Source organism: Patiria miniata, unplaced genomic scaffold, assembly GCF_015706575.1.
Source record: "Patiria miniata isolate m_02_andy unplaced genomic scaffold, ASM1570657v1 HiC_scaffold_1, whole genome shotgun sequence".
Lineage (NCBI taxonomy): Eukaryota > Metazoa > Echinodermata > Asteroidea > Valvatida > Asterinidae > Patiria > Patiria miniata.
The window spans coordinates 10,526,989-10,599,077 of NW_024037047.1; the positions used below are offsets into that span (position 1 = coordinate 10,526,989).

At 40.8% G+C, this 72,089-nt stretch overlaps 1 protein-coding gene across 1 annotated transcript; it reads right to left on the minus strand.

Annotated features, from left to right (window-relative positions):
• Positions 1–24,188: 24,188 nt before the first annotated feature.
• LOC119722965 (MAP kinase-activating death domain protein-like) lies at positions 24,189–58,855 on the minus strand. Its single transcript, XM_038193399.1, has 8 exons — positions 58,680–58,855; positions 56,337–56,460; positions 55,673–55,737; positions 54,868–55,019; positions 53,701–53,808; positions 37,939–38,103; positions 37,404–37,479; positions 24,189–24,325 (listed from the first exon to the last, which is right to left on the minus strand). The coding sequence occupies exons 1-8, from the start codon at positions 58,846–58,848 to the stop codon at positions 24,204–24,206; spliced, it is 981 nt and encodes a 326-aa protein (XP_038049327.1). The 5' UTR covers positions 58,849–58,855; the 3' UTR covers positions 24,189–24,203.
• Positions 58,856–72,089: the final 13,234 nt, after the last annotated feature.

Sequence of the window (72,089 nt, forward strand, 5' to 3'; positions counted from 1 at the left end):
ATTCCCAGCTGACATTCAACGACCATATCTCCAGCATATCCAAGTCAGTCAAATTTCATCTGCGCAATCTTGGATTTATTCGCCGATATTTGAACCGTACAGCGACTGAACACCTTGTACATGCATTGATTTCATCTCGTCTGGAGTTCTGCAATTCTCTCCCCTACAACATTCCGCAATATCAACTTAACAGGCTCCAGCGACTTCAGAACGCTGCAGCTAGATTGGTTACGCTGACCAAGCGCTCCGAACATATCAGCCCAGTGCTGAGGTCTCTTCAATGGTTGCCCGTATGTGATCGGATACATTCAAGATTTTGCTGCTGGCTTCCAATACACTTAGTGGACTGGCACCAGAGTACCTCATTGATGCCTTACCGAGATACATACCCGCACGGAACCTGCGCTCTTCGGAATTGATCAAACTTGTTGTCCCTCGCACCTATCGTTCATGGGGTACTCGTGCATTCCAACACTCTGCAGCATCCCTTTGGAACAATCTTCCTTCACACATAAGTTCAGCAGACTCAACTAACCAGTTCAAGAGAGCACTTAAGACTCATTTATTTGCTAAGTAATATTGGCACATTAGAATTGTCATTGATTTTGGGATCAGACTAAATCTGCTCGTCTGTTATGATCATTTTATTAGTTCGATGTGTCCAGTTGTTTTTATTGGCAAATTGTATATTTTATACAATATATCAATTTTATGTGTGTTTGTATAATGCTTATATATGTGTATGTATTTTGTATTTTTTTTTTTTTTTTTTAGATGCTTTAGATGTATATGATTTGTTTCTTCCCATATGATTCCTTACTGTAAAAATTGCACTTTTTCTTTGTTTTTAAAGGGGGTGCATATATATTTTTTCCTAAGTAATATCTTTCATATGTTTCATATCTTTAAGTAATATCTTTCATATCTATATATAGGTTTCATCACTAGCATTTTGCTTGTCCTGATATATTTTCAATTCTTTCGGTCAATGTCTCTATGGGTTGGTAATTTGTATGTGTATAATATTTGTATGTGTATATAATGTGTGTATTTTTTGGATACTTTTATATTTTTTGGATTGTGCGTTTATTAAGTTTTTCTATTTTACTATTTTTATCTTTGACATTTTTATTCCTTGTATCGAATTTTTCAAACATTTTAACGTTACAGGTACCCTTTTTTTTAAATATATATCATGCTATAGTATTAGTTATTTTTTTTTTTAACTTGTAAAGCGCATTGAGCGTCTTTTTTAGACGGATAATATAAATATATATATATAAATGTTCTCTATTATTATTATCATGTTGGAATCGCGTCAATGCAGCTTGTGAAATATTGTCCAATTACATGATATACCAATGGATGCGGAACGCGCAAAATCTGAGACAAACAAACTTAACGTACAAAATTCCATTCGTGGCCAACTCGCAAACAGCGATAGATCAATTGTTACACTATAACAGGGTACTATAAGACATGATTTCCATTTACACAAATCTGTAGCCCATACGACGGACTCGTATTCAAGTCACCAAACATCAAGTCCGAGCGTGAGTCACCTCTTCCGAGTCCCGAGTCATCTAGGTAAAGTCCGAGTCATGAGTCACAGAGGTCGAGTCTGAGTCACAAGTCACCTTTAATATTTACGGGAAATAAATTTGTAGGTACAGGTGAAACCTAACAATGTAAATGATTAAATTGTTCACAGCTTTTCTCTCATTTTATTACAGGTCAAAAAAGCAAGGCACCAATGTCTGGAAAGGATAATCTGGGACCAAACTCTATCAAACTTGCATTTACGCAATATCAAGTTGACGATGGGGTACATTTTTCGATACATTGATTTCCCAAATCAATATCGGAAACAAGCCAGCTGCATGCAATGTGTATGTTCAGTACTTAGATGCATTTCTTCTGCTAGGCACAAACTGTACGCTTGCTCAGGAGAGGATTGTTTTCAAAATTATTCATAATTAAATTGTTGACCAAATTATTGGTCAAGTCTCGAGTCACGCAGGCAGTGTTGGAGTCGAGTCCTCAAATCCGAGTACAGGGTACTCCAAGTACTTTAGGGGCGAGTCCCGGGCCGAGTCCAAGTATACTGTGACGAGTCAGAGTCCAAAGCACCGAGTACGAGTACATTAAAGGCTGAGTACTGGGCCAAGTCAGAGTACCCAAGTCTGTGTCCGAGTCCGAGTACAATACCATAATATTTAAAAATCCCGAAATGGCCTTACTGGTAACTATGAAGTGGCGAGTGGACATAAAAAGCATGCGCTTGGGCTACTCCCAATTCACGAATCCTCAGAGCTTCAACTTTGAATGTTAGTACCATTGGGGAGGTGGGAACTAGACTAGGAAAAACATTCCTTGTACCCAGCACACGGTATAAGGCCGTATTACAGACTGCAACCGTGCCACCGTGTTAGCGTTGCATTCCAGGTTGAGCTATGGAATTGATTTATACTCTCGAGTACTGGAATTGAGTGCTGAGTACCAAACAAACGAGTTCATGCAAAATTTGAGTACAAAGAATCAAGTATGGGCCAAGTCCAAATAATTGTCGAGTACTGATCGTCGAGTACGGGCAGAGTACTTGCGTGTACTCGAGTACGAGTACTCCAATACTGCACGCCGGTCGCGTCCGAGTCCAAGTCCACAGGGTCGAGTCCGAGTCCGAGTCATACATGTACGTCATCATGTCTCGAGTTCGAGTCCGAGTCACACAAAATGGGACTCCAATTGTACTGAAGTCCGAGTCACGAGTCATACAAGTCTGCCATATGATCATGGCCTGATACAGAGAATGTGTTCGGAGCAAATCTTAAAACATGGCTCACTGACTGAACTCTTGAAATGGGTCAAATTTTGGAGACCGTTTAGTCAAAATGCTGCTTTTCATTATTTTTTTTAATTTATTTTCGGAACACAAAGCAGGTCTCGTTATATGACCCCCCTCCCCCTCCATTTCAATCCACCTGGTCTAGTTCATAATTCATTGATTATGCATTATTGTAGTTTGTACATCATTTGATATATAATTGTTTCATATTGGCTTGTTGCCTTTTTTCCAGTAATCCAACAGGGGAACTTTGATCGTTCCAAAGTATTGATGCAAGAAAATATGATTCTGTCTTCTCACTGCAGTGAGTTAGTTTTTTGGTAAGGTAAGAGTGAGGTAAGAGTGGGAATAAGCGCATGAATTAATACTTCCAGTAACGTGTGAACACAGTATGGGATCTACAAAACTGATAATGTGTGTGAGGGGTGATGGCAGGAAGGCCATGCAAATTGTGATGGACAACTATAACAGAGTTAAATGGGGATAGGTGGGGGTATGACAGTGCTTGTTATACTAGACATCTTAGCACATCTGTTCCGTCCTGCTTGAGTTTCAAGAATGTTAGAATGATAATTGATACAACAAAACAATTAACAAAATTGACGAACAGATTACCAAATGCTGGAAAGTATGATATGGGTTATGCTTAGAGATAAATGCCAACCATATATTTCCATCTTTCTCTTGACATGCCATATAACCCCATCATGTACCATATCAGATTAGCAATCAGTCATTTAAAAGAGAAATGATCATCAATCCAGAAAAGCTGTTATATCCTTGTGCTATATAGTGTGTTGCTATAACTAAAGAACTGCTACAAGCTACCTTTGAGTACCAATGGAATATGCATCTTACTTCAACCTTGAAAAGAAACTCCCAGGGTTCACAAAGCCATTTCCCTAAATTGATGATGACTAATTTTGAATTAAAGAGAATATACAACATTTGCTTTTACTGTGATTTTCAGAAATGGATGGATTTCGCGGGTTAGTATTTTATAGCAAATATTGTTACACTGACTTGTTTGAAGTTTTGTGTTTGGAGATGCTGGAAAAACCAAGAAAGACAATCATGTTCTTGTATCTGGTTCCCGACCACATTTAATATGAAACAGACCAATTTATAGACATCAAGGAATTATAAGGTCTGGGAACCAGTCTAGCTGGCTTGTACCCATTCATAGGAGTGTATTCAAATTGCAATCTAAATGCTGACAAACTAAATATGGTAAATTGGGGGCAGTACCGGTATTTGGGAAAAAAAAGCCATTTTCTTTCCCCAACCGTGTTCGGCCGACCAGTGTTGGAAATTGATACAAAAATACCCCCTTTTTTTTTTAAATGACAGCAAACCAGGTGCCATGTACTGGTAGGGGTGCGCACTTATGGGTAGTACAGGAACTGGGTACCCAAACTGTCACACGGGTGCAGTACGCACGCGTGAACATTGCCCAAGAGAGATGCATGGTTGCACGGTTCGCGTAAATGTTAATTTCCAGAGCTCAATGATGCCATACTGGAGAAACTTTATGGACCGTGTAAAGATGTCTCCTGACCAGAGAAAGTTGTACACAAACAACTGTATTTACAACTGTAGTTACTGTATTAAATTGCAAACGAACCGAACTAGTAATTGAAGTTGAGCAACAATATTCTTGTGGTGAGCTGTACAAGACAAGTTTCCCCGAATTTTGTTTTAGGTGCATATACAAAACAAAATCGGCAACTGAATATGTATGAAGTATAGTAAAACAAATATAACATGGTTTATTTCGGGTGGACAGTCGATATTAGCTCCCCTCGGTATTGGAAGTTGACAAACTAGTTCCCTCGGCGAACTTCCAATACCTCGGGGAGCGAATATTGACTGTCCACCCTCAAACCATGTTATATTTGTATACTGTCACCCACTGACAGTCCAGTGAGGTATTTCATAATAATTTGGTAGTTTTGATTTTTGATGTCTGCAAATGTGGTATATTGCCTTTAACTATTAATTAGCACATATTTGTTATCAACTAAAGCATGCTTTACTGACAAACAAAAAAGACTGTAAATTTAATACTATTTTGAGTGACCTTTTCGATTTTTAAATCTGTTTGATGAGAATTTCCTCAAAATGAATCCACTCAAAACATAGAGTCACACTTATGAGCAATATGAATTGAAACGCTCTTCTTGAAAACCAGGGAACACTGTCAGGTAACATCACATTATTGAACAATACCAACTGGCTGCTGCAATCAAACCAACACAACACATTCATATATTCTGTTGATTGTTTTCCACTGACTGTTCTTTCTAGCCAGTTGATGGATTTCCTCCATTAGTACCAATATTTGAGTAAATAAGCTGCTTGCAGAATTGCAATGGCTGTAATGTATTCTTGTTACAACTGAGTGGTGTGTCAGTAAACAGAGGCAGTTGGTAGGAGACACATTAAATGAGATAAATATGAAGTACCTCTGGCTCCTGGTGACCAGGCAAGCAACAAAAAGCAAAACACAATAGAAATGGGTTAATTTTCACCTTGAGTATTGGTAACAAGAGCACTCAGAGCAACCCTTGCAAATTATTCTGAACTCAACCTTCATAAACCAAACATAATAAGCTGGAATATAAGTTTGTTATCTTTACACTTGTTTAGTATCGAACCCCGATTATTTAGCAAGTTTTAACAATAAAATCATCTTTCTTTCCCTGTGTCTGGTAAGTCATTGCAAACAAGACCAAATAAAGTTGGTCCCCTCAACATTTTGACAGATTACAAACAGTTCCCACAATCTAGGCAGAATCCATACCCCAAATTCAGCGGAATTTTTCAAAACATTTTGAACCTACACATACTCCTTTTGGCAATCAGTTACATTTACACACATGGGTGATACTGTGATTCTCTCTTGAAATATAGCATACACAGGGTGAGTAAAAAGAAAGAAAGAAGGAAATCTAAATGTCAGGACCATTTTTGTTTAATGAAGTTCTGCATATAGCACTTTTAAAATCTAAGATACGAAAACCCAAATAATAAGCTTTCTTTTAGTACAAGAATCATTCATATCACTCATGTACTTTTTAAGTTACGTAAGTTTGCACACAAGCACAGTTTTAAACTTCTGTCCACGGATCACAAAAAAAGGGCTGTGTTCCTTCAGCGAAAAGAAAACAATTCACATACATCCCTATGTGAATTGGTTTGGTTTTTCTGAAAGAACACTTACCTTTTTTTTGTGATCCGTGGACAGAGCTTTAAAATGGTGTTTGTGTTCGAAAGAACACCAAGGCCTATTATGTGGTATAGTGTACTGCATGTAAGTCAATCAATATCAAATTCTCTAGCAATTGCATAAGGCCAAAAAAAAAAGTCTCCGGTTTCTGGTATGGAGCTTGCCCCAAAAGTGGTGCGGTGACGCGGCTTTTTTTTTTTTTTTACCTGATTTTTTTGCTTCAAATGACGGCTGATGACTGCAAATGGTGCCCGACTAAACTTAGTGCAAATGTATGGGAGTCCAGAGAGGCCACATAAAGCTTATTCTCGACCATAACCCAATCTAAAAACACGTTAAAATTGTGCAGCAGCAGAATTCCAGTCAAACCAGTGAGTTTGGCGGTTTTGAGACATCATCTTTCATTGAAAAAAAACCTTTTTCATTTTGCCGACGCGCATGGCTACGGCGACGCGCGCGCATACCAGAAACCGGAGACTTTTTGGGGGGCCTAAGCTAGGTTATCAAACGTGGCTACAAAAAGGGCAGGAAGGCAAATTATTCTCAAGAAGAGAATCTCTTTATGGCAGACAAGTATGAGGAATTAAAAGATATCATTGATGCCAAGCATAAGGATGCAAACACTACCAAGAAAAAGAAAGATGCATGGGCAGCCACTCTAAGCCAACAGTGTGCAAGATTTCCACAGGTTGAAAGATCATAGGATGATTTACAATTATCTTTATTATCCAAATTAAAATCTGAGTCAAGAGAATGCCTGTCAAGAAGGCAACCAGAGCGGGAAAACTACCTAAAGAGCAAATTATGGCACAACAAACAAATCCACAACTTTTGCGAAGAAATACTGAAGCTAGAAATTGAACTGTTACATGTAAAATGCCAAGTAGGACAGTTAACTGTGCATAATTAAGATAGAGTGTTCTTAACTCTGTAAATAGCTTACAGCTCATAACTTAAAGTATTAACGTGCTGAAAATCAAATACCACTTTGATGTTATCAAGGAAATCAAGTATTTTGCCGGGCAACCTATTTTTATCCCCCTGGCTGTAAGCCGGAGGGGAATATTGCGATAGCATATTTCTTCTGTGTGTATGTGCGTGCTTATGTCTGGGCGTGTTCATCTATTCAAACCGTGGACGAAAAATTCCAGAGAACAAAAGAGAACAATATCGTCTACGATTCCCAGCATACGTCCGCGATTGGGGTCGTGTACAAAACCTATGGGAGTCTTCCTAAAAAGTTAGAGTACAAACATTAAAGGGACAATAGGATGTCCACGATCGACAGTGTGAATGCGCTTGTATGTGCGAGTTTGTCTTACAGTCACTATGTGGAAATGTGAACAAAAGATGTCCACATAATGCAGGTTGTGTTGAAGTTATGTGGACTAAGCCGTTTCCACTATTGCTAAAACAATAGAAATCTTGTCAATGCAATAACTTGAGAAATACTTTACTTAGGAACTTCAAATTTGCTTCAAACAACCCATTTTGTTTTATCACATGACAAATGTTTACTATTCAAAATATGAATAGTTTTTTTTTGCCAATTCCATAATTCTTCTGGCCATGTTGTCACGTCGGTGGTCAGTGATAAAATGATTTAGTTGCTAACTAGTGACTTAGAGTTACCCTGGATCAACACTAACTTTCGTAAGAAAGTTAGAATGTAACTTACACAGTAGTAATGTTTCATGAATACCAATTAGTTACCAACTAGGCATAGTAAGAAACTACAGGCCTTTTTAGTAACCTACTAGGCTTAGTAACGTTTCATGAATATGGCTCCAGACATATAAACTGGTATGTTTGTGTCCAGTTACCACAGGACAGTGGGTTCACATGCTGTCACCTTTTTTGAACTAACAATATGATTGTTGAGAAAGGTTCCATTAAAGTAATGATTACAGGTCCTATTAAAACTTCGCAACCCGGTCGACTTCAACCACTCTGTCACCATATTCTGAAGACAAAGCCTTATGTGTGTAGTAAGGTACAAATTCTGAAGAATACGTTTTCGGAAGCAGAAATTTATTATCCTGGTTCAGGGGCCAGTTTTAAAGACTTCTTTCCAGTGTTTTATCATCCGTTTAAACCAACCACGTGACAGGCTCTTAACAAATAGGAATGAGTAAACTGTCCAGGTATTTATGAATGTAGGTTATTGATTCACTGAGGGATTGCTGTAAAACTGTAGATCCTTATCATTGTAAATATTCTAAATTAGTCTAAATGACTGTAGACTTATATAATAAACAACCAAGTATGTGGTCAAAAGAAAGACATGTTTCAATCTCAGCTTGAACATCCCAGAACAACAGTTGTTGTTTTTTGGGGCCAAAGAATGCTGCTTCTTTTTTGGGGGGGGGGGTGGGAAGAGTCAAAATAAAAATAATTTTTGTGCCATGGCAAAAAAAGAAGATTTGGAAAGATTTATCTGTTGTCACGATACCGGTTATAATAAGGAGAAACAAAATCTAACACCACACTGGCGCAAATCTTAAATACAGTGGCCACACTGTGGCATAGCATGCCGCCTGTATAATAACAGTTGTTTCTACATGCAATCAGGTGACATTTGAATGTTGCACTGGAAATTATCACCGGGGAATTTGTTTTCTTCCAGTAAACTTCACCCAAATCGACACTGATAGCGATTGATACATATGAGGGCTACTCACATTAAATATGGTTTAAATAAAATAAATAAATAAATACAAAATACAATGTCTTATTGACATGTTGAAGTTTGGTTGAAAGCTCAGTTTGATAATTTTGTTCAGGTCAAATGAATGATTATCCTGTATGCATACGTGTTACATAAGCAACAGATCAACAAAGAAGGTGCTTTGCTAAACTGTTCCGAAAAAAAACCCTCCAAACCACATAAGACTTTGTACAGTATTTTTCAATTTGTAATGGCATTCATGAGAAGTAAAAAAGAGGAAATCAGCGGATCCGAGGAAAAGTTGCATCCCTGATTAACCCATTTCCATCCATATAATTTTAAACATCAGGGTTAAAAAAGCACAATATTTTGTGGGAAGGCAGACTGGTTTTTAGAGTATAATGTGGAATGAAAGGTTTGCAAGATTAACAAGTTGTGTTTTTTTATCTGTCTGTAGCAACAGGATAAAAGTAAAAAAGAATAAAATCCTGTTGATTTTGTAGTAAACTGTGAAATGTGATCCAATATGTACACATACATTTAATTCCGAAAAGTTACATGTACTTGTTTTAAGTTGAACTTGTGTTCATTGATAGCATGAACAGAACATCTTGATAAATAACAATAAATGTTTCAGGCCTCGCAATTTTTTTCATAAATGTAGTTGCCCTTCGGGCAGGGGCGCTTGAAATCTGGTTGCCCGAATTTCATTTTCAGAACTTTTAATATTGCCGGAAAATGAAGGCCGAATATTAATAATGTACATGGCAGCTTTACCTGAAGTGGCAGTCAGGGCTCGCAAAATTGGCTGTCTGACGTCCCGGTACACACGCTTTGCGCCGCGCTGGTACATGGTGTACAGTGGTCCGGTCATAATATTATTGGAAACACACGTACACACACCCATGTTTACATTACATACTAAGTGTGGACATTCTTTTGTTTTTGTGTAGTTAAGAAAAACCTGTAAAAAAAATATATCATTTTACTCACACTGTGAAAACTTTTTCAACCCACATTTTTTCCTATGATTCCCTTAAGCGTTACTCTTCATTTTGCCATGGATAAACCTAACCCCCAAATGCCTCTAAACCTGTTTTCCAGAGAGGGGGAAACACTGTGTGGACTGGGCAAGTCCACACAACGTCGCTGCTACCTGGTTTATGTGGACCTCTTTTGTTCGGAAGTCCACAACAGTGAATGTAATGCTTGTACATACACGCCTTCGCTGCCTACACACATTACGTACGCGAAACATTACTGCATAATGTAGCCGGACCGTACGTACAAATTAAGATTGACCCCTGTTCTGTTTTGGCTGGTACCCGTTATTGGTTTATGCGTAGATTACCAATATCAAATGGCGATAGCGCAGCAGCTGAGTACAAAATGTCGATATTATCATGATTATTGTTTGACGCTGTGCACATGTATGGGATTCTGGAACTTTTGAAAATCCAATGTACTAAAATAATGGTCAAAATGTGTGAGTATTGGTGAAAAAAAGTGGTTGCCCGTCAGGCTGGCAACCTGGAACTTTTGGTTGTCTGACAAAATATTTCAGTTGTCCCGGGACATCGGGCAGCTGATTTTGCGAGCCCTGCTGTTTAAAATTAACAGTCACAATTGCTTTTTGCAATATTTGATTAAACTCAAGTCAAAATCCAAATTATGACTGCGACTCTTCAGCCATGTTACGACGGATGTCATCCAGTTTTGTACCATACCCTGAATGCCTTTCTGACAGCGCAAGAAAAACATCACAAGGTACTTGGGTGGTATTTGAACCCACAAATCCTGCTTACTAGTGCAGACGTCTTACCACTCTACCAAAGTGGGTACCACAATCAATCACGTCATCGAAACTCTTCACCCAAACTGTTGGACCCTGATAGTGGTGGCATGCCTAACTCCATGTAAAACTTACTTCTGCTTCTACGTTGATGCTTAGCAAAGTCCCTGGATTCGGATATCACGCCAAGGTTGCGCGAAAGACCGATGAATATCTAAGCTAGACTGAGGGTGGTTTTGAATTGGGACAATGGAGCAGAGGTAACCAATGCAGGGAGGTTGCAGGTATTGTTCTTGGATACAAGGAGTATTTGTAGACGTTGGTACAAGTACATATGTGATGATACTTAAACTGATGATAATTGCGTGTTCCTGGGGCTGTCAAAAAATTATGCAGGCAGAGAGATGGTAGTTGCTTATGGGAGATCCGGTACATTTTTGTTAGTTGGATGTTTCTCCGACAGGTTCCCAGTGATTGCCAATTCAGTTCCTATATCATAGAAGACATGCTTTCCATGGGATGGTATGACATACCTCGCAGTTCGTCTTTGTTAAGTGGCTTGTCTTGTTGATGTTAATTTTTGTATATGGATCCCATATAACACTGCAGTATTCTAGCCGTGGACGAACTAAGGCAGTATATGCACGTTCCTTGAGCTCCTTGGAGCAGTGGTTTTAGTTGCGACGGACGAGACCTAAAATCTTGCTGGCGTTATTGTAATTTTATAAATATGTTTGGTCCATGACAGTTTTTGTGAGAAGTAGAGGCCCAGATAGGAGTGTTCTGAAACAGCTGTTTGTAGGTGGACTCGATGTTGTTACAAAGAAGGGATATGGTCATGCTGTGGCATTTCTCGACGTTAAACTGCATGTGCCACTTGTCAGCCCATGACTTTCAACTGTTGTGATCTTGTTGTAGTATGGCATTATCTTCAGCAGTGGAGATTGTTCTATAGAGTAAACATAACCAGGTTACTAATGCAGTACTCACACCAACAGATTCCAACAAACCCTGGTGTTGGAGTTTGACTGGATGGGGATTGTTAGGGTTAAAGATGCAGAACTGGCACTGATAGTTTTCTTGGAACACCACTTCAAGCCCATGTACTCTTTGCAGCCAGGACTGCAGCGACATCTGAAAAGCCTGCTGCTTGGAAGGACAATTTGATAGCATCTAAGCAAACAGATAAGGACTGTCTGGATCTGGATGAAGTGTCTTGGGGATTGGTTGTACCAGAAGGTCTGGATATTTGGAAGACAAGTGGTGGGTGGATAATGAGAACCAGGAGGCAAGAAAAAGCATTAGAGGGACTCACAATAAGTCAATCACCCAGTTACATGTAGATGTAACGGCACATATATGGTATGCTGAAGACACAGGACTGCAACTAACGCCTTGGTGATACTGGTAACGATATGGGGGTGCTGCGCAAAGGCCTGGGTACACAAATAGGCTTCCATCAGGCCCATGAATGTGGCCCACTAACCCAGAGGGAGAGTTTGCCAGACAGTAGCCAATGTTTCTATTCGGAAGTGATTTGGTTGAATGAAAGCACTATTAAGGGACCAAAGGTTGATGATTGGTGGTCAAATGCCCGACGTCTTTGAAGCCAGGATGAAAATCGAAGAGAAAACCATGGCTGTGTTTTGAAGAGGAACCATGGTTTTCTTGTCTTTAGAGGTATAATTTCCTACTCCAGGCAATTCCGCTAATGGAACATAAATTTGATGTCCTGTGTAATCATTGTCCCTTGGGTCCACACAATCGTTGTGATTTGAAGGAGCATGTTTATCTGTAGGACACTGTTTAAGTAGATGTGAGCGTCATGATGCCGGAAGTCAGGCTTGGCTGTAGCCCAGTTGAAAGGGTGGCTTGCCCTGACAGACTGGGTAGTGTAAGAGTGACAAAAAAAACACTTGATTGCTCCTCCTTTTCCAGTTGTCTATTCCTTTATCTGTCTCCAGGTATTTGGCTTCTTTCAGCCTAAACGTCACCAAACTCACTATCAAATACATGTAAGCCACTGTCAATGAGGATTAGTTCTTTATAATTTGGATCCCAGGGAAGGCCAGAAAGGTTAAATACTAACAATGGGTGCCACAAGGAAGTGAAGTTGCTACCCCAGTATCAAACTCTCATAGGTATGAGCCTAAACAAGTCGTCCAAATAACTGGCTGTATAGAAGGGATGAAAGGGATGTGGGTTTGGAATCCTGGTACATACCGTTATTTCGTTTTACCATTTTGGATTTCCTCAAAAACAAAAACAGTAAACAAACCATTGACTGTTTTCTCATTTTACAGTTTTGTAAAACGGTCAAACGGTATAAAGTCACACACACATAAAAAACAATTAGGCCTACCTCTTTTATTGTAAAAAGCGATAAACGGTTAGTTGCTTTACTTTTCGAGTGTTGTTTTACAAAAACATGACAATGACAAAATGGTCAATAGTCTTGTCGACTATTAAGGTTTGGCAATTAAGCAATGCACCTTGGGATTGAGACACGCCTGGCAAATTGCCCTCCTTACATTTATGTCGTTTGCACGACAGAATTGCGAATATTGGCTATTGAACTTTGAAGAGCCGCACCGAACAACGTCTTCATACGTTAATACCATCCCGTATCCCTTGTGAAATTTCCTCCTTGAAATTTCCCAGTGCCATTTTTGCTTGTTACTGTTTAAGCCCCACCAACTGAATCGCAGTGGATGGGCTCAGGGTCACGCCAGGAATCACACCACGCATTAATTCATGCACGGTTTTAGCCCCCCCCCCCCCAATTTTGTCTAGCCCCCCCAAAATAAATTCCGTAAAAAAAAAAATGGAATTAGCAAAAAGAAGGATTGTGATGTACATGTGAACGGTCTCCCTAAAAAAAATAGTCGTGACAAGGGTGCATTAGTTAATATAGTGTGAATAATTTTAGGATTTTATTGGTGCTCCCCATTGAAAATATGGCATGAGCCCCCCCCCCCCCCCCCACCACCACCTATTGATTTTCGGAGGCCTAAGTGTCCGGAAAAAATAACCGGTCTACATTTCAGCATGCCTCCCTGAAAAAAATGCTAGCTGCTAGCCCCCCCAAAATAATTGGTTCTAGAACCGCGCCTGGCTAGCGATGCTCCATCTGGGAAGCTTCCGTGTTAGTAGTATGCACAAGGAAGGACAATGAGTGCCCCCCCCCCCCCCCCCCCCGGAACTTCATGTAAGACACTACTGTTGAGCAAGGGTATATTGCATATAAAGTTCTGATGTGAAAGCCACCATTCCAGATGGGACTAAATTATAGGGTTTATGAGGACAGGTTGGGTAATGGCATCCTTGGCGTAATGGAATGTTGCCTAATTCGGGAAAGGTGGCATGAAGAATGCCCAGAAGAAGCTTGAGTGCGGTATGGTCCATGTCATAATATGGTGAGGCGGTGGACACACCGGTATCGAGCCGGTGTACAGCTGTCCCATACTCTAGGGCAATTTGACAGTAACAGCTTGACACTTCAGAAGAGAATTTCACATTTCAAGTGCATATAACATACACACATATGATTTTGAACAAATTGTTCTTACAGGTCTACCACTACTGTGACCACCTTTACAAAAAAAAAAAAAACTAATCAAAGTCCTTCTAATTTTTGTTATATAAATATTACTAAGTGTGGTAACAGCGTGACACCAAAAGGACATAGGGTTTTAATACTCATTTCAGAATTGCTAAAACCCTGTGAATTTACAGAACCACATACAATTTTTAAATGTTGTAAGTATACATTAGGTATCCAGCTACAAAACATCACCGTGAAAAAAAATCACATTTCATGTGACACTGGAAAAGTGTTTAAGATCAGCCAGGTGACGGGCTCTCCATTTATGAAAGGCATTTATGAAAGAAGATTAAAGTATCTCCAAAATTTACATTAAGTGTTGTAGACTTAAACTCAACTTAAACATTACATTACCACAACCCCAAGGTTTTCCTATTTTTCTTAATTAATCAACTTAATTGCCTAATTATGCACTTCAGCTATTTTAAGAATATTTGGAAGTCTGAGTTCATAGTATTGACCACACATGTAGGCACAGATTTAACAAATTTCCCAAGACGTTGTTCTTGACAGGTTCCCAGCAGCCGATTTCACGAAACCTTACGCAATGGCGCAACTTTGCTTGCGCCACAATTTATTGCGTAAGCTGCACAACATTTCATGCTCCGCAAAATTTCACTTATGACACATCTCATGAAAGTCGGATAGTGCGTAAGTCCGCGACTAGTGCAATAAATGATGGTGTAACTTGTGCAATAATTTCAGGTGGCGTAAGTTGTGGCGTAGCGACTGAAAATGACCTATTTTACCAGAAATTCGGGACTGTCGTGGAGCCCGTTATTGCACAACTTATCAAATTTTTAGAGTTGCCGAACGATTCCGAAGAAAGTTGAACAAGAGAGTATTCAAAATGGCGGGCTGAGGTGATGCAACGACTGTTTCGCAAACGAACAATTTCACACACAAATAGCCGTCGTAAATGTTGATATTATACTTGTCCAAGATGTTTAAATTATTTAAAACGTTGCACAGCTATGCCAAGTTTCGTGAAATCGATCGTAAGTTTATTGCGCAGCTGCACAACAAATTTGTTGCATAAGTCTTATAAATGTCGCAAGCTGCGCACTTTTTCGTGAATTCGGCTGCAGGTGATATTGGTTGGTTGTGATAATGCCCTCTTGTGGTGGCAGTTTATCGCGGCGGCGGGTTAATTATCGCGTATATATAGAACCATAAAAACATCTAGCCCCTAGACTAGGTAATCAGCCAACAATCAGCATGTTTTTTTCTCAAAAATGCTTGTAGACCCATAATGAATGGATTATTCCAACATTGATGCTGTAATATATTATTCCACAACTTACCCAAGCTGTGTGCAGAATGGCTTATTCCATTTTCTCAAAGGAGTATTAAGTGGGCCTTGAGCGAAGTGTTTTTGTTTTTGCCCCAAGGCCGAGTCACATCCTACCTGCATTACTAGTATGCACTTCATTACTACCGGTAGTATGCACTCAACTGAATGAAGTTACGCGTAGAAAGTTATCTCACTGTGTAATTCAATGGCAGTTGTCACGCTGTTACCAAAAAAAGTAACAGTGTGACCTCTTTTTAATTGAAATAATTAATTAACAATACGTAATATTTTTACTTTGGTGCATACATGTTACGTGCCTGTGGAAGTATGATTTGCATTGTGAGTATTATATAATTCCTTCTTATAAAATTTAAAGAAATATTGAAAATGAGCTCTTTTTCATTAACCCCATGGGCCCGGGAAGCGGTCATGGCCGCGGCCGCTAATCCTCATTGGAGCATATGCAGTTGCCAGCTGTGGTATGCCGTGACACACGGCTAGTTCCACAGCTGCTGCTTTTGTGCAGTCCCGCTACCACACAAAGACTGTGCAGTCATGCGGGCCACTTGCTCTATGTGTGGAGGAATGTGGCCATTATAACCCGTGCTTAAGGGGTTAACAGTAAGACGTTTCTGGGAAATATTAATTAGGTGGTCACTGAAGCAAAAGTTAATATGCAAATTGTTGTTTTCATATAAGCTATTAAGAATAAGTATGAAACTTCATGTAACTTTCAAAAAACTATAATTGGCTGTTTCGGCAAACATGCCGAAACCCCTTTGTTTTCGTTAAGATAACTTTTTTTTTTCCCAGTCATTTTGCCCATAGCATTTGTACACGTTTATTTGTTCCCGGAACTTTGGACATTAAAATCAATCCAATTGCCTTTATACTTGCACACACTTAGACCAGGACCTGCAGATATGTGTTGACCATTGATGTCATCGCGTGTCATGTGACGTCACATTAAAGGTGCATATTATGAAGGCCTATATCTACAGAACTACAGGTCCGATTGGGTTGAAAGTTGGCATGTACCTAGACCAGGATGTGTTATAGATGAAAAATGAAGTGACGTCACGATGACGTTAAAGATTAATAGATTTAATCTTTGAAAATCAATATAAAATCAACCATGAGAGATCTGAACGTGACTTTTGTGGCAATTAAAAGAATAATCCAGGGCCTTCATTACTGATATTACGTCCAACATCGCGTGACCCTTCCTTCTAGTTGAAACCAGAAGTTTTTTTTGTAATTTAAAATTGGTAAAAGATGTGAACTTGCTTTCAATGACGTATGTTCTGGCAAAGTTCTTCATTACAAAAAAAAATTAACGGTGACGTCATCAAATGTTAGAGCGCCTTCTAGCGGCAGGTTGTTATAGATGATTATAGATGAAAATTGATGTGACGCCATCATGACATCATCACGTGACATGCGACGTCATAATTCAAAGCCCTATGAAAATGTAATCACATATTTATATGCCACCATTTATTATAAACAGAAATCTACAACCTTCCTGGATGGAACTTATACTTGAATCTCCACATGTCACAATAAAGTTGCCGAAACAGCCCTATGTTTGTCCACAAACATAAGTCTATTTTTTTTTTGTCCGTGAGCAGCATAAATAATCCACACAATTTGTGAAATTATTAGGATTTCATTAATGCTAATTCCAAATGCAAAAACAAGGGTGTAATCTTGTGGATTTTTCAAAATTATGGTTGTTTCTCAAAATTTCAGACTTTCAGCTTTATTTCGATCCCAAATTAATCAAGAAATAACAATTTTGAAAATTCAGGTGTCATGTCCACCTTTGCATGGAATTGCCCTCTAGTCCGAAAAGTGTTCAGTATTCACGTCCTCGTATTAGTTCCGTAGAACTGCATAGACCGAGGAAAAAATGGCTGCCCATCAGAGCCCGGCAGCTGGGGGTTCCTGTGGGTACATTGTGGAGAAATTTCAGGAAGGTGCGACATGCAGAAACTGCGGATCCGTGAACCAATTTCACTGTCTCCAATTGACGAGTATCGTGTGCAAATTATATTCATGAATGCTCACAAAAACCAGATGATCCATGTTGTCACACCTCATTGACTCCCAATAGGAAGCCATGCTGCTGAAAAAAAATAAAACAGGGTCTCCTGTAATCCTGCATTCATTATGGCATTCAACCTCTTGGTATATATGTACAAGACAGAGTAGACATTGGTCATTCAGAAAACCAATTCTTGTTTTAACACTGAAACATGCCTCGACTGAAAGAGGTCCACAGAGGTTGTGCACTGGGTATGCTGGATGCAGGCTTGCAAGCTGCAGAAGTTGCAGGACACTTGCAGGTGCATCCAAGCATGATTTCCAGACTTGTTGTTCGTTAACGCAACACAGCCAGTGTTAGTGACCTTCCAAGAAGTGGGCAACCTCAAGTGACATCTCCATGCCAGGAACGCCATATTGTCCTGCATCGGATAATACTGTCTGGATCAACAGACAGACGGCCAGAGAGACACCTGGTACCCATAACAACGGGATCAGTGACCAGACAGTCAGAAACAGACTTCGGAGTGCCGAGTTCAGATGGCACAGGCCTTACACCTCACAAGCGAGACAGGGCAACGACGTCTTCAATGGGCCTCCCAATATTGCGACTGGACACAAAGAATGCGGAACCAGGACCTCATTATTGATGAATCACGTTTTTGACGCTCCAATTCTGATGGAAGTGTCATGGCGTACAGGAGACCAGGCAAACGATACTGGGATGCCACAGTTGTGGAGCATACAGACGGGGAGGACCAAGCATCAGGGTTTGGGCAGGAATGTCTCAGACAGACACACACGTTTACGTTACATGCCTAGTGTGGACATTCCTTTGTTTTCATGTAGTAAACAAAAACCTGTGAAGAAAACTCATTTTACTCACACTGTGAAAACTCTTTTAACCCACATTTTTTTCTATGATTCCCTTGAGTGTTTCTCTTCATTTTGCGACGGATAAACCTAACCCAAAAATGTCTCTTAACCTGTTTTCCAGAGAGGGGAAAACATTGTGTGGACGTGGGCAAGTCCACACAACATCGCTGCTACCTGGTTTATGTGCACCTTTTTGTTAGAAAGTCCACACAGTGAATGTAATGCTTGTTCATACATACAGACATACATAACTGTTACATACACACAGAAGGAATACGCTTCGCAATATCCCCCTCCGGCTTACAGCCAGGGGGATAAAAATGAAGATCCTGGATTATTCTATCAACTCCTGTGAAAAGCAACATCAGATCTCTCACAGTTGATTTTATATTGATCGATTTTCAAAGATTAAAGCTAGAAATCTTTAGTTGTTGTAATCTAATACAGGATGACATTATCCTGATGTCATTACCAGAAAGCTTGAGCACTATGAAGCAAACATCTGGATTAAATCTCTCACGGTTGATTTTTCAGCAATTTTTTAAGGTTTAAAGGTATTTACATTGTTGGCAACTTCGCCACACTCTTCAACTGATTATTTATTTTAAATATTTTTGAACCTGCCGTTATAGGGCGCTGTTACATTTTATGACATCACCATTAATTTTTTTTGTAAAGAACAACTTAGTCAGAGCATACATCGTTGAAAGCAAGTTCACATCCTTCACCAATTTTGAATTACCAGGCACTTCCGGTTTTAACCGGAAGGAAGGGTCACGTGATTTTGCACATAATATAAAAAACTAAGACCCTGCATTATTCTATAAATTCTCGTAAAAGTCAAGTTCAGGTCTCTCAGGGTTGATTTTATATTGATTTTTAAAGATTAAATCTATTAATCTTAAACATTTATTCAGACTGGACACATGGCCATTCTAGACCAATGAAATTACAGAATGCCCCGCAACCGTGACTGTTCCCATGACCTAACACCACTCTTTTAACATCAACTTACATGTACATGAACTTGGGTCACATGGAACGTTCATTGACAGCATTAGTGTTTTCTGTAGGTTTTATATGAATTAATCCATATGTTCTCAGAATAAATACAAGATTTCTATTGTTTTAGCCACTGTGACCTTGACCCTTGATATTTTGGCCCAAAATGCAATAGGCTTCTTAGGATTACCAAGAACAATCCACAAACCAAATTTGAAGTTCACATGTACAATATTTCTCAAGTTATCGCGCTGACAAAATTCTTTTGTTTTAGCCACTGTGACCTTGACCCTTGACCTTTCGGCCCCCAATGCAGTAGGCTTCTTAGGATTGCCAAGAACAATCCACAAACCAAATTTGCAGTTCACATGTAAAGTATTTCTCAAGTTATCGCGCTGACAAAATTTCTTTTGTTTTAGCCACTGTGACCTTGACCCTTGACCTTTCAACCCCCAATGCAATAGGCTTCTTAGGATTGCCAAGAACAATCCACAAACCAAATTTGAAGTTCACATGTAAAGTATTTCTCCAGTTATGGCGCTGACAAAATTTCTATTGTTTTAGCCACTGTGACCTTGACCCTTCGGCCCCAAATACAATAGGCTTCCTAGGATTACCAAGAACAATCCACAAACCAAATTTGAAGTTCATATGTTAAGTATTCTCAAGTTATCGCGCTGACAAGATTGTCCGGACACACACACCCACCCACACACGCTTACATAGGCATAGAAGTTGAGTACTTCCTTTGTTCTTGTGTACTAAAATATTGCAACGTCGCACACTTATGTCAAATGCTCTTATTTTAACCATAGTTACATGTAATTTCCTGGGCTGAAATTCGGACTTAACATCCCTTTTCTTAAACTCTTCCATTTGCGACAGATCAACCCACCTTGGAAATTCCTAGTTTTTGAGTAAAATCCATATATCTATTTCATGAAAAACTTGTGGGGTACCAAAACGGTACCCTGCAAGTCGGAGGGCATTCCTTGTGGGGTACCTCCCATTGTTCCGGTACCCCACAAGGCAGTGTTTGTACACGCACCCACGCACACACACACCCACCCACCAACCACCCAACCACGGAAGGACAAGGCGGCCAACAGTATGCCCCTTTGGCTTCGCCGCGGGGCATAAAAAGCATTTTATACCACTCTAGGTCTCAAAGCACTACACAATTATTACCCTGTTTATCTGGCCATCAGACCAGTTTTTTATTTGCCACAACTCAAGATCAGCGCAATCTGGTCTTTACATATACAGGTACCCCTTTATACTCCTGGGTGGAGAGAGGCAACTGTAGTAAAGTGTCTCGTTCAAGAACACAAGCACCATGTTCCCTGTCAGGGTTCGAACTCATGTACCATGGCACATGAGTTGAACACCATAACCATAGGACCACAGCACTCTACCTAAACTGGTTTTGGAAATGATCATGGAAATCGTGCCATGTGTAGTTTTTGTGTAATCACTTTCTGGAGTGCTTCAAACACTGGACTAATGGGAGCTTTTAAGTAAGGAGTTTAGAGGATTAAATTCATTTTCAATAATAATCACCTTGACTCTAAAACCAATGGCATCCAACCTTTCATGCTGAGCTTTAAGAGTGTCTTCAGCCTAATGTCTTACGAAAAATGACAAAGTACCGGTATATTCGTGAGGCTGGAAAAGATTGATAGATATTGCCCGCGCCAGTGTTACAATTTTCAAAATGGACCGTAGCAAGGCCTATTTTTCCAATTTCAACTAAAAGTAATAAACATATCACAATGACTTTTACCAGACCCTTGGATCAATATAGGGGAAATAAATCCTGAAAGTTGCATGAAGATACCGTCTTCCAAACAGGAGAAATTAATATTCAAAGATTTCACCCGCCAACGTGAACATGTCTGTGTACATGTAGTTTCATTCAAAATAAAGTGTTACGTTTAGAAATCGCCCTTCGCAACCATATGGCTGTAAGGGCTGCATTATACACAAGCTTTGCTGTGTATCCAAAAGTAGTCAATAGTGGACCTAGTAGAGCATAATAGGGTCGACGACATGGTGAAGGTCTATAGTTAGAAATCATGTACAAAACCACTGGGGTTTCTTCAAACAAATATGAGCCTGTCCATGATATCAAAATCTCAGTACCCCACAGGTTTGAGACTTTATTAACAACAAAAGTCAACAAAAATATTGTGAACCATACAAATTTCCTAATCTGATAGATCATACATCGAGACACATTTGTTTTGTTGCGACAGTCACTGGACCATTGCTTCTAGGATTACAGGGAGGTTAATTATAGGTGAATTCAAAATGCAAACAAAAGCTTGATCAAAGCAGTAAGGTATTCGAAAGTTAATGGGGCGAGGTGGTGAAGTGGGTGACGGGGCAAAGCCATCTCTTACAATATGACCTAGAAAGCACTCAGAGAGCGCAAACCTCTGCCAAGGCTCAACAATTCCCCGCCATATTGTCAGTACACCCAAAAGAAATACTCACATATCCACTAGACTTCCATACTTTGTAAACCGTAACTGAAAAATTAAATCTTTTTTTTTTTATTAATTCTTTTGCACTGTAGCGACTGCCCATTTAACTTTAACTATGTGCAACCCACTGCCAAGGTCAACGGGTCAAGCATATCGACAATGTTTTCACGAAGTGAAAAAAAACCTGCAAAATCGATAATTTTTTTATTTTGAGTTTTGCTGGCCAATTTATTGCACTTGACAAAAAGAAGAATTTGGCCGAGTTTCAAAGCGAAATATTGTTTACTTTTGTAATTATTGTAAGCAAACATTTGACAAAATGCCTGAAATCCATGTTTTTCTGTTTTCACAAAGGGAAAAAACTTACCTCGTTAGCAGGGCCAGAGGAATAATGCATATTCTCTACACACGCGTTAGGATGGGAGTGGACGTGCGCGCCGTGAACGATGTTGATAAAGAACAGACACGCGCGCGCTGCAGTGCCTAAGACGTGCAGATGTAATAATTTCTTAGAACGTTTTATTATTTTCACGAAGTGACGAAGAGTGTGTACAACTTAATGGGACAAAAATAGTGAGGCCTCAGGGTTTTGCTGTTTTCACGAGGTGAAGAATATCTTTATTGATCTTTATTAATGAATTGCAGTTTAATTAAGAGAGACTTCTAATAAACAACTTTGAATTAGCAAAGAACAAAGCATACGTTACTTGCCGATGCAAGAATTTCCTAAATCCATAACTAACAACTAGTCGAAAAGGTGTTTTGAAAAAAGGATTAACTCCAAATGTGATTATCTCGGAATGACCTTTTTGCATGGTATTGAGGTTTTTGTCACTTCGTGAAAACACCGTTGATATACGTGGCATTGTACTTGACCGGTTGTGTTTGCACACATTCCCCACTCCCAGTCCCCACGGTGTGTGCCCCAAATGCTCATGTACACTGCACACTGCGTTACCCACACAGGTACGTATATAGACACAGGCAATGTTTTCTACACAAAATGTGGTAAAGAATCCTTACAAAAAATCCTGGATCCTCACCCAGATCCCATCTAATAGATTCGCACTTGTACCAAGGACTGCCCCTACACAAATTTTCATGGAAATCCGTCCACAACTCTTCAAGTTATCCTGTCCACAGACAAACCAACCAACCAACAAACAAACAAACCGACACCCGTGAAAACATAACCTCACTGGCGGAGGTAATAAGAATGGATGTTTCTACTTGCATACCAAATTTGAAGAAAATGAAGCATTTCATGTTTGAGATTGGGGGGGGGGGGAACCATTCTCTCAGGCTGTGAAACGAGAAAAATGGCTATTTAAGGTTTATAGGGAACCCTCTTACGGAATGGAAGTTGCTGTTGCCTGATTGAAACCATAGCATCTATTTCCTATGCAAGTTACCTTGATCTTTGGTTCTTTGGTCTAAGCCCAATCCCAGTTTTCTTTTTGTAATGACCCTTTACTTACGGAGTTTTATGATAATAATACGGGTTACATTAATACTCCTGAATCCAACCAATAGGATCCATACACTTTTAACCCAACCATGGTATTATAAACATCATTGTCAATGCATGGACACAGCCCTGGAATGGAATGATTTTTGTCAACTCAATATGTGATAACTGGGCATATCCATTCAATTAAGTGCTCTCACTTCTAGAGTTGTTCCCCCTCTTCCTTTGAATCTTAGAGAAAATACTGCAGGGACATACACTAGTCTTTTTCACACTAAATCTAGTCGAAACCCATTCAAAATGATACTGGATGAAATGGAAGTGTTCAACAACTTGCCATTATTGCAGGGCTACCACTTACACTATTTGGTATATGCACAGAGCCTACATGTGTGGCTGAGGTGACACAGGGAAACTAAGTACTTAAATCAATGCATACATAGTTATAAATGTAAGATGAAAGACATTGCCAGGATCAAAATATGAGTATGTCTCCTTTTGTTTGCTATGGTGAAATGCTTATTGGTACAAATTTATATTAATAGAGCTAAGCTAGTTCCTCTTTTATGTTTTTCAACAGTCTATGCAATGAATCCCTTTTATGTGATTATAGACCCAACAATTAGCCCCGTACCCTGACTCATCTACCCTCTTGCCCACCCTTGGTTAGTTTCATTGCACCTTCAAACATTTTGAGGCAAGGATTTCACTTTAATTTTGTTGGTACACTCATATTTCTAGAACCTTCACTTTCTAAAGACATGATGAGGTATTTAACATTTTTCTTTACTTGGGTTTAATACTTCATAATTGTGGCGTGGATGTTAGTTATTATCTCATGTGATATATTATATAGGGGCAAATGTACTAAAAATGGCATGGATGGTTTGCCTTCAACATTTACATACCTTTGACTGAGAAAACTTTAGCCCAACACCTTCCATGGTAACTTGCAGAAGGCCACCTTGACCACTCTTAACATCTTGAATAGGAAATTCTCCCCCTAACTCTGGCTCTACAATATATAACAAATCAATATATAGTACACAAAGGTTATAATCAATCACCGTGATGTAAAATTAAAACAAATCCATAACACTTTTAACCATTAACAATAGTGTGTTGTTGATTAAAAATGGCACACAGAAAACAGACATTTCAATTCAGATGATTTTTATTTCAGATAGAATTGTTGGGCTGCAAAAAAGGTCTCCTTCAAGAAGGTGTGAAAGTGGTTGCAGCAATGGAGTTGGCAACCACACAAGACGGTCTTGATGGCAGAAAAGAACTATTCCTTCATATGATAAAAAGGCCTTAACTCAAGTTAGAAACATGAAGAGTGGTAACAAGCTGAGCATGACCAGGTCGCAAAATACCAGATGATCCTTATTACTTTTGTAAAGAGAGGCAAACCCAAATACATCCAATGGGTGCATGTCTAAAAAAGTATCTTACCTGCTTCAGAGGAAAGAAGGGCACACTAAAATACTGAAACTAGAAGCCTAACACAGATCCAATACTAACTAGACTTATGTTTGTGGACAAACACAGGGTTGTTTTGGTATTTTTTGTGACATGTGACATGTAAAGTTTGAAGTGCAACTACAAGTTCCATCCAGGAAGAATGTGTAGTTCTGTTGATAATAATTGGTGGCATATAATATATGATTACATTCCCATCATAGGGCTTTGAATAATGACGTCACATGTGACGTAATGACGTCATGATGACGTCACATCAATTTTCATCTATAAATATATTTTTGTTTGTAAATAACAACTTAGCCATAGCATACATCGTTGAAAGCAAGTTCACATCTTTCACCAATTTTAAATTACAAGGCACTTCCGGTTTCAACCGGAAGGAAGGGTCACGTGATTTTGCACATAATACATAAAGATTAAGACCCTGGATTATTCTATCGATTCCTGCAAAAGTCAAGTTCAGGTCTCTCAAGGTTGATTTATATTGATTTTCAAAGATTAAATCTAGACATCTTTAATAGCTTGTAATTTAACACCCGATGATGTCATCATGAGTCAGAGTAATATGCACCACTTGACTAACGGCTCGCATTTGTTGAGTTACCAACACTTGGTGATCGGGCCAAAACTATGTCATAGGACATTGCCCAATTGTGAATATGTTTATGTCAGAACAGAAAAAGGATCATGAAATTCAGCCTTTCCAGTCAGCAGTTAAAATGTGCGAACTGAATTCTGATTTAGATCAGAGAGGATACATGTACATGTTCATCATGAGGTGAAAAGAACTTCTGAAAATATAGAATTTATCATGCACCTTTAGTCAGGTAGGATGACATCGCAGCATTTTGAAGTGCAAGGTCAACAAGGTACTGGGTATCATTATTTTGTGGTAAAAGATAGTCATCAGACACAGATCAAATGACGGATTTGAATTTTAAAGAAACAAAAACACTCCCCCCATCAAAGTGTGGGCCGATTCTACTAGCGAATACTTACCCGTAGAATATCACTACATATGGCTTATTCCCTGAAGGGTGCTAGCCATATGCTAAGATTTATTACCCACGGCACCTTGCCATACTTCCTCTTTTCTCGAGCATAAGATGCGTAAGTGAACGCGTACGTGAGAGTGGAGAGGCGGGTGGGCACTCTACAAGAGTAGTCGCTAGTAGAATCAGCCCACACGTTGGGGGGGGGGGGGGTTAAGGTGCGAAAATGAACGCATTTGGTTAGTGGACCGCTTTGAGAGAGATGGCATGCTGGCGACACCAGTGCAGTAGTTGCCATGTGAGTAGGCATGCGGGTAGGCTTGGGGAGTGTGTCCCGCCTTGCTGGTTGATGTAGGACACCACAGTCCTGTTGTCCCAGCGGATGAGAACAGATTGACCCTGCACTATGCAGTGAAAGCAGTGAAGGCCATTGAGGACCGCTGTCAGTTCGAGAAAATTGATGTGGTGGGTGGTCTGTGCTGAAGTCCAGGAACCCGCCGTCTGATGAGGTCTTGCCATTGGAAGGGAAGGGACTCGAGACGCTTGGGAGCTCCATCAGAGGGCAGAAATATGGCATGCAGAAATGCTGCCTGTCTTGTCTCTATGTTGTGATGACACACACAAGTAAGTTCGCTGAGAACTGCCCCAAGTGAGTTGGTCCACACAGCGAAAGGCGGAGCCTAACATGCCGGCTGGGATGGTGGAATCGGTTTGACGCCCCTGGAACAAGTATTTGGACAGCAGGAGCGAAAACGCTGCATGGGTTATACCCAAACAAGCCCCTTCTCATTGCAGTTCCGGAAACAAGGACATAGCTGAAGCCCGATGACCAGAGTCGGAGGCCAGTTTATCAAGCACATCGTCAACAACGGTAGGCGGGAGTTCAGACGGAACTCAGGGTGAATACCAACACGACTGGAGAGTCCGATGGACGGGAAATCGTGTGGGGTATGCAAGAGTTTGGAGGTGGCAGAGGCTGATAAGGGGGTGACGAGCCCGATTTAGCCGCGGAAGTCTGTTTGGAGAAGGCTGACAAGGTTTCAGACAAGTTCTGAATTGTTTGAAGTAATGCCTTGTCCTTATGAGAAGATTTATGTTGTTTGTGGCCGACAGAGCTGTCACAGGACATATCTGTTGACTTGTGTTTCTTCTTTTTCGGAGGAGAAGAATCAGCTTCAGATTGTAGAGATAGCAGAGGCAGCCAGGAACTCTGATGTTAATGAACCACTCAGAGAAACGAAAGACTGGGGTGAGCAGAGCAGGTGGGGCCCTGGCACCCGGGTCGCCAGGTATGGGGGCCGTGGATACAGCCGATGAGGCCAGTGGAGTAACGGCAGATGCGGTTGAGTCGTTTTTCTTGATTTAAATCAGATTGTTTGTATTGTTTTTACTTTCCAAATATTGATAGTCTAAACGTGTGTCTAGATCTCCCCATGCACCCTCACAACCATCACAAAGGCGTTTACAGGTTCCTATAACACCCATCATCCACTACTCAATAAATTGATATATGCTTTTGAAAAAAATTGTACTGAATCAGAGATTTTAACAAATCACTTGATTTCTTCACATGTAGTCTACATCATTGGTTCAATGGTACATTATTACTGAAGACACTTTTGCATTGCTTGATTGATACAGCTGAGTTACCTTGTGTGCGGATATGAATGAAAACTTGATTTATGGTATACAAAACAAAATACGACAGTTCTCCATGGGCATGTTGATTTCATAAAAATGCTTCTAATTTCAAAACCGGTGGCACTGATCCTTGTGAAACTTATAGTGTTTGATTGATGGCCCAAGGAGGAGAACAGAATTCAGGCCTCGCACCTTTAAAAGGTTTTATATAAATCTCAATCTAAATTTGTAGGGAGAAACGTTAGGACTAAGACTATCAATTGGGACTTTCAATACACTTTTTGATGGTTCATGTAAGCCTACACCAGTGCAGTTGATTCACAATATTACTGTAAACAGATCAAGGAATTATTAAAGCAAACGTGAGTGTGCTCTCTTTAAAATTAAAAACTTTGAAGAAAAACTTAATCAAAACAACGATTTTGTGTAATTATGCAAAACCTAAATTGAGTCAATGGTGATGAAGTAAGGGGTGTTTGAATGTGTTAACATCATCTTACACTTTGTAATTAAGTGGAATCAGTTGATTTAAATGATTAAAGAGACCTCAATCAATTGATTTTGCCAAAAATAAGATTTTTACAAAAAAAAGTGATTTAAATCAGTGATTTTTATTAAAAAAATCATTTGATTTAAATTGCGATTTAAATCAGTGATTTAAATCAACGTGATTTAAATCAGCCAACCCTGGTTAACATGTACAATTAAGTTTTTAACTGCGAGATATGTCCGTGACCAACTCAGTCCATGACCAACTTGGTCTGTGACCAACTCGGTCCGTGACCAACTCGATCCGTGACTAATTCGGTCCGTGACCAACTTGGTCCGTGACCAACTTGGTCCGTGACCCAACTCGGTCCGTGACTAACTCGGTCTGTGACCCAACTCGGTCTGTGACAAACTCAGTCCGTGACCAACTCGATCCGTGACTAATTCGGTCCGTGACCAACTTGGTCCGTGACCCAACTCGGTCCGTGACCAACTCGGTCTGTGACCCAACTCGGTCTGTGACAAACTCAGTCCGTGACCAACTCGGTCCGTTACCAACTTGGTCCCTATGGGAAAATGAACGCAAAACGATTGCATTTTCTTGAAACAAGGCGTCCAGAGTTATATTTAGGCAGCCCACATGAACAATGGCTAGTCTGAGAATCATCCGTTCTCCACGCAGCCCATCTCCGGTAGAACGCTTGTCATTTCATTCCGAAATCAGGACTAAGATTATGATTGGTCAATTTCGACGCCATGTTTTTGGAATACAACAAGCTGAACAAAAATGCTACTCATTGCAGGCATGATGTTTACGCACACAGGGAGCTTGCATTATGCACGTATACAAGGCGTATGCTGATTGGTCAGTTTCTTGAGGTCATACGCAGTCTAGTTGCATAATTAATAGCCAATCTATTTACATATCATAGACCATGGTCGGCTTCGCCAGAACCAGGGTCTATCACATAGACTACACAATGGTCGCCAGCTAGTTACACTAGTTTTACAGTGTCTTACGCAGATTTCCGGCCTAGCCCGCCTGCGATTTTTGTTCCCCAAACGACATCTGAATGGGGTGTATGCTGCATGACGTTTTGGACTTTACTTCTCTTAAAAACATGAGAAAACATATAAAAATTAGAAAAAAGAAATGAATTTTAATGTAATGAAATTCAGACTTTATTGCCCTTAATAAAAATCCTCCAAAGCCTCAGATTAGAAAGAAAAAAATTCTGGTAAAACTGGTGATTCGAACCCATAACGCGAGGATCCCTTGCGGTACAAAATCACGACCCTATCAGCTGAGCTATCGAACTGCTTGACAAATCCTGAATATTCATGGAAATATATACCTGCGTACCATCATAAAAGTATCATAGAGGGTGCTCAACAACCATGTAATGTGGATGTTGTTTTGGAAAAAGGTCACGTTGACCAGCCGTTGCTGGTGGTACAGCGCTAGCTACAGGCCTGCTAAATCCTGCTGTGTTTATCGGACAGCGGCAAAAAGTGGCAACATTTCGATCTCTTTCTTATTTAAATAAAGCGATTCCCATGAAATTAAAAACAAAAAGTAACAAGAAAGAATTTCACAAATATTTAGTTGAATTGTCAAATATGTTTTTTTTGGTAATGGCGATGATGTAAAACACCACTGCAGAGTTTGATTGAATGAAGGCTAAGATTATTTCTGAGGGATTCCATATTTTTAAACAAAACTTTAAAGGATTTCCAGCAACCCCAAATGTACAAGATTATATCAATCATTTTGATAACGTCAGGCCTGAAACAGTTTCCAAAGGTAACGATCAATTGATGACAATGGGGTCGTTCAGACACCGTTTTAAATTCGGTTGAACTCGATTCAGTGTAACTTTCTTGTTAAAACGATGTCTGAATGCTTTTTTATATAGACCGAATCGAGTTGAACTAGAAAATAAAACGGCAACTTAAACTCCCTCGGAGGGAGGGTTTAGCGAATAACCAGAACGAGTTTTTCATCTAGTACAATGTCTGAACAGTTTTAGCTAAAACGCTTCCCGTTTTAGCCAGCGCAGTGACCTGGAGTTACCTTCTCCGTGGCGCGCTTTTCTATTAAGCAAACAATGTCCTAATTCTCCTACAGTTGCAAGTTGATGTATTAAACCTTGAGTGAAATCTGTTCAATGACATCTTGTTTCGAACACTGGTTTTCGAACAACTTTTCAGAACATTTTTTATGTCTTTTTGCACCACGAAAGGGACAGAAAATAGCCCCCAAAATGTAAACACAAATGGTGTATATGTAAAGCCGATGTACGATACTTCCCAAAAATGGGGAAATTGCCGCGGTGGACAAGTGACTGTCGTCATGTTTATCGCGTGCCACGCTACATGACCGGCCCAGGCTGCGATGTCAAACACGGCATGGCAACACACATCACACGGTGAGGGGCTCAGACCATGTGTAGCGAACTGTTAAAATGGGAGAGTGAAGGCTCTTTTTAGCGCATGTTTTTTGCCGAGGCGGATGTTCTACGTGACCTTAGAAACTGAGATAAACTGCTTCAAGTTGAACTTGCTATACTAAAAACGATGTCTGGACGCTCGGTAGTTTTATTTTTACGACGGGCCTCCTGTGGTTAGCGACCGTTTTAACTTTGACCATTTTAGCTAACACGGTGTCTGAACATGGCCAATGTTGCATTTTTTTTCTGCGCTGAGTGACTGGAGTACAGGCCCCACCCCGCCAGCAGCCTGCCTAGTCTCGGCACAAGTAGGTCATGCATGAAACTTTATTTTAACTTTAACAAGAGGGGAGGGGGCCCAACTGATTGATGCCCATGACGATACGTATCTTACTATAACAAAAAGGCACTAATATATTCCACTACTACAGGGGTTACAACTTTTAGTACATGATAATGTCGTGTTAAATCACGAAAATATCAATATACATGGCAACACTAAAAGATTGATGACAGGGTAATGTGTTCTATGAAAACAAAAACAAACAAGAAAATAGCACTGAAATTCTGATTTTTAACATGGTGAAATTTGTACGTTTGTCTCAACATTTGAACTCCACAAAAAAGACTGCTTGACTACATTACGTTTGCTTTTCACAAAACAGCAATAAGAATTGTATACGCACACTGTGCCCAGAGAACATGTGCATCTGTGCTGGTCAATATTTGTTTGGACGGTGGGTTGAACCATCAGGTGGACAGTCTTCTCGTGAGATGCACTGATGGACCATGGAGGAATACGTATCCACCTACATTCATACTAGGCATGCCTGGGTTTGTCACTTTTTGTCAGGTTTTGCTGGTCCTAAAGGGCCATGCTAGAGTTCTCTTTGTACCTAACTGACTGATTGACTAGATCTGATTGACTGTCACTTGTTCACAAAGTGACTGTCACTGTTCACGAAGAGCCACAGATGTAGATTTTTGAAGAAAAACATTTTCGAGATAATCGCAAGAGAAGTTCCTCTCATTTTTAAACTGCAAAAATGACTACTTCGCAACACCTTTATGCAGTATAGGAAAACATTCACATGATTCTTTGAAAGGTAAACTTTTATGTAAACCCAGTAATTAGAATGAGCAGAGTTATCAATTAGGCAACATTAATTAGTAAAGATGTGTATCCCTTCGTGAAAACGGAAATCCAAGTTTCCTACATTTAGGCCCTTTCTGTTTCAACGTTTTTTTCCATAGGGAAGAAGCGCACATGTTACGTGCATGCAGCTGAGTATGTAATAAAGAGGTGTGGCCCTTTGTGAAAATGAAATTCTCAATTGACCTACTTTTACACCTTTCTGTTTAATATGTTTTGTACGCATTCAAGGGCAGTTATGTTCGTGTCTCTTTGTGAAAACGCAAAATGCACTAATTGAGATGCCTACCCCTTGCATCATTAATGTCATTAAGAAATTAATGATGTTTTGCTTAGAGAAGCATGTCCAAAAAGGTTGGGTACTATGTTCTAAAGCAAAATATTGGAGGAAAAAAACTCGAAATCAAAAAAATCCCAACCAAAAGTCACCAGGGTGTGGGCTGATTCTACCGGTACAAGCAAAAACTTACCCGTAGAGGATTACTACATAATGGGCACTAGCCATTTGCTAAGATTTATTACCCACAGTACCTTGCGGCCCATCTGCCATACTTTTCTCGAGCGTAAGGTGCATAAGTGAACGCGTACATGAGAGTGGGGAGGGGGTGGGCACTCTAGGGTAAGCATTTGCTAGTAGAATCGGCCCACAACTTGGCAGGGGGGGGGGGGGGGATATTCCACTGCGCTCTACTTACCCGTAGAGTATTATTACATATGCAAAGTAGCACCGTTTTAGATAGGTGGTGTGCGAATGTGGAAGGTGGGCCGCATGGAAGCGTGAGCACAAAGCCAACAAAATTAAACCCACTAAAGTAAACCAGAGGAATCGGCTATTACTATAATCAGGTAAGCCATCACTGGTCGGTACTGTGGGGCGCCAGCAAAGGAGGAAAATGATCCAGTTGCGGGGCAGTAAGGAGGACTGCACACGATTCTGCCATCAGCTTGCAGCACATCCCTAACATAACAGGAGGTGAAGGTGTTGGAGGATTTCCGACATGCCGCTTGCATGGTATCTGCAAGGAGCACTCCTTTGATAAAGGGCCCAAGACGTTGCCACACTGCAAATTTCGTGAGCTTGTACTCTGTCCAGGATAGGCCAGTCTGATGATGGGAGTCGTATGGCCACAGATTGGTGCAGTCCGATGTAGGTACATAGTACCACTTGAGGGTCCAGACAGGACACCAGAGCTTGTCCTCTGGGACGGAGAACAACTTTAAGTCAGTATCGAAGAAGTCAGTCAGGAAGAACGTCACTGACTGGTTCTTGGTGAGGAAAGAGCGATGGGGGGTCAGGCGGACCCTGCCAGGCTCCCAATGTCAAATGTCCTTGACCTATGGTCAGGACGTGGAGTTCACTCATGCAGCGCGCGGTGGCTGCCGTCAAGAGAAAATCTGTTTTGAAGGAGGCGATGGGCTGCGATGGTGGCAGCTTTTGAGAAGGAATGTAAGGAATGGTAGACAAGGCGTGGAAACCAAGGCTGTCGGAGCCAAAATGAGGTAATCAGGAGGACCCTGCAGGGATCCTGCTCGATCTTCCCAAGTACTCAGATTAGTAGGGAAATCGAGGAACAAGTGTAGGCAAATAAGTTGGTCCACACCCTTTGGTCTGGGGATCTGGAATAGTACACAAAGAGCTGGCGGTTGAGTAATATTGCGAACAGATCGATATGAGGACGGTTTAATTGTGATAAGATCGTCTGCATGACCAAGGTTCGGAGGGTTCATTCCATGGGGCGAATCCAGTCCCGGGAGAGTGCATCGTCTGTGGTGTTTTCCGTGCCCACCAGATGGATCTCTCTGAGACAGATGGCATGCTGGCGACACCGATGCCGTAAATGCCACATTGTGTTGGACAACAGTCACCGCAGGTGACAACAGATTGACCCTGCACCATGCTGTTAAAGCGGTGAAGGGTGATAAGACTGCTGTCATTTTGATAAAGTTGATGTGGAGGGTGGCCTTTGCTAAAGTGCAGAGCCCCGCCATTTGGTGAGATTCCATCTCCGCGCCCCAACCCACCAGAGACGTATCTGTTGTGATCGGAAAGACCCTCACTGATTTAGTCTGGTTGGATTCGCCACTGGGATGTGGCCAGGTATTCTGTGAACACGATATCATGTGAGAAACAGGATGGAACTGTGTACAGAAGGGGACCAGAAAATAGAATTGAAGCGGGCGCATAAACAGGTGGCACACCGGACTAAGTCCGTGAGGTTCACTGTTCTCACAATTCTGGTGAAGACCCCGAATCTGGCAGGCGTGTGTGTCCAACTAGGGCACAGTGGTTTAAAACCATATGTGACCCAGACATCAGTATATTCCAGGACAGTAAATGGTCAAATGTCCTATAAAATACATCAAGCATGTTTAAATACCATCTCTGGGTACAGAAAACTAGGCTGGCAATTATCTAAAAACGTAACTCACCGAAATTGTCAAAAACCAGAGCTAAATTTCAAAGAGGGCGCTATTTATCAATGGCACCCTCTTGTCACAATTTTTGCATTAATGTTTATTACCCTTTCCGTCGCCTCTCACCGTACCGGCACGGAAGCCAAACATACTTTTTGTTGTTGTTAATTTTGGATTTACTATGTTAAATAAAGATTAAACCAGTTTACAAAGGCAAATTTTCAAGGTGATTATTTTGTTATAATTTTTTTAAGTTATATTCCCTGTGATAAGGCCATTTATTTGCAAAATGTTATGATTAATCTTACTAATTTTTCCTGTTGTATTTTACCGTGGAAATCCGAAAATGGTACTCTTAAGTGGGGCAGCCAGTATTTGTGCATTCTAGGAGAAAACCTTTAATCCTTGAGACATTAAATTTGTGAAAACAGATAAAATCATATATTGGGCCACTGCTCTCTTACAAAAATGGCTTTCCTCAATTCATCTAATATCGCGCCCTGCTGCTGGCGTGGTCCCACTTCATCTAGAGGATTAATTCTCAGGCGATCAAGCTCAGCTTAGAAATGTTCAGTTCAATATGTAAACTTCCCCTGTGTCAGTTGTAGTCTATTATAAGTTCTTATATAATCCGGCCTCTTAATCCGCCCGACCCATTTATTCCATATCTCCTCATTTAGAGGGTGGCATATTTGATTGTCCATCTTCTTGTCCATTGGCAAATTAATGAAACAGAAAAAAATGCGAGACCATGCACAATGGAGGAGTCCTTGTCATAAGAAGAAAAAGGGGGACGAAAGGGCTTGGTTTCAGAAAAGTCACACAGAAAAATAAAATTCTAAGAAAATACTATGATCTCAGTGTTGACATTTAAGCCATAAGATGTCTAATTTACATCACAATGACAGCTCTGGTCCGGTACGGAGTTGTTGCTGGACATATCAACAAATCAGTCCTTGAAAGTATCTGGCTTCTCTGGCATGTCTGGTTGGCTGAAACGGTGTTTAATGTTTTTCCTGGCCTTGCAAGGCCTAAGACATTTTATTACAAGCACAAACAGCAGGAAATGTTGTCGTTTGGCAGACCGCACCCAGTGTGGGCCTACATCAAAAAGTTTACAAAAGATGTGATCTCTTCATCTCTAATTCTCTCTACATTTCACATAACAAAGAAAACCATTAACAGCTAAATTTATTCAACAATTGTTTACTGTAAATCCCAGTACCCGTTCGAAATGAGTCAAACGGGTTCTCACATCAGGCGCGAATTTTGCATGCTGTGTTCAAGAGATATGGCTTAAAGGTCAAAAAATTAAAAAAAATCAAATAAAATCACACGATGACGTCATCATGACGTCATTTCAATTTTTACCTATAACACATCCCGGTCTACCTACATACCGAGTTTCAACCAAATCGGACTTACAGTTCTGTAGATACAAGACATTAAAATATGCACATTTCAGATGACGTCACGTGACCCATGATGACATCACCATGACGTCACTCTTCGGGACACAACTTTGCTATATAGGGACAATGCCTGTGGTAACTTTGAATGTGTGACAAAGATAAATGGCAAAAGTGCCGGACAGAAAATTGTACACAAAGTCTATGGGATTTTGTGTGGAAGAAGAAGAAGAAGAAGAAGAAGAAGAATAAAAAAAAAATCAGAACAAAAACAAATGCTTTTTCGCAAATTTGCGAAAAAGCTAATAATGCGAAACACCCCCCCCCCCCACCAACAATTCTACTGGTAATAATGTCTGCCTGTGTACAAAATATGGAATACGTACAGAGCCAGCTTGGTTAGGGGGTTTTGATACACTATTCTGTAATATAGTGTTAATAATCGTCGGATTGGAACAGCGCCCCCATTAAAAGTATGGTAGGAGGGCCCCATTGATTTTGCGGAGCCAAGTGTCTGTAAAAACCTGTCTACATTTTAGCATTGATTTGCAAATGAACCCCCGCCCTGCACAAATTCCTGGATCCGCCCCTGCCCCGGTCCCGTTGGGGGGGGGGGGGGGGGCGATGTCTGCATGCATATTCACTTCCGCCAGCGGACCCGTGGCTGAAAAGTGGCGGTAGAGGCTGAAGGACAGAAGGTGGCCCGTGGATTTGCAGGGTGTCGAGCGGTGGAATGAAAACCACTGCTTGACGGCTGTGGACAACGGGGAAGACAGTTTTGGACAAACCGTTGTAAAAGTAATCTTCTCCTTAGAAGTCTAAAAAGGCCGGCAAAGAGGTCTCGCTGGTAAAGCAGTGGATGACAATTTCAGCACGGGGAAAAACCCGTATCAAGTGATGGGTAAAAACCGGACGGCAACTGGAGTGGTCGGGACATCCGGAACGATAGTGTGGCGGCTGGTACAATCTTGAAGCGGCCAGAAGACTACTTTGGGATTTGCTAGCAGCAAAATATCACCCTATTAAACTGTTGAAGGTGAAAGTATAGAATAACTGGTGGAGCATAAGGTATTTGCTAACAGCGAAATATCACACTGACAGTAAGTAAGTTGTGTCGTCAGAGTTAACAACTTGCAGTCAAATATGTGAAGTCTTGGACGTTGGTCAATTCACCGCTGTGAGATAACGAAACTGCCGGTAAAAATAACGGTGTTCGTTTTTAAGGCAAAAGCACCAAAGAATCGGTGCAGCATGAGGGATTTGCTAACATCGAAATATCACGCAGAATGGTCAGTAAGTTGTGGTGCAGCAGTTAACAACTTTCCGTCAATGGGAAGTCTCACGTATTGACAAATATACCACTATGAGGAAACGAAACTTCTGGAAAACTAACGGAGTTTGTTTTGAAGGTGATTTGCTAAGTAGCAAAATATCATGCTGATGGGTCGGTAACTTAGTAGTGTAGGTAAGGGGTGAGCGGCTTGCAACTAGTGCGACGTGCGCCCCATGCAATGTCTCAGTTGTTTGGCACAGCAGCACAGCTGTGAGACAACGAAAGCTGCGAGTTAAATAATAGCAAATCGCTGGTTATACATGTATAGTGGCATTTATGTTGAAGGCAAAAGAATTGAGCATTCAGTGCAGCGTGAGGGATTTGCGAATAGCGAAATATCACGCTGACTGGACGGTAACTGGTAGCGTAGGTAAAGGGTGACTGGCTTGCGACTCGTGCGACACTCACCCTGTGTAAAGTCTCACTCATTCAGTACAGCAACACTGCTGTGAGACAACGAAAACTGCCTGTTAAATAACAGGGTATCGCCGGGTAAATAACCACATTTGTTTTGAAGACAAAGACACCAAATATTCGGTGTGGCACGAGGGATTGGCGGAAGTGGCGAATATCATGCTGCTGGGTCGGTATCAACTGCATAGAATTTTGTGCGTATTTTTGGCAGTTTTGAATCCTTTGATTGAAACAAATTTTATTTTTTTAAAGGTTTTTGATTTGATAAGTACAAAACAATCAAGAGATCACATGTCCTCTTTGATGACTTACCTCCAGAGATGCCGTTTTTTTGACGAGTAGCAGCTTTTTCCATGCTTTCCTTGATGCAAAAGTACAACTCACGACACTAAAACCAAGATAAGAAAAACAGTAATAAGCATAGGAAAGTAATAAAATGTGATAGAAAGTGAGGAAAAGGTGGGATTTTTAATGTTGTGAATATGGAATTGAGACTTAGGAGGGTGTGTTTGTTGCCATTAACAGATAAAGTACAGATCCACAATGACTCCCAAAGAATTACAAATGAGTCAAATGAATAAAGGTGGAGAGACCATGGATAAGTATGAGAACTCAAAAACGATCCCAAACCTCATAAACCCTCAATCTGCTGAATTCATGGTTTTAGTGTCGTGAATTCAGCAGATTGGAGAAGACAAGCTCTCCATGCGAAGATGCCTCTGTTTAAACAAATTCCTTTATACTCATGTATATAAGACAAAGCATTTTAATTTTCTGATGAACTGTTAAGATCACCGAGGAATGAATTCAATTATTTGTTTCCTTTTATATATTTATGAATAAATACCTTTTTAGTGTAATACTTGTCCAGACGAGTTGTGCTAGTAAGTCTTCGTGAGAGACACAAGACTTTTGTTTTAGGGCAGTAAGTCATGTTGATGAGTCTCTCATACCAGCAGCGATCACAAACAGCACCACTTCCACTACGTATGATTACGCAGTCATCACATACCTAATACACATCAGACAAATTGACACATCAAATGTGAACAAGTGGTGAACACCCACCAAAGGCTAGAATTATGTCAATAACGTGTACCAACAGCTGAAATAACTAGATTTATGTGTGTGGACAAACACATGGTTGTCTCGGCATTTTGTTATTGCATGTTTATGTCATGGTATAGACTGACAAGACATACATGTTTCAGAGCGATCAGATGTGTATTTCTGAAGATAGCACACTGTTAAAATGCAACGTCAATGTTGCGTCAGTGACAAAAAGCTTTAAAAGCACATTCAATGAGACATCACTTGACATGCGATAATGTCACCATAACTTCACCGTATTTGTTTTACTTTAGTCTGGTTTAGACCTAGAACAAATTGCAATAGCAACCATTCGAGCGTCGAACGACTTCAAATAAATACACAATCAACATGTGGAAAATGTAATTGTTTCTATGGAGTGGAAGGGTGTTTTTTTTCAAGTATTTTTTTTGTGGTTAAAATTTGGGACGTTTTGTCCTCGAACAATTCGGCTGGTGATTTGCTTCGATTTGCATGCTTTCATAAGCTAATGTTTAGAATTCATGACCACATGCGAGTGCAGCAGACGACATTGCGTCGGAAACCCCCCCCCCCTTTTTAAATAAATTTTTACAGTGAGTTTTATATTAAGAGCAGTACATGTTTGTAACTTGGCTCAAAATTCTACTTTTGACGGGGATATGTCTGTTTCAAGTCATAATTTTATACATGGCACTACGGATAGAGTGGACTATTTTCCGCCTAAAGGCTGCAATAAGTCCACAGACGAGATACGATTATTTGCAAAAAGGGATGTCTAAAAAACATGTTTGATCATACACAGATGGAAAATGGTTAGTCAGTGCATGCATGACCATTTTGACAGTAAAGCAAAAAATCTTTAGTAAAGATTGTTGATTAAGTGCCTGAAAATGATTTGTTGTATTTGGTTAAGAACATTCAGGAAGTTGGGTTCTGATGCCAGATACAATACATTTGTTAGTACATGAAAATATGAAACAAAGCATCTCAAAACACAAACAAAACAAAAACGTCTATGAGGTTGATGAGAAACAGATGTAGTTCTGTATATAATTGAGCTTTGCATATGTCCGTCACACATTTTTCATCAGTACATGTTGTAACTTAAACAGCTAAATTAAGATCCTGATCGAGGTATGAGCATTGATATGATTGAGACATCTGCTTGTACTGTCAAGAGTGAAATGCACTAGACCTACTCCAGAAGCATACTGGAGTCCAGACAAAATGATTCTTTGGATGGAACAGACCTTGCGTTGTTATTACTTTCATTTCATGGTCCACGACCCCCCCCCCCACCCTTAGGCTTCAATATGGGGTCACATATATATTATATTTAGAGGTAATACACTTGTCACACTGATTAGTTTCTTTTCTCTAAAGCCTAGAATTCAGCTAAATTTTCACTACAGGATTTTTAACCAGTTAATTTGTCTTCATTAAGTTTTTTTTTAGTATACATTAATTTGTTGACAATTTATAGGTTACTTATAGGTTATGCCAATGACCTTAATTCATCACAAAACGAACACACAAATTCCCTCCCCCACAGAAGTGTGGTTGGGGTCTACGAACGAATACTTACCTGTAGAGCAATACTACTTATGCATATTCCCCCTACCGGCAGGTATTTTCCGCTAAGAGTTATATACAACAGCGCCCTCTGGCGCCCTACCCATAATACTCCGCGGCATGCGTGCCTCGTGAGCGTCCTCTTTTCTCGAGCGCTAAGTCGGAATACAACTAAGTACCCAAGGCATCGAGAAGAGTGGGGTAGGGGGGAGGGATGCTCTACAGGTAAGTATTCGTTCGTAGACCCCAACCACACTTCTGTGGGGGGGGGGGGGGGGGGGGGGAGTCTACTTCACTTTACTTACCTGTAGAGCAATACTACTTATGCATAGACTAGCACCATCAAGGAGGTGGGTCATGCGAGATGCTATTGTGCTTTCACAGGGGCACGTAACAATACGCGTAAACCCTGGATGGGCCTGTCGCTCCACATGTGGGTGGACAAGGCAGCCCAAAAAGGTCGGCATGATAAAGACATTAGTCATAATGGTAGCCTCAACATGCCAACAGAGATGTGATCCCCGATTTTGGGAATCACACGTAATGAATTACAGCCCACCGTAAGAGTTCGGTGGGGCACACAAAATAAAAATTATCATGAAAGGCAAAACATCATGACATGGTAAATATAGACACTATTATGCACATGTACATGTACAGAGCTCAATAAAGAATCAGAGTTAGGAGACACCAATGCTGGGGAGGTCTCCGGTCTGAAAATGTCCTGAGAACATGGTGGGGCTCAGTCAGTCGCTCTCAACACTGTTCTCCCATGCTCTGCCTTTTATTTTGCGCATGCGGACCAATCACACGGATTCTGCCGTTGATACGTCCGTGGTTTCATGGATGACCGTAGCCAACCTTCAGGCAATCTTGTCATGAAAGCCTGCAGGTATGGTGGGGTCACCATGATAAATACATGTCATGAAAGGCCTGCCTGTATGGCAGGGTCGTCATGACAAAAAACATGTCACGAGAAGCCTGCTTGTATGGCAGGGTTGTCATGACAAATACGTGTCGCGAGAAGCCTGTTGGTATGGCAGGGTTGTCATGACAAATACATTTGTAACTGCAAGTGACCGATTCAAAGCGTCCCAGTGCAGCTAATGTACGACATTAAAGTCATGATTGGCACCAAAAATTCTCCATCTGGACAAGAATGATTTGATGCCCGGAACAAAGACGTCCGGAGGCACAGAGGGCTCCCGACAGTCCTTAGTATAAATCCCTCCTTAGGGAGCAGACATCAAGTCATGATCAGCACCAAAATTCGCTGTCTGAAACGGACAAGAATCATTTGATGCCCAGAACAAAGACATCCGGAGGCAAAGAGGACTCCGACCGTCTTAGCTCAAAAAACCTTCCTTAGGGATCAGACGCCAAAGTCATGAGCGGCACCAACATTTTCCATCTGGAATGGACAATGATTTGATGCCTAGAACAAAGATGTCCGGAGGTAAAGAGGACTCCGACAGTCTTAGTTAAAAAACAAAAATCCTCCCGTAGGAATCGGATGGGCACACTCGGTTCCCATCAGATGTCTATTATGCAGAAAACAGTTCTTTACTACATGTATACAAAGAAGTAACAACTGCTTACAAAAAAAAGGCAACCGTAGGAACCAATGAAACAGATGTGAAATTGTTCACTGTTTCACAGAACTCTAAAGATCTCTATAAGACTTTTGGATAAGAAGGTGTTGAAGAGGTCCTGCAATTCAGGGGTGTTAAAACATCCCCTTAAGTTAACTGACATGGACGTTCAACTGACTAACATTAAGTAATCTACTGTCGTGATAGAAGTCCCTCAAGTGCAGGCTGTAAAAGCCATAGCTTGTTTGAGAAAGGTCTGATGTGAACAGGAGAGCATTACAGCATCCAGTACATCAGGAGAAATTCCTGCGGAGCTGGGTGAAGGAAACCCAAGCTGTGCTGAAACAGAATATTGTTCTGCTCGGAAGAACATTTGTACCTCCAACTGGTGAATCAAGGGAATGGTTATAGCCCTGGAAAACCAATCAATGGGGTCAACATGGAGTTAAGAAGAGGACCTTGTCGTCCTTCTGCTCCAGTTGATTAAGTACCCGAGGGATAAGAGGAAGACGACAGGAAGGTGTATATAAGCAGCCTGTCCGTCTTCATCACCATCGTATTCGTGTGCCATGTGTAGGGGTCAGGAACCCTCAGGCATTAGCCTGGAAATCTGTGACTAGTTCATGAAACAAGTCAGATTGACATGTGGTTAGTTGTCCTTGCTTGGGAGGAGGACCGTCGAAAGCAACAAGCTATGAGGAAAAACCCAATGGGGTATTTCTCAAGTGAGTGTACACAGGTGTGCAGGCTGTCTGCCCACCTGGTCGTCGATGTAAACTACAACTGTGTCAAAGTCACATCGAACCAGGATCATCTGGCACAACACCGAATATAGAAGTAACATCGCAGTTTCTCCGAGGTGTGCAGGCTGTCTGCCCACCTGGTCGTCGATGTAAACTACAACTGTGTCAAAGTCACATCGAACCAGGATCATCTGGCACAACACCGAATATAGAAGTAACATCGCAGTTTCTCCGAGACTGCCAGCATCTCAAGTATGTTAATGGAACTTGAATGATGCTCACACAGGGCCTCACCAATCCGCCACTAGATGCGTGTGGTGGGCAGTTAACTGGCAGGGTAACATGTCCGCCATGACAGTTAATGAATTAGGCTGCAATCTGTGAGAGGCCCACCCTTGTAAGGTTGGCAACGCCGAACCACAGGAGGTACTGCACAAGTCAGGTCATGGCCTGCACTGAATGCAGTGAGGACTGGGCCGATACAAGCAAATAGGTGAATGCCACCAATCTTTGTTTCCACGGCGCAGTCATATCGCCTTTACTATCTGAGCAGAGGCCAGGAGTGAGGCGGAAAAAAGGCTGGATGGAGCCACCATGAAAATGCAGCGAGAATCTTGGTTTGAAAACCGCGAAATTCTCAGTGCTCTGGCCTAAAAATGAGTTGCAGTTGTGTACCCTTCAGACCAGGGCTCATCCCCATGCTGATGTGTTAGACAGTCGACTAAATCTCATCAACATCTTTCCAAGGGAAATACAAGACGGGCGCAACACTGTGCTGGCCCGATGGTATTGATGTCAGCCTCAAAGTCTCTCTGACGAGCTCCTACGAGACAGATGGGTGGAGGTCGTCATGAGTCAGGTAGGTCACTTATGGAAATCATCAAAACAACTGAAGCCGAATCGAAATCGTTGTTACATTATCCTATGTGGCATGGCGTACAGAAAATGTTGCTAGCACGGCCACACAAAATCATCTGGGCAAACTTCAAGAGGTATGCAGTTGAGAAAACAAACAACTGTTTGTTCTTCACCTGCGCTGGCCCACATGTAGTCGACATCGACCAATATGGATGTAAACATCGATATCCACCGCAAAAGAAGGATCTTTGTCCATTAAAAACTTAAAAGATGGGACTCGAATCTTTGGCGGGCGCCCTTTGACGGGAGAAACAGTTCATCAATCATGTTACCCCGGCGGGCCAAGATTGCTAGTGTCTGCACTCGTGTAAAATTATAGAGTACTGAGTGCAGACCGTGAAATTGATAGTGAAAATAGCAGTCAACACGTCCGGCTAAGACTGTCGAGTCAAGATTAAAACATTAAACCTAATGTACTTTATGAGGGTAACGAGGGAGGCTGAACGCGCATCGCCAAGCCCACTTTAATTCTACTGCAAATTGTATTCAAGCTTCTGCGAGTATTATTTACGAAGAGCCGCTTGAATAATGGGGTCCCTCTACTGCTGGCAGCTTGTGTTTAGCTGCATTGAAGAGAGAAGATGTGCCAAAAAACCCCGGAAAACGGTAATGATCACATTATTGCTTGAAGAGCAGCAGGCAGTTTGAATACAGGCACAATCTTTCGAATGTGGTCCACAACATGCCTGCAAGAGTCGAATAGACCCCGTAAACGAGAACCGTAAAACATATCTGGAGGGACGAGTTGCACACGGCCACAGTCAGTTGTTGAACAACTCCCTCGGAGACAATGGACAGTGTACATACACAAGTAATGCACACATGTACAATGTACATGAAAAATGTAGCGATCTCAGTACAGCAAGAAACACCGCCGCACGGGTAAGCACTGCGCGGCGTGTCCCATTGTCCTTGAGTCACCCAACCGTGATTAATGTAGAGGGCTACAGAGTTCACGGCTCGCAACTGAACTAAGACGGACGTTTCATTAACGTGCCCGCCTGGCAATACATGTACGTGTATAAAACGTATATGACCGATAATAAAGCCGAGAACAATTGCAAGGCTTGTAATGAGTGGGCCGAAAAACCGAGTCCTCATCCCGGTAGCGTATGCCGCGGTGGGATCGGTGCAATAAACTCGCCCGGATTAGAAAAAAAAAAAGAAGCCGTTCCTGCCTGAGAAATGGACACCACTTTGTCCGTTGTCGATGTGTTTCACATTTGATCCAACGGAGGTATGGGGAACACCTTGTCATTGTTAGATGTGGAGCCCGTCCTGCGTTTGATTTGAAAATTTTGTGATCGAGCGGAGGGGACTCATCGGCGGAGGGTAATTTAAGTACCCGTGTAATGTCCCTCTGCAGCAAACGGAATTTCGTTTCCGCGATAGACAGCCATTGTAACCGGTCTGATTCTTCGTCATCATCGGATGAATCAGCCGAATGCGAAGGCCAAAATGACCCCGATGACTGAGAGCCGTCTGGAGGGGCTAGTTGTACAGAACCATGCGGTGGTGGCTGGGCAACACCCTCGAAGATAATAGACATACATTGTACATAATATTATGCAGATGGTGAAGACTAAACACAAGCGGGGATCCTGGCGCATGGCTAACTGTGTGCGGTAGGTCCCGTTGTCTCTGGACCACGCGACCGTGGCCCACGGCCGGCGAATGTGAAGTCCCGTTCGCCGTAGGCCGGGCTTTCGGTATAGCGCGGAATCATGTGTGGTATACATGAACATGTACATGTATGAACATGTGTTTTTTCATTCTTGTACATGTACATGTACCTCGTTGTCCTTGGGCCACGCAATCGTGACCAATGAATGACGACTATGAAGTATTCACTGCAGATAAAGACTCCAGGAGCAAGGCTAACTGTGTGCGGTATGTCCCTTTGTTCACGGGTCACCCAACCGTGACCGGTGGCCGGAGACTGTAAGGCTAGACCAACAACCGAGGGTTGTGGGGCATGGCTCGCCACTCCAGGGGGACCCCCATTAGGGCCCGCCTGGCGTCCTGCAGACATAGCCGATAGTGTAGGTAAAATCGACTGAAATGCCTGCAGGAAAACAGACCTCGAGATCGAGTCCTCACGTCAGGAGCGTTTGCCCCGGTGGGACCGGTCAGAGGAACCGTCAGAATCTGAAGAAGAACGGCGTGATCGGCGATCAGCTTTCTTCTTCTTGCTATTCCTCTTTGAAGAACGGCCCCAGGGTGTGTCTGACTACAAGTCAGAAGACACCTGGGGCACCGGGACCCCCGAACAACGAAAAAAATCCGATGATGAGAGTCGTCCCTCTGAGCGAGATAGCACGGGGGCCGTCGGTCCGGGATCCCCCCGGTCAACCGGCTCCGCATCGCTCATAATGTACCCGGCCGACAGCGCCTCAGGCCCTGTGGGCTGAGTGAGCGCTGGACGGACCGGTAGCTCGTGTAATAGCCCATCCCGACAACCAGTGGTGTTCGGCACTGTGTCGGGAGGCCGACAGCGCCTCAGGCCCCGTGGGCTGAGTGAGTGCTGGACGGACCGGTAGCCCGTGTAATAGTCCATCCTGACAACCAGTGGTGTTCGGCACTGTGTCGGGAGGACACGGGTGACTAGAGCCCACCGAAGTGTGACGGCTAGTCCCCTCGGGCTGCCCCGTGATCGGGGGAGGGCCAGGTGCCACAGCGGCGCTCGTTGCCGAGCCACGCTTGCCCTGACGGCCCTTCTTAGGCTTTGCTCCGGGACAGGAGATATGTTTTGGAGGAACCTTGCCGGAGTGTGCCTTTAGTTTGGGTGTTCTGCCTGAGTTGACCGGAGAAGGTGACCGAGGTCCCCTTAGCTGATCGGCGGAACTGCCAACTCCCCCAGCCGACTGTGGCTGAGGGTGCCGGACGAGAGACTGCTGCCGCGGTAACGTCGTAGCGTTAACAGCAGAGTCCCCCGAGAACTCTGCCCTCCCCAAACGCTTCATATTTATAAAATAAATAGAACCAAGAAGATGATGAAACTCTACAAACTGATGATTACTAACTCTTTTTATTATAAACTTCTCTTAAGCGCAAAAAAGGGTAGTAAATGACGAGGCAAACAGCGAGCTATTTAACGCACGTCCTACCCGACCTGCCGCTAAGAGAAAAGAGGACGCTCACGAGGCACGCATGCCGCGGGGTATTATGGGTAGGGCGCCAGAGGGCGCTATTGTATATAACTCTTAGCGGAAAATACCTGCCGGTAGGGCGAATATGCATAAGTAGTATTGCTCTACAGGTAAGTAGAGTGAAGTAGACCTTGGATTTTTGATATTTTCCCTAATATTTAAAGTTTGACTCCGGCCTATTGGCGTAGACATTTATGTATATCATGGCCCGGCCTTGTTTCAAGTATACCTGTTTATGCAAATATTTTCCCTGAAACAAATGATTTATTGACCACAAAGTGATTTATTGTAGCCAATAAATAATTCGGGAAGAAAAAAATCTCAAATTTCTAGATTTTTTTCAAGAAAATAATAGTATTTGGCGACAGTGTAAATTACCATAAATTGTAATAATTGGTGGACATAGAAAGTCGTCTGCTGTGATCAGTCGTGTCCCGCGAAGTCTAATATGTGATATGAACGTATTTTCTGACCAGTAACGGACGCAAAATAAAACATTACGCCCTCCATACGACTGTTTTACAGATGATGACAAATTAGTAGCGAAAAAGTGAATAAAAACACTATCCACTCCTTTGATGAAATTAAATTTTCAGTATGTTGAAGAGTAATATTTCTTGGCATGATAGCATTAAAATAATTCTACTGCAATTTGTTCTACGTCAGGCCCTGTTTTGTTCTAAATTGACTGGACTTCTTGTGTAGTTACAAGTTACGACCAAATCGGACCCACAGTTCTTCTGACATAGGCTTTCGAAAAATGCACATTTAATGTAACGTCACATGACATCGGATGATGTCATCATGATGTCACTTCAATTTGTACCTATAACACATTCCGGTATAGTACAAACCAAATTTCAACCCAATCAGACCTATAGTTCTGCAGATATCGGCCTTCAAAATATGGACCATTAATATAACGTCATATGTCATGTGATGACATCATCATGACATAAATTCAATTTTCATCTATAGCACATCCCTTTCTAGGTACTGTACAATGTACATGTACATGTATCCTAAAATCTACAGTATGTAAATTGCATGCACAAGACTTGTGGGACTTGCAGCATCCTATTAGTAACACAGCTAGTCTGGACACTTCAGTACCACACCCTATACTGAGACAAAACCTTGACTGCAAACTGAAAACCAACAAGTTAATTTCATTCCATTGCGTCTAGCCAGGAGACACTGCTGGCATGGCAGAACAATTCACAGACAAGAAAAAAACACCATGACTTGCAGGTGATACCGGAAAATGTAAAGTCAAGGAACTGCCCGAGAGGAACTGCTTGACAACCAAGACCTGAGTAAAGCCGAGATGAAAATAAACAGAAGTCTGTCCCCGCCCAGGATTGTCAACCTTTGACCTTTATATCCCCCAAACCACCACCTTAATTGGAGACTGGAGTATATTTACAAAATATTGTAGGTTGACTTTGCCCCCGGATTTAATATGTGAGAGCTCACTTGACCTGAGTGACCCTGGAATGTGCAACTCAGTAGGTCTGGCATATGGGCCTATTCCCCTGCTTTGTAATAGCTTTGGCCCTCAGTCTAATTTTTATTACTTGGTAATAGTGCAATGTTATATACAGCGTATTGGATATGCACAAGTACATACATGTACCAACTTTTTGTAGGTCTGTAGATATAAACCTTCAAAATATGCACATTTAATATGACGTCACATGTCATGTGTGTCATGTGATGACGTCATCATGATATCACTTCATTTTTCTCAATAACGCATCCCGGTCCAAGTACATATCAACTTTGAACCCAATCAGACCAGGCCTTCAAAATATACACATTTAATGTGACGTCATGTGACTCATGATGACGCCATAATGACGTCAATGTTCGGGGCACAACCGCAGGTGCTGGTCTAAGTGTCTGCCAAGTATAAAGGCAATCAGATTGATTTTAGTGCGCAAAATGCCATGCATGATGAAACGTGGACATATGCTATAGCCGGAGTCTGAAAAAGAAAAAAAAAAGACTAGATGTTTGTGGACAAACAAATGGCTGTTTCAGAATTTTTTAATTATATTTTCATGTCATGCTATGGGCTCCATGCACCAACGAAAGAGGGCGCCCATTTACCTAGCAACAATGTCCCATGGGTGGGACATTTAGCTGGTTGACGCGCACCGTTCCTTGTACTTTGTGTGTGACGCACGTACACCAGGGGATTTGCACTATGTACACGCAGTGGTACGGCCGCACGTCGTGGCAAAATTGCAGTCAGGCAAGATGGCGTCGGTCGGTCACCCCGAACTGTACTTTCTTTGCCGGTGAGGGGGTACTTGTGAACGAAGCGGATAGACTGACAGGATATAGATGTGCAGTAGAAAGTTGCAAAGTGATCAGGACCAATAGTGCAGTAGATATAGGCTTTAAAATGGACCTTTAATGTGACATCATATTGTAGCTTCCAGTCTGGTGACGTCCTCAATCTTTCTCCCCCTCAACTTGTTCTTAGCATGAAGCTCATTATATACATTCATTATTAATAGTCCAGCGGAAATGTGACAAAATATCGATGAATTGTGCACTTTTGCATAAAAGCGTGAAACTTGGCACAGATGTTTATATTCATGCGAGAAAATGTTTTAGATGTGGAGCCATCGTAAATTTACCCTTTTAGGGGCGTGGCATCCATTTGAAAAAAGGGGGGCGGGACTTATCGTGCCCGCAGTTAAAACGGTTGTTTCCACTTGTCACAAAAGTAGGAAACTTCACAAAGACATAATTTTATAGATTTTTTAAGTGTTTTCCAGATTCGGAGCCACCACAAAAGTACCTTTTTGGGGGCGTGGCAGCTATTAAAAGAAAGGGGGGGGGTAATTATATGCCCACTTTGGAAAACGTTGTGCCCATATTTCATGAACGAATTAAGCGTCCCACAGACGTTTATATTCATGAGATAAAAAATTCCAGATGTGGAGCCATCTCAAACGCACCCTTTTAGGGGCATGGCAACCATATAAGAAAACAGGAGGCGGGGTTTTCATTATGCCCACCCTGGAAATATTGTTACCATATTCATAGGGAAATGGAACTTTCCACAGACATTGACATTCATGAGAAAAATAATTCCAGATGTGGAGCCATCGTGAACACACCCTTTTAGGGGCGTGGCAGCCATATTGACAAAAAGGGGGGGGGGGGGCGAGGTTCTCATTATGCCCAACATGGGAAAAATGGGCCTGCGTCGCATAAACGAATGAAGCTAATTCCCACAGGCATTTATATATTGACGAGAAAAAAAATCACACATGAAGCCATCGTAAACACACCCATTTAGGGGCGTGGCAGCCATAGTAAAATCAGGGGGCGGAAGGTAGTCATGATGCCCCTATAAAAGAAAGTTGTGCCTACATTTCATAAATGGATTAAACTCCACACGGACAATATATTCATGAAAATCTTTCTTTTTTTTAATGTGAAGCCGTCACAAACTTACACTTTTAGATGCATGGCATCTATTTTTTTTAAAAATGGGGGTTGCTACTTATCATTTGCCCACCATCGAACTTTCATAAATGAGTAAACTTCACACAAACTTGTTGAAAGAAAATAAATTTGTATGTGGAGCCACAGCAAACTCATCCTTTTAGAGGTGTGCGGGGCCTACTCACTGTGCCCACAATGCCCACAGGTCATATGACGCTTGGGGCGCTTAAATAATCACATTTTATGGCCATTTAAATAGTCTTTATATACATTAAATAATAATAATGGAAATTTATACCGCGCCATTATCCGCCATAAATGACGTATGTGAAGTAAAATATTGACTTTCATTCCATTTTTTCCCCGTTATCTTTCCTCTTTTTCTCCTGGTGGGGGGGGGGGGGGGGGGGGGGGGAGTGCAAAATCCCCCTACCCGTTGCGCCGCATTGACAGCAGGTTGGGTCATAACAGGATGTACTCTCATCACCGTGGTGGTCACGTCCACAATGACTTTACATTCAATGAATCTGTGCGCCCCCATCATACAACCCCTCTGTTCTCTTAAAAATGGTATATCAAGCTCTGATGAGTGGTGTTTTTTTTTTAACCCCAACCAAATCCATTAAAAAATCAGTTGCCCTGACAACATTTTATAGGCTACTTTATACAGGTGTGACACTGAATATGCCTTTTGGTCTGTCAGAAAAAAGGCAGGGGAAACAATGCATTTGAAGAAGTAACACTAGTCTTTCCAAAACTAACTGACGTACCCCAGTTTACACCCCAATTCAGAAATTGCTGCAGTTCAGAGGTTAACAATAATTCTACAGACAACAGAACCAGTAACTGGGTTAATATAGATGAGGCAAGAATGCATAGTGTAAGAAAACAAAGGGTTTGCCAACAGTAACTTCCAACTATAAAGGCAGCCCTACTCCAACACATTAGAAGAGCTATCTGAGGTGGATTTATTAAATGAAACGCGGTCAAAATCTTCCACGGTGTGCATATTGAGTACCCCCCCCCCCCATTTTAAAAATGGACGCCATGCCTCTAAATGGGTAGGTTTGTGATGGCTTCACATTAAAAAAAAAAAGATCTTCATGAATATATTGTCCGTGTGGAGTTTCATCCATTTATGAAAGGTATAGGCACAACTTTCTTTTATAGGGGCATCATGACTACCCCCCGCCCCCCGATTTTACTATGGCTGCCACGCCCCTAACAGGGTGTGTTTACGATGGCTTCACGTGTGATTTTTTTTCTCGTCAATATAAATGCCTGTGGGAATTAGCTTCATTCGTTTATGCGACGCAGGCCCATTTTTCCCATGTTGGGCATAATGAGAACCCCGCCCCCCCCTTTTTGTCAATATGGCTGCCACGCCCCTAAAAGGGTGTGTTTACGATGGCTCCACATCTGGCATTGTTTTTCTCATGAATGTCAACGTCTGTGGAAAGTTACATTTCCCTATGAGTGTGGGAACAATATTTCCAGGGTGGGCATAATGAAAACCCCGCCTCCTGTTTTTCTTATATGGTTGCCACGACCCTAAAAGGGTGTGTTCGAGATGGCTCCACATCTGGAATTTTTTATCTCATGAATATAAACGTCTGTGGGACGTTTAATTCGTTCATGAAATATGGGTACAATGTTTTCCAAGGTGGGGATAATAAATTCCCCCCCCTTTTCTTTTAATAGCTGCCACGCCCCAAAAAGGTACTTTTGTGGTGGCTCCGAATCTGGAAAACACTTATAATCTATATCAATATGTCTTTGTGAAGTTTCCTACTTTTGTGACAAGTGGAAACAACCGTTTTAACTGCGGGCACGACAAGTCCCGCCCCCCCTTTTTTAAATGGATGCCACGCCCCTAAAAAGGTAAATTTGCGATGGCTCCACATTTAAAACATTTTCTCGCATGAATATAAACATCTGTGCCAAGTTTCACGCTTTTATGCAAAAGTGCACAATTTTTTCACATGTGAATTTCAGCAAAATAAGTGATTTCAGCAAATTTTGCCACACGCATAAATTGATTATTAATTTTAAAAATTGTTCAACCTGCCGCTATAGGGCGTTAGAACATTTTGTGATGTCAACGGTAATTTTTTTTTTAAGTACAACCTAGCCAGAGACTAACACCATTGAAAGCAAGTTCACATTTTTTTTCCAATTTCAAATTGTAAGGCAATTCCGGTTTGGACTGGAAGGAAGGGTCACGTGATTTTGCGCACCGAGATAAAATAAAGATCCTGGATTATTCTACCAATTTCCGCAAATGTCCAGTTCAGGTCTCTCTCATAGTTGATTTTATATTGATTTTCAAAGATTAAATCTATTAATCTTGAATGTGACGTCACGTGACCCTTGATGACGTCATCATTACGTCTTTTCAATTTTCGTCCATAACACATCCCGGTCTAGGTACATACCACGTTTCAAAACAATCGGACCTGCAGTTCTGGAGATATGAACCTTCAAAGTATGCACCTTTTTTATTGTGATGTCACGTGACACGTGATGATGTCATGATTACGTCAATGTTCAGCACACATCTGCTGGTCTAAGTGTGCGCCGAGTAAAAAGCAATCGGATTAATTTTTGGCCCCAAAGTGCCATGCATGATGAAAAGGTGTACAAATGCTAAGGGAAATGGCTGAAAAACGACAAACACAAAAAAGACAAAAACATTCTTAACGAAAACAAAGGCTGTTTCATCAAGTTGCCGAAACAGCCAAAAATATTTAAATGATACAAATTTAACATGGCAATAGATTCCTACTGTTAAATGATTGAAAAATTAATGGCCCATGTAATACAACATTTTTAAAATGGAAATAAAAAATATATATGTTGCTACATGTATAACTTATGTTGTAGTTCCATTATTACTAATGTACATGTACTAAGGAGGACTAGGGATAATTTCAAATGATGAATCATTGAAAAGCCAAGAGTTCGGACGGCAATTCACATTGTCAGATCATTCTGATCAGTGACTCAATATTTGATAAAACTTTGAAAAAGGATTCAGCTTATCACGTTCATTTGTGTTTGTACATCTGAAGGCTGTTGTGATAAGTGTGTTTGATGAGACAGAATGGACAATATGGATATGTTTTTAACATACTTTGTTTCTTAAACTAGCCCCCCAAAAAGTGTTGTGTTTGTTTACATTTTTTTTGGGGGGGGGGGGATTGGATCATTACCTTCATTACCTTTCTTTTTTTTCTTTTTAAAGACACCTTTCCATAGCATGTGTACATGTTTTCTACGTTCCTAGTACTTTGGGCTCTTATGTCAATCCAAGTGCCTTCATAGTTGGCACACTCAGGATGTCATCCTGTGACGTCACATTAAAGATGCATATTTTGAAGGTCCATATCTACAGAACTACAGGACCAATTGGGTTGAAACTTGGTCTATTCATAGACTGGGATGTGTTATAGTGATGTCATGATGGTGTCATCAAGCATCATGTGTTGTGACATGAAAGTAGATGTTTGTAGGCCTATAGTTTAAGAATTATTTGTTTAATTTGGTTGTAACTTGGAATGTACCTAGAACGGGATATCATGAGACGTCATGATGTCATCACATACCATGTGACATCACAATAAAAGTGAATTTTCAAAGAATTATCTGCAGAGTTATAGTGTACAATTTGTTTCCAAATGTTCAATTGTCAATGTCCCCCTTATTTTTATGCCTTGTGTCACTGATGCAGCATTGATGTTGCATTTCATCAGTGTGATATATCTTTAGAACTACACATCTAATCATTCTGCAACTGTCCACTGCACATGTTTATCCTATCAGCCTATAAACTAAACATGCATGAAATATGCCGAAATAGCCCCGTTTTGTCACCTACAAACACACGTTTAGTTTTATTTCTGGTCTTGTCTAGCCTCGAGTCGTGATTGAGAGGCATTGATGAGGCCCGAGACAAAGACTGAGACTTTTGAGGTTCAGAGCCCTAGAGAAACTGAGTACAAGACCAGTAAAACTAGGTTTCCAGACCTCAATCAATGAATGACAAGGGGGGACATTTTCTATTTTCATTTACTATGTGAATATATTAAGAATATGTTACCTCCATGAAAAGCACATCTCCTTTAGTGTCAGTCCCAGCATGAACCACAAATGAATGTTTCCGCATACGTTTACTGCCTGATGGCTTCAGATCAATGTCATTGCCATGCTAAATAACATGGGAGCATGAATCAGAGCAATATGTTACTGAGTTAGATATGCCTAGACATTTAGTTCAATAACAATGGCTACATTGACGATGTCTGGAGCAAACTTGACGACGTTAATTCTAATACACAAATACTCACAATCTCACCTTTCACAGACACCATCCTCTGTCACGTATTTCATGCAAGTTGCTCAACTCATCTTTTTTTTCTTTTAACAACTTTTCAATTTGTCTACTCTCCCCATCCTGGATGTTTTCAATCCTCTGAAAAGACACTTATATTTTGGATTGCTTTGCTCAAATAATGCCCAAAAGATATAGACTTATTAAAGACTTATTGTCAGGATGCAAATAATCAACACTTGGCACAATGCAAACAATTAAAATGACCTGATATTTCAGCCTTTAAACATGTTAAATAGCAAGACCTTCTTCAGAGGCAAATGACAGAGGAACAAGGAACAAATATGTAGGGGGCACATAAGCATGCAGGGTCGCAAGGAGAAACACAAAAAAAGGACTGGAGGACAGACCACTTTTTTTATTTGTAAAATTCAGGTTAATCCCATTCAATTCATTTTTAATTTGTACAGTAAATTCCTTCCCCCCCCAAAAAAAGGTGTGGGCCGATTCTAATAGCAAATACTTACCCATAGAGTATTGCTACATATGCATTACATGTATTCCCCAGAGGGCACTGGCCAATGCGGCCCGCCCACAATACTTCCTCTTTTCTTGAGCATGTAGGCGTGTAATTGAGCGCGTACTTGGGTACGGCTTGAGTAACTTGCAGCCTGTGTGAATGGCTAGTGCCCTCTAGGGAATAATGCATATGTAGCAATACTCACTAATACTTTACGGGTAAGTACAGCTCAGTAGAAGTTCTCATTCAAAAGTGAATAATCTTTGTCCTGCCCCCCAAAAATTGTTTTGGGGGGGTGAAACTCGTAAATGGTAAGGGCAGAGAAAATGTCAACAATACTGGACATTTGTCAAACATCAAGTGTTCTTTTGGAAATTACAATACATTCTTATAAGAAAAGAAGTGGTTCTTCTTACCAGATTGTTGATTTGATCCAGTAGGTCATTCACCTCTTGGCTATAGACTAAACCGATGTGAGACCGTCCCAATAAACGACGAACTTTACGTTTTACTTCTGGCTTGGGTAATTTCATCATAATCATGAACGCTATGGCATTGGACAACATATCTATCAATGAAAATAGAAGAAAAATAAGTAAAATAATACCTACATGTGCACTGGCAAAAGCTTCAATATTATTTATCAATTCAAATGTCAATTATTTAGTCAGTGTTTCTTTGTGAATGTTACGGTTTCCCTTTCTTTTTGAATGCCAGGCAGCGAGCATCATAAAACATTCTGGCCAAATGCACTAGTTATTAAATTTTACCTGAAGCTCACTTTTTTTTTATAAACATGTATGTGTATTCGCTTGATATGTCAGAAAGTCTGCTTGATACATTATTAAAGAATGTACCTTGGATAGTCGATAGCTTCTTATTGGTCGAGACTCGATCACGTGGGGGTGCATTAACATGTCATATAAAGACCGGCTTCAATAACAAGCGAATAAATGGCCCCAGAACCAGCATTGATCCAGCATCATGTAAGCAAATGATTACATGAAGCTCAGTTTTCTTTCGTATATAAACACGTTTGCGTATTCGCTTGATATGTCAGACAGTCTGCTTGATACATTATTAAAGAATGTAAACAACAGTTGAGTTTGTTTGGCTTCCTTGAACTTCTTTGCATTCATTCCTAATGAAAATGTATGAATTGAGCACAGAAACTGTTGGAGACAATGTTCAATGTAATTGATTAAACTGTTTGCTACTAACCCGCAAGGAGTTTGTCTTCATCTTCTTCAAGTCTCTTCTTTTCACTTGGAGTAAGGGAGTCATATCTGAAACAAACAGACCAATTGGCAACCTCTTATACAATCTGTACTAGGGGTTATTTAATTATCCTTTACAAATCATTTTTTTAGGAAAGTAATAGGCTAGTTGTGTTACTGATAGTATTCCAAGATGCAGTACAAGTGTTACAACTACATTTAGAATTTGTATGTGTGCCATCCGTATCAATCAACAGTTAAAACAAAGAGATTCTCGGAGTCACTTTTTGACCAAGCAATAAGCATGTTATTTTTTGTTTTAGCAGGTTGATACCCTGCAACATTAGCACGACACTTTGAATTTATTTGTCACTAGTTGTTGTTGTTATTGCCATTGTTGTGATGATTACAGACATGTATTATTACGAGAATGTGTACTATTGCAATAATCACACTCTATAGCTGCATTTGGAGTATTCGGGTGAGGTAATAAGTAATATCAAATTTGTTTGCCACAGACTCTTTAGACAAAAGATACCTTTATTGTAATGACCACTTAGGAGCTGAACTGGATTGAAATGACTAAATTACATTTTCAGTTGATGAATAAATACCTACAGCAGTACTTTCACAGTGATGGAAAAGTGTAGTGAGATAATATGATGTACCTGTGAATCATTTCAGCAGGTCCTTGATCCATGCCAACTGCATCCCTCTCAGCTGCTACAGAATCCAGAAAGGAATCCTCCCAAAATTGAACCTGGTCCCATAAGGGCGACCTATCCTTGGCTGCTTAACAAGAAATCAAACATTGGAAAACATGTCACTATATTGAATATGATCTCTGCTGCTTATCTGATGGATTTGAATTTGCTTGATTCTGTCAAGGTCCTCAAACTGAGGCCACTTTTTGTCACATTGAACAGAAAATGGTATGTTTATTTCAGTTGCCAGCAATGTTCATAGTCACCACCATGTGTATACAGTCATGGAAGTATGCAATAAATACAATTGTTATATCGTGCGCTTAGACTCTGTAATTTCATTATTATTATCATTATTTATTCGGCCAACAAATGAACAAAAGTACAATGTCAAAGCAATAAATAACAGCGTTGCTGTTGAAACCCCTCAGCCAGAGTCAAGTTATCATCTGAAAACCATTAACCTTTAACTCAACATGGTGACCTTGATCTTTGGCCTTTGACCCCAGAACCAGTCCCAACATGCCTGTACCAATGGGAAGCCCCCTACCGAAGTTAGACACCAAAATTTCATTTCTAACTCAAGTTATCATTTGGAACCATTGACATTAAACTCACCACAGTGACCTTGACCTTTGAACCCCAAAACCAATCCCAACTTGCCTGTACCCAAGGGCAACCCCCTACCTAAGTCAGACACCAAAATTTCATTTCTTACTCAAGTTATCATCCGAAAAACCATTTACATTTAACTCACCACGGTGACCTTGACCTTTGACCTTTTGACCCTAAAACCAATCCCAACTTGCCTACTCCCAAGGGCAACCCCCTACCGAAGTTAGACACCAAAAACTCATTTCTTACTCAAGTTACCATCCGGAAACCATTTACATTGAACTCACCACGGTGACCTTGACCTTTTGATCCCAAAACCAATCCAAACTTGCCTGTACCCAAGGGCAACCCCCTACCTAAGTCAGACACCAAAATTTCATTTCTTACTCAAGTTATCATCCGAAAAACCATTTACCTTTAACTCACCATGGTGACCTTGACCTTTGACCTTTTGACCCCAAAACCAATCCCAACTTGCCTACTCCCAAGGGCAACCCTCTACCAAAGTTAGACACCAAAATCTCATTTCTAACTCAAGTTATCATCCGGAAACCATTTACCTTAAACTCACCACGGTGACCTTAACCTTTGACCTTTTGACCTCAAAACCAATCCCAACTTGCCTACTCCCAAGGGCAAACCCCTACCGAAGTTACAACCCCAAACAACATTTCTAACTCAAGTTATCATCCGGAAACTGAGCTGCCCGGACGGACGTCCGTACGGACGGACGGACGGACGCCCTAGGCGATGACAATACCCCTCGAGCCTCTCGGCTGAGGGATAATACACCCCAACACCCCAACAAACATCCCAACAAACAAACCAAAACAACCCAACAAACAAACACCCCCAAAAACATACAAATGAAATGCTGTTGAAAAACAAACACACAAGCGGAACTAGAGATTTACACATAAATATACATATCAGGTGAGCACTATAGAAAAGTTATCCGAGATCTTGGAAGTGATCAGACAGACTTCTGTTGAATGAACTTAAATAATCAATAATCAAGTGGTTAAGAACGTGGTCTTGCATTGATTGGTCAAGGTTGATCACGTGCCTGGACAACAAAAATGCATGTCACACACTCAGGGTGAAATTCGCACTGTGTTCATTGCCACGTTGCAGATTGGAACCAGCAAGCTGACCCCCAGCAAGCTCAATAATCAAGTGGTTAAGAATGTGGTCTTGCATGGGCTGGAGGCCCTCTGGGTATAGCCTTGTGAAGTCTGTCAGCCAGTATGAGTATACAGCGTTTATAATTAATGTCTGTGAAGGGCAAAACCTTGATGAAGGGCAAAACCTTGATGAAGGGCAAAATATCTAAGATTGGGAAATGTTATTGGTTGAGGACATTCATTTACAACAATCTGATTGACTTTTGAATGTGTCATCCCTGCAACTTTGCACTATCCAGCTAGAACAGACCCTGGAATAAGGCAGGTAATGTATCCTAGACACGCAAACTAATGACCCTAAGTTTGTACTTAAAAGAAGAAATAAAGGTACATACATAGGGGTGTCAAAATGAAATGGTCTCTGTACATGCACTTGGATTCGTAATAGAAAATTGCGTATATGTTTATAGTGTAGTTATGATAAATGACAAAAATTTGATTTGATTAGTACTAAAAACATCTCTTAACATTTCTGTATAAATCATCTGAATTTGTTTCTTGCACATACCAATCAATGCCTCAAACACATAGTGTCGTAGCAGCAACTCTGAAGCATCTGTGTCTGTTGCAATCATGTTGCCACCATGATATCGGAAGCCAGCACTTACACAGCTTTTGGAACTCCAAGTGGTTGGAGAACGGTGTCTTCCACTAAATGAAGATAGCTGGAAGAACATCACATTGAAATATCAGTACAGTACAATGTAAATGTTTACTAATACATGTAATAAAATGATGTATTTCTCAAACAATTATTCATACCAGTACATTTATTTCCACATTGCTGAAAATACAAGACACAAAATGGTTCCATGAATAAATAACATTAAAGGAAATGTACAACATGTGCTTTTGATGCAGTTTTTGAGAAATAAATGGATATGGAGGATTTGTATGTTACAGCAAATATTGTTGAACTGACTTGTATCTTCCCTTTAAATGAGAAACTCAATAAACAGCATAAATATTTTTTTATAAAGAGTATGAAATAAAGGAGGAACAAAGCATATAAATACTAAATTAATCAACAAGTAATGTAAATAATTAAAACAAATATTAGGCTTGTCAACAAATACTTAAAATGAAAGCAAGATCTGTATTCAACTGAATGCCAAATAGATGCAATGATTTGAAAGAAAGTAACATTTGTAATAAGATTGGTACTGAACTAAATGTTCCCATTCAAAGTTCCTCTTCTCAACGGACATGACATACCAGTAGAATATATTAGTGTAAGAAATTTTGAGCCAAGGATACCATTGTATCCCATCTTAAAAACAAGGATGGCTTTTCTGTAGTCATGGTGACAAGGAAATAAATGTCCTACTTTGTCAAGCTAATAAGCCAGTTTGGTATCTCAATGAAGTTTCATGGTCAAATGTCATTCGGAATAAAATCGCTGATGTTTTTTTTTCGCGCTGTTACACAAACACCCATTCTGCTTGTAATTAAAACGCGAGTATTGTGTGCCCGTCTCCCCACACATTCATTCCCTTTTGACTAGACTCCTAACATTGTGCGCAATGCACAGTTAAACATACCGAACTGTTATAAGATGAAATTTTGCGTCGGGGTGATATAAATCAATTTAGGTTTTTGCCCTTCACCGACGTTTAAATACTGTATACTCAGTGTGTTACCTCCCGAGTGAAAGTTGGGAAAAAATCACTCGGGAAAAATCACAGATTCGAACCAGCCAACCGATCCCGTTAGCTCAGTGGTCGAGTGGTAAGACATCTGCACTAGAAAGCAGGAGGTCGTGGGTTCGAGTCCCACCCGAGTGATTTTTCCCAACTTTCACTCGGGAGGTAATACACACCGAGTACACAGTGTTTAAACGTCGGTGAAGGGCAAAACCTAATTTGATTCATACCGAACTGGCTTATTGTCATATCCCTACTTACATGTAGGCCAAACAAAAAAATACTGCAAATTCCCCAGAAATGCCTGACACCAATTTGGAAAATGTTTCAAGGTAGGTCAGTTGTCGGGAAGGAGCTCGATACTGAAGTTGAAAAACATCATCAAATGCGAGTTAGGCAGACTTTAAAGGCTATACTGCAGATAAGGTCTGTTATAGCCTATCATCTAAGTACAAGAGCAAATGGATCTGTTTTGCTGTAAAAAGGAATGCTGCCACAACAAAGACCCAAAGGAAATGTGAAAATCCAAAAAGTCTGCAGTGAAACCCAGTAGGTACACGGAACTCCAACTTCTGATGATCCACGTATGGGTACCGTACAAGGACATTAGCATCCCAATGATGGATGCAAGCAGCGAACCGACCTGTCTTCAGAGAATGGAGGGAGGTATATAGACAGCATTTCCATCTGAAGTCCTATGCTGAATGTAAAACTTTGATAATGGGCCGCCATATGTCAGACTTATACCGACTGAGAAAAAAGGTGAAGTAAACCCAAACCAATCCAGTTGGAAGTATCCTGATCTACTGGTAGTTCATTCCCTAAGGAATGATAGCCTTCTCTAAAGCAACAAACAAGTGTAAGTTGAAGCAGAAGCTCGTGGTCAGGGAGAACCGAGGTAAATAAGAATTCCAGTCTATAATGCTTCAAAGAAGTGTCTGATGAACCCCTTATGTATGAAGTTACATAAAACCACATCTGATCAGACTCTGTAGGACAAATACTTGTTCTAAAGACTCGAAGCATGTCAAAATTCTGCTGTTTGCCGAGGATGAAGATCGGTCTACATAACTCCTGGCTGAAGAAATTAATCTCAGTCAGTGGAATCATGGTGGTTGGAGACAGACGTAGAAGATGTGCATGCATGCTAAGAACAGATGAGGATTAACTTATCCCAAAGTATGGAATCCTGCACCATACAGTCTTGCCAATTAACCTGACATTATGCAGGTGTAATAGGGGCAAATTTCCCTTAGTTGTTTTTGTAGGAGTAGTTTCCCATGCATTATTGTTTTTGCTAGTATGACCCACCCTGGTGAAGTTCCCCTGTGCTTCACATGGTACCTAGATTGACCCCTGTACATTTAAGAGTGCTCATCCCTCAGATTATGTAACACTTAGGAATGTCCCCATCCTTGTGTGTGGAGCATGTCATTTAGCAGACAGGCAGTGAAGAGGAACAGTCAAAACGTTTCTATCCCCAGCCCTACATGCATGCCTTGATTAACTCGTCTGCTTTTTCTTTTGGTGAGTTTTGTTTTCATTATTTGGGTATATTTGGTTACAAATTCAGTGATATAGATATTTTGTAGTAATTCTTTCTATTAATTAGTTTCTTAAGTTGTTTTCCACTCTGTGACTTTGATATTTTTAGGACTGACTTTGCCTAAACATGAGTGTTTCCATTTCTAAGCATTTCATTTGTTTGCGTATTAGTGTATAGTTACCGGCAAACGTGCATCAAGATCTTGCAGATTTATCCCCCATAAACTATACAAACAACGCAAACGGGCAAGCCAGCAGGAACACACCCAGGACCCCTCCGTAGTGATAAATCTCTCAGCCACGCCCTTGACACCGGATGAGACAGCCCTTCTATCTCGTGGGCTCTCATTCTGCCCTACACCCCACCCACCAAAACCACTGGAAACACAAGCCTCCATCAATGAATGCGGAAGACGCCTCCGCCTGAGGGAATTCTTCCACGACGAAGACTCAACAGAACCAGTTAACTCATGCCAAGAACTCAAGTTTAGGAAAAAGTGTACATGGACACCCCCAACCAACAGGGTCCCCGCCATTGAGGTTTTCATTGACTGCATCAGACCAGACACTTTGAGTAAACCTGTCCGTAATACCTATGATAACCTCCCCAATAACTAACACAAGGCCCTCAGAGAAATCCGTCAAAGAACTGACATTGTAATCAAGCAAGCTGATAAGGGTTCGGCTGTAGTAGTAATGGACAAAACTTGGTATATAAATGAGGCTAATTGACAACTTGACGACCGCAACTTCTATAAAAAGCCTCCAATCCAACCTCACTCCCAAACACATCAAAATAGTCTCTGATGCTATTAAAGTTGCTTATGATAAGGAAGACATCAACAAAAAAGATAAGGGATTTCTCAACGCCATCCAACTGCCGTACTGCACAATTCTATCTGCTCCCTCAAATTCATAAGGAAGGAAACCCAGGTTGCCCTATCATATCTGGCAACAACACCCCCATGGAAAACATATAAAGTTTGTTGACCATCACCTTAAACCCCTGGTTCGCAAATTGCCCTCTTACATTCAGGACACAAGCGATTTTCTACGGAAAATAGACATCATAAATCAAACTGGGCCCCTCCCACCTCACACACTCATCGCCTCTCTAGATGTCATATCTCTCTACGCCAACATACCACACGATGATCGCACATCTAAAGAACCCTCCACAGAAACACTCAAGAACTTCATCAAAGTCATACTCACATTAAACAATTTTGAGTTCAATAACAATCATTATCTTCAGACTCAAGGTATGGCCATGGGCACTGCCATGGCCCCCAATTATGCCAATTAGTTCATGGGTCAGCTTAAGGCCAAACTCCTCACTTATTCTCCACACAAACCCATTTGTTGGTGGAGATACATCAACAACATTTTCTTGCTTTGGTCAGGGAGTCGCTCCACCTTCGATGAGTTCCTTGAATACTGTAACTCCGCCCACCTAACCATCAAATTCACACACGAGCTTTCCAACTCACACTGGATTTTCCACACCAAGCCTACAGACACCCACCAGTATTTGTTATTCAATTCGTGCCACCCCCACCACACCAAAAAGAGTCTCCCTTTCAGCCTAGCCCAACGACTCTGACGCAATTGCTCTAATGATGAGGATTTCAAACAGCGTTTGGAAACTCTTCGTCTCCAACTTCGGAAACGCAACTACCCCTCCACTCTAATTAATCAAGCATTCGCCAGAGCACGCACAGTCAACCTTTCCAACGCTCTAAATCCCCGCCACACAAAGGATGCCAGTACCCGCATACCTCTATGTCTGCCATACAACCCCAATCTCCCCAATATTTCCAACATTCTTCTCCACAACTTCAACATACTTCAATCCACACCCAGACTGAAGTCTTGGTTTCCACATCCACCCATGATTGAGGGCGCTGTTCAAGCTGCTGCCTGCACACGTTAAATACTCCGAGATTTTCTGACTTTTTTGCCGAATTCTTGCCCTCAGACTCCGTGTTATTAATCACTGACGTTGAACTATGATTCTGTAAGTACCATACATCGATGATGCATGCCGAGAAATATGCTATTTCGTCTGAATACGGCAAAATACTGCTTTTTGCTGTCTCCCTGCTGGTGATAGTGCAATCTGCATATGTACATGTACATGTCTATGTACATGTAACGTTACATTGTTTGGCAGCCATTACTTACGTCGGCCTACCTGCACACACAGAACTACATGTACATGTAAATGCTTTTACCGGATCTCATCAAGCATTTAGTGCTGGAAACAATTCACCTCACTATCGTTTGTGTAGTTCTGATACTTCTTTGCTCACAACTGCAATAATGGAGAGGAATCTCCAGTATTCATCACAAGCTCTTTTGAGTATTCGCCATGACTGCTCTGAAATAAAACTACCATTGACTGTGCATAACAGGATCCGTGCAAATGGTCTTCACAAACGGCGGAGAGGACGGCGTGCTGGAACCCATATGAGGCGTAAGATTCAAGTACTGTGTAACTGCTATTTTTCTCATCAGAACTACCGGACTTGTGATAAAGCTCCTAGATCACAAGTTCTTGTCAAGTTGCAGCAGAGCATTTCGATTCGTCATCAATTACCGACTTTCTACTTATGCAACTCCAGATCCCTGAACAATAAACTGGATGAACTACATGCTATTATTTTGGATAACAATGTGGATGTTGCCGCCATCACAGAAACATGGTTTAAACCAGACTTACCTCCAGAGCTTGTTTCAATCTCTGGCTACACAATGTTTGCCAAGTCCCGGACTGGAAAACAAGGAGGAGGCATCGCACTATATGTCAATCAGCTGTATGCCTCTGAACAATTAAATATCAGCACGCCGAAGGGTCTTGAGGTATTATGGATAAAAATTCGCCCACATTCTCTTCCAAGATCTGTGTCCCATCTGGTAATCGCATTGGTGTATTACCCTCCAAACAGCCCTACTGCAAATCTACTACCCGACCATCTACATGACACACTCGACAATGTTCTTAGCAACCACCCACATGCAGGCATTGCAGTCATGGGAGACTTTAATCAACTTGATTTAAAGCCATTGCTCACCGACCCCAAGTTGAAGCAGATTGTTCAAGAACCAACTAGGGGAAACAGAACCCTGGACAAAATCATCACAAATCTATCAACTCACTACAAGCAACCCAAAATGTGTTCCCCGCTTGGAAGAAGTGACCATAATGCAATCTTATTGTCGCCCACTCAACAGCGCAAAAGTGAAAATACTACTAGAACACAAATCACAAGGCCACTACGTGATTCAGACATCCGCCAATTTGGGATGTGGATCTGCAATTATGACTGGTCACCTGTCTTAGAGGCTACTGAGCCTAACCAGCAATGCGAGGCCTTCTATGAAGTGTTGAACTGGGCTCTGGACTGCTTCCTTCCAACTCGCACCACCAAATTGCACTCACAGGACAGACCATGGATAACCCCTGCAATCAAATCATTGATTAGGAAGCGACAAAATGCCTTCCATCATAAACAAGACAGAACATGGAAACAACTTAGAAACAAAGTCATCCGAGAAATACGCCTTGCTAAAAGAAAACACTACATCACCAGGATACAGACTCATAAGGCATCTAACCCAGCTGGATGGTACAGAGGAATAAAAGCCATTACCCATGGTCATCAGGTGGGACCAACAATTAGTGTGCCAGACAAAGACATAACGAGCCCAGCCCAGGTAGCTAATTACATCAACAAGCTACTGGTGGCTGTCACTGATGATCTCCAGCCTGTTGACACTGCTCAACTACCAGCATATCTGCCATCACAGGTACCTCCTCCCAACGTTCAACCCTGGGAGGTGTTCCACGAACTGAAACGTGTTAAAGTTGGCAAATCAGGTGGACCGGATAATGTACCTGCTCGCATTATCAGGGAGTTCGCTTGTGAACTGAGCACGCCATTGGCCCACATATTCAATACATCTCTTAACTGTGGAGTGGTTCCTGACCTGTGGAAACGAGCCACTATTGTTCCAATTCCCAAAACATCACCAGCTGTGGCCGACAAGTTAAGGCCGATTGCTCTTACAGACCATTTTGCCAAAGTTCTTGAAGGGTTTGTTGCCAAATGGACCTTTGAGGATTTGGCACCTAACATAGATCAACACCAGTTTGGAAATCGCAAGGGATTTTGCACCACACACTATCTTGTTGACTTGCTACATCTTTGTTTCAACATGCAGAGAAACCTAAAACATCATCCACGCTTATCTTAACTGACTTCAGCAAGGCCTTCGATCACATTGACCACAACATCGCTATCACGAAACTACTTGCCTTAGGAGTTGAACCCACACTAGTCCAGTGGATTTGTAACTTTCTCAGTAACCGACAGCAGTGTGTGCGTTATCGAAGAATCAACTCTGATTGGACCAATGTGCATGCTGGTGTCCCGCAGGGAACACGCCTTGGACCAATCGTGTTTCTAGCAGTAGTCAATGATGCGCTCCAAAACAATCATGACTCCACACATTACTGGAAATATGTAGATGACCTGAGTATAGTTGAGAATCGGTCCTCACATGCACCATCAAGAATGCAAGAATCCCTTGAGTCCCTTGTTCTGTGGTCTGAAACAAACAACATGAAGCTCAATCCTGCGAAATGTTCATCAATGGAAATTAACTTCATGAGAGACCCCCCAATCCCACCAATCTTCACCATATATGGTCAACAGCTCCCGCAGTCGGATACAGTGAAACTCCTGGGTGTACACATACAGAAGAATCTCAAGTGGGATACAAATGTCGACTCAATATTACAACGAGCAAATGGACGGTTACACATGATCCGAGTTCTCAAAGGCCATGGTTTACCGGTAGAGGACCTTCTTACAATCTACAAGGGGTTTCTACGGCCGCTTCTAGAGTATGCTGTACCACTCTGGAACGGCGGAATAACCAAACAGCATGTACATCTTCTTGAACGTGTTCAGAAACGCTCACTCAAACTTATATTAGGTTCTGATTACACTCATTATCAACATGCCCTAGATACTCTTAGCATACCGACCTTGAGTAGCAGACGAACTGAGTTGTGTCTTAAATTTGCCACAGATCTGAAAGCAAATTCCAAGTTGAATAATATCATCCCCACTCGCCCCACAAATGGCAGATTTCTACGTAATTCCAGTATTCCTCAGTTGCAATATAGAACAAATAGATTCAAGAACAGTGCAGTACCCTACCTCATTGACTTAATTAATTCTAATTAATTCCAGTGTTTTTTTAATTTTATGATTGCTAGATTTGAAGTTCACCAGTTTTTATTCCTTGCTAGACCCCAATTCTTTTTAGGGAAATCCTGATGAATCGCAGGGAAATCGGGGTGATTGTGGTTGTCGTTATAGCTGTAATCGTTGTTGTTGTTGTCTTCGTTATATCTTCGTTGTCACTGTGGAAATTGTGGTTATTGTTTCCATTGTAGTCAATACTGTCCTTGTTGTATTCGTTGTTACTTTTGTCATCATTATTGTGATTATGGTTCTTGTCGTCATTATCGTTGTCTTAATCGTTATTCTCATCATTATATAGCCGTGATTGTGGTTAATTGTTGTTATTGTTCTCGTTATCTTTATCGTTATCTTTGTCAAATTTCTTAATTATTGCATACATATCTGTATATTTTTTATCACAACTGATACCATATGACATTTGTTTTTATCTGTAAAATGGAATTTTTAATTAATGAAGATTGGCATGTCAGAGATACTTTTGGGTTAAGACAGTTTTTGGACCTTTCAATGTAAAAGTACTTGTTTATTTTAAATTTAATTTAATTTATTTTATTTAATGTATTTGTATTAGCATTTTTATCTGTTGACTTGATCCAATTCAATCTTTGATTGCCACATCAAGTCTAATGAAAATAAACCATTTATCTATCTATCTATCTATCTATGATTACATATAACAGGCATGCAACTTTTCCTCGGATCAGCTGATTTCCTCTTTTTTCACTTCCAATGTGTGCCATTGAAAATAGAAAAACACTATACAAAGTCTTGAAAATTAGATTTGAACTTCCTCTTTTTTTGTGACTTCCCAGTTGCATGCCTGATATAAAAGGAGCCCAAGCCTGAAAGATTTGCTTGTGTCTTTGTCACTTAAAGCCACAGATACACCAACTGCCGGATTCTTCAAATGCACAGCAAAACGCTGTGTCATGTGAACACGCTATCAATACCACACAAATCTGCAGCAGTTCTACAGGGAGAATCTTTCCTATCAAAAGCCACCTGTCCTGTACCTCACAAAACATCATCTACTGCCTCACATGCACCAAATGCAACATGCAATATACATCGGCGAAACATGCACCACTCTAAAAACTCGCTTCAGGGGTCACAGGTCTGATGCTTCACTCAATAAGAAAGATCAAGCCACCACCAAACACTTCAATCTTTCCCAGACCACAACATTTCTCTCATGCAAATTTTCGCTATAGAACAAATCACCACCAACTCCACCCAACTTCGCAAACTCTCAGAAATACAATGGATGCACCAACTCAACATAGTAGAACCAGCTGGGATGAACATCAAACATCAATAACACACCCTATCCAACCTAGCTCCCGCTTGACACCAAGGGCTGTGAGCTCCTCCTTTGTCCATTTTCTCTGTAGCTTAATTGTCCACTGTCATCTTCCTTTTCACTCCCGTCACTGTCTTATCTCGTACTCTCCGCTTCCTACAGACTCCACTCTCAGTCACCTCTAATACCATCCTAGTATAGCTGAATAGCTGAATAAGGATTTCACCACTCAAGACTCAAGACTCAATAGTTAACACACACACACACACCCACACCCAACCTGGTAAGTCCCCACACCATTAGTTTACCCTTCCTTCCAATGCCATTGGAGCAAATTCATAAACCCTTTTCGACTTGATTCAATCACCACAGTTATCACCCTTGTTTAAGTTCTGTAATTGTTGTTTAAGTTCGTTTTGTTTAAGTTTTGTTATTGTTTTTTTTTTTTACTTGTATAGATTCCTGAAGAAGAACAGTTTTACTGTCTCGAAACGTTGATTAATCCACTCCAGCCAGCAATGCATTGGTTCTGTGTCAACCTCTCTTTTTTGTTACCGCATATATACAGTTTCGTTTAACATCAGTTTGATGGATAATAACCTGTCATGTCCTATTTTGAGTCAGGATGACTGAGTTGAATTGATTCTTGTTGATTTTTACTGCGAAGGATCCAGTACATGTATATCGATTTCGTTTGAACTAAGTTTAACTTGTATTTTTTTTTTTTTTTTTTATAACCTTTTGACTTGCTGCACAATAGAAGAGCGATATTTTATTTTTGTTCTTGCTGAGGTTTTGGATTGGAAGTCCAACATTTTAGTTACAACAAGTAGGAGAACAGGTGGCCATTTATCTGACTCAGAGCTACTGATTAGCCATGGTTAGTTCACTCAAGCAGCTTGAACTTTTATTTATACCAAGCCAGTTTAGCTTGTTCCATACTTTGCCCTAGGGGAGATAGAGCCTGGACACTGGAAGTTTCATCATGGAGCTATTTTATAGCTCCATGGTTTCATGTTCCCCTGCTGGGACTGTACTGTACTGTATATGGTATTAGCATGTTGACTCCAGGATTACTGAGACTTGCCATTGTTAATAGTTTGGTCTTTAACTTTATGATGACCAGATGTAGCTCATCAAGTATTCACAAGGAAAGCTGAGTTTCTTGAATAGGGTTCTATATATAGATAAGAGACTTTACTCTCATGCAACATGGATGGTTAGATAGTTTTGTGTACATGTATCATGTATCTTTTGATCTTATCTTCTTTTTCTTTTCTTCTTGACAATGTAGCCATAGCTGAGTAATGTTTACTGGTATTATATTCCTTTATAGTTTAGTCATTTCTAATAGTATTTTGTTTTCTTCTTTGAATTGTTTTTTGCTTTGTGTATTTTTCCTGGCAAAATTCTTAAAAGCATATCCTCTTGTACATGTATTTTTTTTTTGTGTTTAGATATTATGGGCACTGTCTGAAAGTACTCTAAGGCCATCCGCTATTGGCACTGTGTTGGTTTTTGTTGGGTTTATTTACTTTTGTTTCCAATTCGATTTTATTCCAATTCATTTTTTTTCTCCAAATTTATTAATTTCTGGTTTTCTTTTCCAAAAGGTTCCTTTTTTTGTTTCGGTCACATTTCAAGTGTTTGTTCCTCAGTAGTTGATCTGAAATTTCAGTTTGGATAATTAAGAAAGTCATTTCCTTGTGTTTTTGGTGAATGTAAAACTTGCAGTTAATCCTGGATTAAATTTTTTTGAGAAGTTACATCGCAATTCAGTCTGTTTCTTTCTTTTTTGTCCCAGTTTTCTATTAAATATTTCGCGACTCTATCAATTTGGACCAGGCCTTTACAAATATTATTAAGTGAGCCATTTTTCTAAGTTACACAACTGACTAATGAAAGAAACATTCATCCAAGAATGCCATAAAGCCGGAAATTTGCAACAAGTCCAAATGCAATTCCAACAACTGGACAATAAAACAGAATGATAAAATCTCCAATAAAACTGCATCAGTTAAGAGAGATATCAAGGCAACTTGCAAGAGTACCAGACAAAAGAATGATTCTGTGAAGGCCCCGAGGCATAGATGGAAGAGTAAGGCAGTAACCCTTGGCAGTAACCCTTGCCGCTAGGAGAAAAGAGGAAGAGCGCGGGGCACTATGGGTAGGACACCTGCGGACGCTATTTTTTTAAACTCTTACCTAGCTGGAAATACCTGCCGGTCTAGGGAATATGCATAAGTAGATTGTTCTAAAGGTAAGTGGAGTGAAGTAGACCCGGCATATAAATGAAATGCTCTAAGGTGGATTAAAAAATATTTTTAACAAAATTTAAAGGAAAGTACAAAAATTAAAAAAAAATTGAGTAAATTTGATCTACAATGTAACAATCAAATTTTGTGTTCATTTCAATTTTCAAATAAACATACAGAAATTTGAGATACGTTTTACAAATGTGAAGTACACATAATAGTATAATAAACTTATATTTTGCTGATTTCAGACCCCCCCCCAAAAAAAGACATAAATTTAGCCTTTTGAGTGAAACCTATCCTTTCCTACTACTTTTGGAAATGTTAGTTCTATGCCTAAAAACAATGGCATACCAGTACCTGGTAAGATTTCACAGGAATATTAGCAAGCTTTCCATGTTTGTTTATTTAATGTCTTCAAAAATCAAAGTTGGGTTAGAATGTTGGTCAGTTGTTTGCCAGCAGATGTGCCCAATTTCCTTCCTTCCTTCCTTCCTTCCTTACAAGTGCAGACTTCATGGCTGAAGATAATCGCAGATAATTTTTAGGAAAATGAGGGCAGCTTTTGATTTGACATGCAAAATTTCTGCCTACCCCTTTTCATATATTGGATGAAAAAAACAACAACGAGATTGCCTGTTACAGGTAGATTTTTTTGTTAAAGGCTTTTGCCCCCACTTTTTAAAGGCCTCAACCCCAAAAAGAGGCAAAATTCTTGATTTGTTTTCTCATGATGTAGCGTTTGTCATCTGTCCAAATGCCAAGTAGGAAGTGAAATGATTAAAAAATATTTTCAATCACTTTTCAATATCATTGCCCCGCTCTTTAAAGGGTAAAAAAAAGGCTTCAAGTAATTTTAAACTTTTGACGTATCCTGAGAGTTTCAAAGATTGTATGCTAAATGCATGGGCCCCCACAAGCCCACCCACGATACTTTTCTGTCATAAACCACGAAAAATCTGCATGTAAGACATGACAACCTTTCAATGGTTTTGTTCCACCATTTTACACTGTATTGCTTTCCATGTTAGTGCCGTTTCTACATTGCGTGCCATACTTGCTCAAAAAAAATGGACATTTAGCAAGCACCTACTATACTTTCTTCTCCTTATATATTTCATTTTAACGTTCCAATAATAGTGAATTGACAAAACCTGCATTGAATTCGTGTGTGTTCATGTACAGTTTGTATTGAAATGATTACATGACAGTGAGCACGAGTGCGTGACTCCTACTTTTACGTATAAACTGTTTTAGTAAATTTAAGAGTTTTACAGATTAAGGGCAGGCTTCAATAAAGACTTCGCGAACTGCTCGCGAATGTTCACGAATATCTGTCCGGCGCTAAGAGCAGAGCAGTTCGCGAACTTCGCGGTGCTACTCATCCATCCGTGGTCAAGTTAATGAGGTAGTCACGAAACCTGCGCCTTTGTTATGTTAATGTTCGTACTGAATAATTCACAGCACTTAGACATCTTATTATAATAAGGCGAAGTCAGCGAACATGCGTGCTCAAAATATATTGGGGTTTATTGGAGAGATTAATGTTCGCGAGCGCGAGCGGCGAAAGGTTTTGATAAGTGGCATGTGAAATAGCGATGTTTTTTCAATGCAGAAGTTAATCAAAAACATTAACGGATATTGGGACAATTTCCTAATATTTTTTAGGAAGGCTAGTGCGCAAGCACTAGCCTGTTGAAAATTTAGTTGAAGGAAACACGATTGCAGGGAAAAACTGAATGAATTAAAAACACGAATTAAATAATGATTAAGGACTCACACCGAATGCTGACCGCGACGTAGAAAAAAACGATTCTCTTCAGTTTGATATAATATTGTGATTAGTTTTTGACGATGATATAAATTATGCTGGAACTTAAAATCTCGTATTATGCTAAT

Coding starts and splice junctions, on each gene's coding strand:
- LOC119722965 (XM_038193399.1), bottom strand. CDS start 58,848: ATGTTCTTCCAGCTATCTTCATTTAGTGGAAGACACCGTTCTCCAACC. Junction 53,809..54,867: donor TGGATCAAATCAACAATCTG/GTAAGAAGAACC, acceptor CATGTTATTTAG/CATGGCAATGACATTGATCT. Junction 38,104..53,700: donor GAGATGTGCTTTTCATGGAG/GTAACATATTCT, acceptor GATGTGTATTAG/GTATGTGATGACTGCGTAAT.